General features: G+C 39.9%; 1 protein-coding gene across 2 annotated transcripts; it reads left to right on the top strand.

Moving 5' to 3' along the window:
* The first annotated feature begins 24,803 nt into the window (after positions 1–24,803).
* LOC149011213 (uncharacterized) lies at positions 24,804–43,849 on the top strand. Of its 2 annotated transcripts, XM_089163723.1 has the most exons (8): positions 24,804–24,911; positions 25,070–25,279; positions 25,704–25,764; positions 25,880–25,916; positions 27,025–27,102; positions 27,270–27,342; positions 42,198–42,237; positions 43,768–43,849. In XM_089163723.1, the coding sequence occupies exons 1-8, from the start codon at positions 24,864–24,866 to the stop codon at positions 43,815–43,817; spliced, it is 597 nt and encodes a 198-aa protein (XP_089019849.1). In that variant the 5' UTR covers positions 24,804–24,863; the 3' UTR covers positions 43,818–43,849. The 2 variants fall into 2 exon arrangements, with proteins under 2 accessions (XP_089019849.1, XP_089019850.1); XM_089163724.1 differs by lacking the exons at positions 27,270–27,342; positions 42,198–42,237; positions 43,768–43,849 and having other exon boundaries at positions 27,025–27,106.
* The last annotated feature ends 28,240 nt before the right edge of the window (positions 43,850–72,089 follow it).

The raw sequence follows: 72,089 nt of genomic DNA on the forward strand, positions 1-72,089 counted from the left end.
TCTCTGCTGCCGAGCGCAAGGCCAGGAAGCAAAAGGCAGCTGCCACGTTGTTTGGTGACAGCCTTGAAATCAAAAGTAGGGATCTCGAAGAACATCTGAAGTTGGCAATCCCTAGCAAGCCTGAGCATATAAAGCCAGACCTTCTCATGGTCCTGAGAAAAGTCATCCCGACCAGGGTCCCTCGGGCAACAATGAAGAAAAGGCTTAGGGAGTTGTTCTTTTGTAAAGATGTACCCTCAATATAATGAATAGACATTTCTTTATTCATGTTGGCCTCAAAATTTCCCCGTCTCTTGCCGAAGTATTGCCTTGAATATCAAAGTATTAATGATAAAACTTATCACTTAACCCTTCATTCCTCGCCGAATAATGATCTTGTAGAAATATTGTGAAGATGCGTTTCGGGAAGATGCGTTAATCTTCCCCACTACTTCATTTATTGCAAAGTCCGCACGTTTCCCTTCTGCGAAGTTCAAACGTTTTCCTGCTTTTGTGTACCATTCACTGTTTCCAATGAATCGGAAATACATCCATTATTTTAATGGCAGTGCGACGATTGGAGGTTTCTCTCGCATCGGTGCTCGCTTCCACATGTTTCCATGTGGCATCCCTTCGACCGTTGATCTTGCTTTCTGCGGATTTCGAAGCGTCGTTTAGATCTGGGTCGTTGGTTGTCCCTAGCCTTCAACCGTCGTCTTATACCTGAGGTTATTTAAAGCCTTCGTGGGTATTCTCCATCTATCCTGACTTTTGCAAGATAGATTTGCTAAAGTGCCAAAGCAACCTTTCGTCCTTCGGCCTGCTTCCGCATTCCTCGTACTCCAGTGACAGCTCTATCCATTTCTGAACAAGTGAGTTTTTTGCTTTCTCATCTCTTTTCCCTCTTCCCCCCGAAGTAAACTGTACAGTAGTTATACTTGGGGTTTAGTATGTTGGTCTGTCAGAAGCTTTAGAAAACTAGGGTTTCCCCATTGTTGCTGTCGTTTATTTCTGTATTGATACGGCTGGTTTTTTTTTGTTGTTTTGCTTAGTGGCTCCCAAGATCAACCCGGACTTTATCAGAGCAAAATCTCGTAAGAATAGCGTTCCGTCGGTGGTGATTGGGGCCAGTGCGGTGGTTTCAGCTAGTGAATCCTCCAAGCGTAAGGCGACTGCTGGTGGTGAATCTTCAAGTCAGATTCCTGCAGCTTCTGTTGATGTCGTCCCTGTGCCTCCTTTGCCCGAAGTGACCGCTCGTCTTTCCTAGGAAGATCTTGATCACTCCATTGCCGATGGTGCTGCCGGCAATTCTACTGGTGAGCCTGTTGGTGAGCCTGTTGGTGCACCCCCGAAGAAGACTCTTCGGGCATCCAAGGCAACTATGTTGGCGTCTGATGAAGGTGTGGTCCCAGCAGGTGCTGCTCCTATTTCTAACTCTAGTGCTTGTTTGGCATCCTCCTCCTCTCCGACTGAGTTGGAGGATTTTGCTACCAGGAAGCGTCGTCGGGTGACAAGTGATGAAGCTCAGCCTTTGCTTGGTGTAGTTCATCCTTCTCATCCTTCGCCTGAATTAGTGTCAAACGAGTTTGACAGAGCGTTGGAATGGTGTACCGCTGCTCGAATGACTTCCGAGAGCGCAGTTCTTTCCAAACTTCCGGATGAAGTCTTTACGAAGTCACTTGGTGATGTAAGTCTTTCTTCCTTATCCTCTCGATTTTGAAAAATTACTTTTCTCGCTCCTCGCTAACTCGAAAGTTGTTTGCAGGGAGTCTTCTTGTAACTTCCACAACCAAGTGGAAGCAGTTACTAGACTCAGTAGGTTGAGCAATGAAGTTTCTAGGCTTCGGGAAATCTCTGAAGCTAAAGATGTTGAGATTGCTCGCCTTCGGAATCTAGCTTGGGAGGTGGCGGGGAGAAAAGAATTCGATGATTGGTCGTCTTCGGTCGGATTTGGATGATGCCGGGGAGAAGATCCAGCGACCGGAGCGGACGGTTGGAAAGTCGGGAGCTAAAGGATCTGAAACATTACCCGAAAGGCAAGCTATCGTTCCTTTGCCCGAATCCCTTCCAACCGATGTTCGCAGAGCCTGCGTCTTCAAGTATTTACACAAGTAAGCCTTTTGTTGATATGCTGAATGCTTATAACTTGCGGGCGTACCGGGATGGTGAGAACGAAGTATGGGAATCAATATTAAGGAAAGATCCTCATTTTGATACGACTCCCTACGATCTTGTTTGCCATTCGAAGTATTTACCGACACGGGTATTCCTCCTCCCGATTGGACCAAGGATAAGATTGATCCTCCACCTTCCGATCCGGATATTATGCAATATCCGGAGGATTCTCCTGTTTATTCTCCGCTGGAAGAAGTCAATTATGACGAGCTTGTGCCGAATGCGAGTTTGGTCGAGGACCATTCTTCTCCTGGACAAGCTGGGCAAAGAGTATGAAATTGCGGAGGATTTTCTGAATATCGAAATATTTTTGTAATCCTCATTTCTTCTCTTCTTTTCCTTGACTCCCCACCAATGGTTGACTCATATGTTTGTTCTAGCAAAGTCGCGTCGATCTTGTATAACTTGTTAACAATCATCCTGTAATGACTTTCTTCTTTGATCAGAGATTGTATCCAGCTCTTGTAATTGTTTTGATACTGGCCTCTTTGGATCTTCTGAAGAAATAAGAAATTACTTTATCTTGAACTTTGCTAGCCACTTGAATCGCCGTTGCATTAGGTCTTAGTTGTCTGAAACAATGCCTTTACTTAAGGATTTCCGGAGAAATACAATAAGTCTGAGAAGGAACTCACTCGGGTTTTAAACCGATGCCTTATACTTAAGGATTTCCGGAGAAATACAATAAGTCTGAGAAGGAACTCACTCGGGTTTTAAACCGATGCCTTATACTTAAGGATTTCCGGAGAAATACAATAAGTCTAAGAAGGAACTCACTCGGGTTTTAAACCGATGCCTTATACTTAAGGATAATTCAAAAATTCAATAAGTCTCGAAGGAACTCACTCGGGTATCAAACCGACGCCTTGCAAAAGGAACTCACTCGGATTTTCATCCGATGCCCTGACTTAAGAAAGTTAGAAAGATTTTCCATAAGTGTTGAAGTGTTGAAGGACCCACACGAATTTTCATCCGATGCCTTATAGTTGGATCTTGTTCTTGAATGTGGTGTATGATGCCCCCCAATCAAAAGATAGTTTGTTGAAAACCAAAAATTGCATTGATTGAGTTGAAAATGATTACATCGCGAACAAAATTGAAATCATCTTCAAGGATAAAACTTTTTGAGATGCGTAGCATTCCACGAACGATCCAATTCTTTCTGGGAATCAATGTTCTTCAGCTTGTAAGCTCCTGAACCGACCGGTTTCACAACCATATAAGGTCCTTCCCAGGAAGGGTCCAACTTTCTTTGGTGACGCGGGTCGGAAGCTAGGGTGTTTCTCAACACTAAATCTCCGGCTAAGTACCGACGATTCTTCACTCGAGTATTATAATGAGACGCTATCCTTCTTTGATAATGTTGAGTTCGTGCTATTGCTTTTGCCCGAACTTCGTCCAACTAATCAAGACTATCAAGCAGTCCTTGTTCATTTGCTTTTTCCTCGAACTCACGATCCCGTAACGTCCCCGCCATTATCTCCACAGGTGCCAATGCTTCGGATCCATATGCCAACCTGAATGGAGTTTCTCCTGTAGGTGTTCGAACCGTACTTCTATAAGCCCAGAATACATTATGTAGTTCTTCGACCCAAGAAGCTTTGTCAGCTTCGAGTCTTCTCTTTATTCCTTCCAGTAGCGTTCGGTTAGTAACCTCTACTTGGCCATTGCTTTGGGGGTATGCCACTGAGGACATACGATGCTCGATCATATATGTTCCACAGAATTGCTCAAATTGTGGACAGTCGAACTGAGTACCATGGTCAGTGACAATTATCTTTGGAATCCCAAAGCGATATATGATTGATTCAAGCACAAATTTCTCCACTTTTTCTCAGTAATTGTCGCCAAGTGAACGGCTTCTACCCATTTTGTGAAGTAATCAATTGCTACTATCAGATATTCCCGTTCGCCCGATGCCTTGGTGAATTTGCCCATGATATCAATTCCCCACATTGCAAAGGGAATAGGATTTAGAATTGAAGTCATAATTTCCGCCGGGCGCTTCGATACTGTGGCATGAATTTGACAGTTACTACATCGACGAACGTAATCCATAGCAGCCTCTTGGATCTTAGGCTAATATAACCCAAGTCTTAGAATTTTGTGGGCCAGGGCTCTGCCACCCATGTGAGCGCCACAAATTCCTTCATGAACCTCAGCCAAAGCTGATTTTGCTCCTAAGGGGCCTATACATCTCATAAGGGGTCCAGCATAAGATCTTTTGTATAGTCTCCCATTCTGAATGACAAATCTAGTTGATCGAATCTTGATCAACCTTGCCTCTCTTTGGATCCTCGGGTAACTTGTCATCTCTTAGATATTCAGTTATTGGATCCATCCAGCAACGTTCTGCTTCAACATAAGAAATTTCTTTCTCATGATAACTTGGAAAAGTTACCTCTTCAATGTAGACCGAAGGGTCTAGATTCTTTTCCTTGGCATTGGCTAGTCGGGATAGCTCATCTGCCACTGAATTTTCATTCCTCGAAATCTGAGATATCTTCAAATTCCGAAATTGGTTCTGAAATGCCATACTCCCCCTGGACTTGGTTGACTATAAGTCGAGAGTCACTATAAATAGTAACATCTGCAATAGCTAATGCCTTTGACAACCGAAGTCCCGCTATTAGGGCCTCATATTCCGCTTCGTTATTACTTGCATCAAATGCGAATCTCAAAGCATATCGAATAATAAATCCTGCTGGACTTTTTAATAGAATTCCAGCGCCTACTCCATCTTTATTACTCGAACCATCGACATATACCTCCCAAGTGGTTGGTATAATGGGATCCTCAATGGTGGGTTCCACTTGGTGCAAGTAGTTTCTACTACAAAGTCGGCTAATGCCTCGAGCCTTGATTGCGATTCCGGGCTTAAAACTCACTTGGAACTCACTTAGCTCAACCGACCCGGATACCATCCTTCCGGACAAATCAGGTCCGTTAAGAACTTTACTAAGAGGAAAAGTTGTAAATACCTCAATTGGATGAGCCTCGAAAATATGGCCTTAACTTCCGGCGGCCATCATGAGAGCCGAGCACGCTTCTCAATCTGCGAATATCTCGTCTCCGCATCTAGCAACACGTGGCTTACATAGTAAATCGGCCATCTGTTTCTTATCTTTCTCCCGAACAAGTACCGCACCGACCGCGGAAAGGGATGTCGCTAGATATAGCTGTAATATTTCCCCCTTCTCGGCCCGGACAGGATCGGTGGTTGTCCAAGTGCTTCTTTTAATTCCTCGAAAGCTTTCTCGGCACTCTTCAGTCCACTTTGCTTCCTTATCGCCCTTCAGGTCTTTAAGTGCCTTGAAGAAAGGCAAACATTTTTCTCCGGACTTGGAGATAAATCGATTTAAGGCAACAACTCTCCTCGTCAAACATTGTACATCCCGAACGGTTTTGGGAGCCTCCATATCAATCGAGCTTGTATTTTGGCAGGATTTGCCTCAATTCCCCTCTCGTGATACCATGAAACCCAAGAATTTGCCCGAGGAGACTCCAAAGGCACATTTTTCGGGGTTCAACTTCATTTGATGTTTCCTCGCATCGAGAAAACCTCAGTCAAATCTGCAATGTGATTTGCTTTTGTAAAGCTTTTCATCGCATGTCGTCAACATATGCTTCAACGTTCTTTCCTATCGGCTCTTTGAAAATCTTGTTGACGGCCCTCTCGATATGTTGCTCCCGCATTCTTCAGGCCAAAAGGCATGACCTTGTAATAATAGCTTTCACGATCAGTCATAAAAGCCGTATACTTCTCATCCTCCTTATTCATAAGGATCTGATTATACCCCGAGTAGGCATCCATGAAACTTAAAGTTTCATATCCTGCAATAGCATCTATCAAGAGGTCAATCCGAGGCAACGGGTAGCAATCTTTTGGGCAAGCTTTGTTTAGATCCGTGTAGTCTGTACACATCCTCCACTTCCCATTCGCCTTTTTCACCATCACCACGTTGGCCAACCAAGTTGGGCACTCGATTGGTTATATGAAACCAGAATTCTTAAGTTTTTCAACTTCGTTCCGAACGGCTTCATACTTTTCAATAGAGAAATTTCTTCTTTTCTGTATCACTGGTTTCGCCTTAGGGTGTAAAACCCAGCCCTAACCTTGACCCGGAAACCTTGTTATTTGTAGGTCCGATGACCCGAAGTAAAGTAAGAAGTCAGCTTTGGGCCATCCCAGTAGAGGACTTGGTGTCTGGCTTTGAATCCATGAAAGTTGATGATGAGGTTCTATTTATGGAAACTGAATCCTGATGAAGATCTAATTAGTTGATGGACTTGGAGTGCTCTCTATCTTGGTTTGAAGGCATTTCTACCTATTAGGTAAGTCACTTGACTTGTGTGCAAAACCCCTTTAGGTTTGGATTTGATCCGGACCTTCAATTCCCTCGTTTTGGTCTTGCTAGCTCGGCATTGGTCGACTCATTGGTCGACTGGGTCACTCGACCAATCCACTCGACCAATGAGTGCTGTCTTTGGCAATTAGGTTGTTCTTGCTCTATTTAAGTCCAACCTCGAGTCCACTTCGTATTTGCTGCCTCCAAACCCTCTGGAACGAACCAAAGACCTCTGCAAGTCACCTCTCTTGCATCCTTGGTGTTTTCTTGACGGATCTTCGTCGAAACTCTTCTTTTTGCATCAAAAGGTATGTCTACTCTCTCTTCTTCTCCTCCATCTTTGTTTTTCTTTCCTTTTTGAGTTGAGACAGTAGAAGAGATGCTGCATCCTCTGTTGCAAACATCTCTGAACATGTTCTCATGATCATCCTAAGGATTTAAGGCTAGAACAATGATCTTAACCATGATCATTGCAAGCTTTTGAAGGATTCATGACCAAACCATGATTTAATCTCTGTTAAACTTCTAATCTGAATTCTGATCTCTTTGGATCTTCTTTTATTGATCATGTTAGTGGTTAATTGTTGTGTTTTCTTTCCATGATCCATAATCCATAGATTTCTAGTTGTTCTCTTCTACCTTACTATGTGTTCTTCATGATGCATGGTAGTTACATATATGGTAGGTTTTATTTCCTTATTTAGATTTATGCTTCTAAGCCTTATTCCATGAAGACCTATGTATGTTTTCATGTTTTCATTACCGAAAGCAATGATCCATCCTCCTATTGTTCTTGTCTTTGTTTTCTATTTCAAATTCATCAAGATCCATGTTTGAGTTAATTATGGTAACTTTTTGTTTCCTAATTTGGATCTTGATATCTTGATTTGATTAGTGTTCTGAGGTCCCCTATATGTTAGAATACTACTGATGTAGTCTACCCCTTGATTAGTACCCTTTTGAACCACCAAATTCGGATTTCATATCTTAAAACTCTGATTTTATAGGCTATTCCCGCATTGGTCGACTGATTGGTCGACTGGACCACTCGACCAATCCACTCGACCAATGAGTACAAGCAACTCCAGGATTTGGTCTGCTTTCGGATGTTTTGATATCTTTTCTGTTAGGGATCTTTCCTAATATGTTGTATATACTTGTTTAGGACCTTCTTCTCAAGTTTGCCAAGATCTTACTTGATTTCTTAGGATCCCTTTGCGAGTTATAAAAGGTAAGGATGGTTATTTCCTTAATTACATAGATAGCATGAATCTAGTTTCTATATTTGAATATCATTAATATGTTTCCTAAATTAGATTCTTACAATGATATACTACTGTTGCATAACTTTGATTACAGTAGCATTACTTATTCATATTGAATTGATTCATGTATGATTTACTTACCAATGTTATACTAGTGATTGTAATTACTGATTTCTTTCCATATATGAAGTTACCATATATGTGATGATATGAATTGATGCATGTGTATGCTTACGTATGGTTTGGAAAGGAGGGGTATCCTTTCGACACTTCTGTCCTTGGACTACTACGGGAATATTATGGGATGTTTCCGGAGATGCCCTCTGGACACCTTCCTAAACTGTTGGATGACATATCTAGGATTGTCTAGTAGTGTTTGGCTAGGATGTCCTGTTATGTCGACCCTAATCGGAGGGGTATTGAGACCGAACGACCCGTGGTAGCAATGGGGATTCATGGGCGCTCAAGACCGGTAACCAACCCGTGAGAGGACAGGAATCACATTGTGGGGGCCATTTATTGGTAGGGTTGCATATGGTTAGACTTGGGTTCACGGGCGCTTAAGACCGGTAACCAACCCGTGAGAGGACGTGAGAGCTTCCCGTTTACCATATGTGGATGATCAATAGGGTTGATGAGTCCGTAGTCCGAGTTGGTCGGTGCCATAGGATACGCTGACTCTAGTGTGAAGGATACCGGAAAGGATCGTCGGGGACGAGGAATGGAAGTATCCGGATCCGACTTGATGTAACTAAGTAGAAGACTTGCATTTGGCTAGGTTTTACCCCGACATGCGCCAGTATTTATACCAAATGGTTGTGAGAGAGTGTGTTGACTTAACCCCCGCCATGGTTTGTCCCGAGGGATGAAGGACCCATTACCAATCGGCTGCTCAAGACCGGTGAAATGATCCGTGAGAGAATCCAAGATATCTTAAATGGTTGAGGATGTGAGTGGACTTTCCTAAAGAAGTACGGTGCTTTGACTTAAAGCATGTCTGCCAATAGAGACCAGCATCCATAGAGTTAGATTCATTCATTCATTGTTTGTCTCATATCATATTGCATTTATGAGTGTTCTGGAATTCTGCCATTTATGTTATTATGGATTTTTAACTGCCTTACTGAGTTTCTTTGAAACTCATTCCTTTATTGTACAATGTTGTTAGACTATCCCGCAGTACCGAGTACTATGACGGTCCCTATGAAGAAGCGCAAGGCGAAGAGACATATCTCCAGGAAGGTGATTGCGGTTACCACAATTACTCTGAAGATCCCGCGAGTGGTTATGCTCCGTAAGATGCTTAGTCCGACCATTGAGTGGAAGCGTCCTTGTGCTATTTATGAGATTTACACTTACAAGGATGTTGTCTATAAAGTGGAGAATAATTTAGTTACCCAATGTACTTGTTACTGGGATTAGATTTTTGTCTAGTTTATTCTTTAGAGCTACTTTTCCGCTGGATGTAAAGTGGGATTCTTGCTTCACTTTACTTATCTGATTGATACTCTGATTATATTTAGTATTCTGATTCCTTTATGATTCATTCTTTCTTTATTGAATCTATGATTTATCTTCCGCACTCTTGTTATGATTGTTCATGATTATGTTATTGTTTATGTGGGAGGTTGATCACTCGATACCTGATCTTCGGGCTGTGGATCACACTCTCGGGTATGCCAGATAGGGTACCGGCTGGGAGGGCGTGACATAGGGTCTATCCAGAGTTTGTGCTCTGCAATGGCCCGATCGATCCCCGGCATGTCCTCAGCAGACCATGCGAATACATCCTTATTCTGTTGAAGAAATAACTTCAACTCATCTTTAAACTCTTCCGACTGTTCGAGACCGGACATAAGTAATCTTTTTTTCATCCTCGGTACACAGCTGGATTTGCTCCAGTTTCTCCACTGGTTCGGGCCTTTGCATCTCTGTCTCTTCCCGATCATCTCGAACTTCTATGGGGAGGGCAGTAACCTTCTTCGGACCCTCCTTGTCTTTTAAATAGGCAACATAACACCGCCGAGAGATCTTCCGGTCGAGGAGACTTGACCGATTCCCATATCGATCGGGAATTTTATCTTCAGGTGCTTTGTCGAAACAATAGCACCTATCTTGGATAAAGATGGTCGCCCGAGAATCATATTATAGGCTGGTAGTTCTCGAACCACCAAAAAATTTATTCGGACAGTTGTTTCTTTGGGAAAACTTCCAATGGAAAGATCCAACTGAACCGATCCTTCCGCTACTGCAGATGACCCTGCAAAGCCATATAGGTGTGTAGATGAAGGTTTCATCAAGTCTTGATCCACCTTCAATTTTTGATACACTTCGTAAGAAATTAGGTCAGCTGCAGACCCTGTATCAATCAATACTCGATGCACTTCCCGCCGTGCAATCTCTACCTTGATGACTATAACATCATCATGAGGTAAACAAACATCTCTTTCGTCTTCTTCGCTAAAGGTGATAGAATCTTCACCATTCAGCTTCTTCCGCTTTTGCGCCTCTCCGGCTCCAACAAATTTGGATTTGGTTTTTAAACTCCGGAATGATTCGGGCTCTGGACCCCCGAAGATGGTAAGGATCGGTGACCGAGTAGCAGCTTCAATCACCTCCTTGCCTTTTTTGGACTTCGGGGCCTCCCTCAATCGTTCTGAACTAACCGAACGATTCCTTTTAGGGGCAGCCGCACGTGGCCCGCGTGGCTCCTCCCTTCTCCTCGCTAACAAACCGGACAGATGTCCCCGAGATATCAATCTCTCAATATCTCGCTTCGATGACGACGGTCATTAGTGTAATGACCATAGTCCTTGTGGAATCGGCAATACTTTTCCCGATCCCGCTGCTCTCCGGGTTTCAAAAGAATTTTAGGCGGCCACTTCAAAATATTTTTTCTTTTGAGGATATTCAAAATATCGGCCCGAGGAGCATTCAATGGAGTGTACTCACTTCTTCCGGGGGATCTTTGGCGCCAAGGTTGGGATCTTCCAACCCGATCACGAACATTCTTCTTTGGCTTCGCTTCGTCAGGAGCCTTTTGTTCCTTATTGGAGACTTTATTATCTCCTTGGCGCGCATCTAGAATCTCCATGACTTTAGCCTCGCTTCCGGCACCTCTGTACCAACTCAAGATAAGTCGTGGGTATATCCCGTAGTAATAACTCCGGGAGTTTCCGATTTGTGAGTCCTGTGAATAGAGCGGTTCGGCTACTGTTCATCCAAGTTTTCTATCTCCATCGTCACTTTGTTGAATATTTTCGGAAACTCTCCGATCGATTCGTTCTTTCCCTGTTTGACAAGAAACAAGGTTTCTTCCGTTTTCTTGACCTCGTATCCCACTGCGGAATCGCCCTATGAATTGGCGCGCCAATTCGTCAAAGTTTACAATCCTTCCCGAGGGAGGTTAGAAAACCACTTTTGTGCCGCTCCAGTTAGAGATGATCCGAAAACCCCGCATAAAATTTCATCGAATTACCCGAAACCGCCATGGTCCGTTGGTAATAGCCGATGTGAGCTGTTGGATCTCCGGAGCCATCGAATGTTGAGAAGGTAGGCAAACGGAAGTTATGGGGAAACCGATATCCCGCAATTGGCTCAAGAAAAGGAGTCTTCCGAATGACCGAGTAAATATCCTCGATTATTCTTCCCTTAGCCAATTGCCCTAACTTCTCATTGATGTTGGCCAATTCCCCGACCAATCTGGGTCGGGTGATCTTCAGCAATACGATCACGACCTCGATTAACACGATCATCACGTGCTACTCGATCATCACGAACAGCCCGTCCTTCACGAACGTTTCTCTTGTCACGAATCGCTCGATCATCACGAACGGCTCTTCCGATAAGGGTGAGTGAGTTCTTACCCAAGATATCCAACCTTGTATTTGAATCAGCTTGTACTCTCTTGCGGTTCTGTCGAACCGATCGCCTCGCCTTGGTTGATCATCAATCCTCCGAAGTCCTCGGTCTCCTTCACGGAAATTCTGATCAACATTCCGGTCTTCAGCCATTCTTTGGTCACGTGGTATTTGATCACGTGGCAATGCACGTCTCCCTGAATCGTGTTGATCAGGTTCTTGTGGTAAAACCACTCGCCTGGTGAGCAAGCGGAGTGCTTGGCTCACCTCCAAGAGTTGAATCTTTACCTGATCCAATTGATCTTGGATTGTATCAGGAGGAAGATTACGTCCTCCCTGGCCTTTATCCACTTCGATAGGATTTTGGCTTTCCGGGGAATATCCGGATTATTCACCCCGTGTATCCGAACACCGGAATTGCGTTGTGCGGCGGCTGCTGCGGCTGCTCGATCTAGTCACCATGGCTTTTTCAAGTCTTTCCCACAGACGGGCGCCAAATGATGCGTCCAAAATCTACTCAGCCCTTGGATCTCCACGTGATGTCCTGCAAAACGAAAGCGTCGGATGTGGCCCGACCACGGGGTCGGGAGTCCACCTCCGAAGGCTAAGTCGAGTTGATGAACTTAATCACAAACGGCTCGCTAGAAGCACGAGCTAATGAATGAAGAAACGGGAAAGGTGATCTAGATAGCAGGGACGCCGATAGTTTGGATCTATCAGTATGTATCTGAACCTGAGTATCAGATAGTATTCTTTTTGATCGATTGATCCATCCCTCAACTTGTATGGTAGTGAGGTTTATATAGAGTGTACCTTCGAATCTCCTTTGTTGGATGCACTCGAGCCTTCTTCGGGTAGTCGTTGGATCTCATCAATAAGATCCGTTGAGCGATAGACTTCTACTAGTTTGGGCTAGTAGAGGACTCCTGAGATAACCGTTAGGTTATGCGATAGTTATCCCTTTGATGATGATTATCGGCAGCCGTCAGTTTGAGTCTGCTGTCATCAGGGTGATTACCCTAATCCATAAGTAAGATTAGGGCACGCTTGCAGCCGAATAATCTTTCTTCTTCAGCAAGCCATCTTCTGGATCCGGTTCGCTCGGGAGTGATTCGGTTTTCTCCGTCTCGACCGGGGTTGAGGGTCGGACCAGGTATGAACCCGGTCAGATCATAAACTCTCCATATCAGGTAGTAAAGCAATGTTCAATAGATTGTAGTTGGGGGTGTGAGAAGATTCAGAAAAAGAGGTTGAAGTACAAGGAGAACGAATAAAGCTTCAAGGTATAAACCGGAGGTACAATTCTTTGGGTTTAGAGACCATGAAATTTATTTTGTTCTTTTTTACAATTGTACAGAATTTCCAAGGGAGACATTCAAAAAAAAAAAACGGAAGAAGAGAAAATCCATAATCAGATTGAAGTTGGATTGTTGAAAGGAAGAAAGAGAAAGGGGCATTCGATGGAAAAAAAAATGAAGAAAGAAGAAAAAAGAATTGGATCTACGGGTCCTCGAGCTTGTAAGTAGGGTTTCGAGTTAGCATCCTGGGGGATTTTACAGTCGGAATCTCCATTCTTTTAACATAGTCTAGCTGGCCAAACAAGCTTAATTGGAAATTATTAATCCAACCAAACTCCTTATGGCAAGAACAATGCAGGAAAAGTACTGCAGGGGCCACTCCTTACTTCAAGTACAAACCCTAAGACAACTTTATGAGGGTGGAGAAGCATATTAGCTTGCAAGGAAGTTCTCAAACTTAGCCTTTCAAGGAGTATAAGCAATGGGCTATCAACCACATCTACTTGGATCCTTGGATCCCATATGTCCCTTCACCATACCTATCTCAAGGTCCTTCCCCTATGGGTCTTTCAAAGGTAAATGAACTCATATACTATGGTAGAACTTGGAAAATTCCTCTTCTTAACTCCCTCCTTAAACAAGCCAAAATGACAACCATATTATCCATACCATTTCTATCCCTTGATGTTTCCTAGATGTGGAAAGAGACAAAGCATTGCAAATTCCATGTCATATCACCCTATTATGTCTCCTCGTCTCACGTCTCTCTCCACCTTTCAACCCTAGCATCTATCTCTTCAAATTTCAACTAGGGAAAGATATGGAAAACAACTTCCCTCCCCCAAAAAGGAATTTTCTGTGGAGAGTTTCACATGATGGGATTCCAACTCAAAGATCTTTATTTGATTGAAATAGTAGTCTTTCCCCTGTGTGTTTACTTTGTATGTCACAGGTAGAAAATGTAACACATGTTCTATTCCATTGTGTTCATGCTAAGAGTTGTTGGCGAGCCTCAACTTTGAGGATAGACACCAATGAGTTTGTGGGAAACACCTTACATGAATGACCGGATTTTCATGATACTAGGTTTTCTATTTCAAATAAGAAGAAACTCGTATATACTATGAGCAGCATTTTGTGTTGGATAATTTGGCATGCTAGAAATGATTTCCTTTTCAAAGGCATTTGTATTTCTTTAACTAAATCTATGTTTTGGCTTGACAAACTTTTAGGTGAAATACAACTCCTTTCAACATGATGAGTAGATGCAGGTGGATGACTTCATAGTTCATTCGGTTGCTTTACAGTTTATTCAACTGCAGCGAGGGACTCCTCTTTAAAACGTGCTGGCAAGAGCTATACTGTATGGGATCAATTTGGCTTATTTCTGGTGGCAAAGACTATTTTTTTATTAGGCTTTTTGTTAAGGAACCTCCATGAATTCCACAAGAACTCTTACCACAACAACTCGTAGAAGCCAGATTTGAAGAGTTTCAACCTAACTGAATCATCTCAAGGCAATTCAGTTGTGAAGAGTTCTAGCTCAAGTGAGTCACCTCAAGGTATTTCGGTCATGTGTGGAGATAGACATTCAAGTCAATTCAAATTTGAAACCCAAGCTAAGAGTTCCAACACATGTAAAACAACCCAACAGTTGGATCCTCTCACCATCACTCATTCTTATTCAAGGCAACAACGTTTTCAATAGTCGTAGTAGCATAGCAAGAAACTCTTGTAAATTCTATATAAAGCCATGTACAAATACAATTCAAATACAATAAAGAAAACCAACAGTTGCTCTTCTTTGTGGACGTAGGTTGAACTACACAATTGAACCATGTTAACTTCTCTTGAGTTCTCTTTTGATTTCCTTCTCTTCTTTCACATAGATATAGATTTTAACATGGCATCAGACGCCCAGGTTGGTCTCCCATCCCCTTCATTTCCCTCCCTCAACAACTTCCTCTTTATTAAGCTGAATAAGAGCAACTACTTGATGTGGAAGAATCAGCTTGTTCCCTTGTTGCGAACCTATGGCTTGTGTGGAATCATCGATGGAACCGATCCTCGCCCACCCCCAACTATTGTGGATGCGCGATTCCTCTGCTGCAACTCCTGCTGCACATCTCCCAAACTTGAAGTATGACCATTGGGTTTGTCAAGATCAACGGTTAATGTGTTGGCTCCTTGCTTCCTTGACTGAGAGAATGTCACATCCCACCCGCCGCTCCCCGCCCGACAACCCGTGGGTGCGATTCGTCATAGGATCCACGGTTTTATCATCAATAATAATAAATGCAAGCAATAATAATAAAGATCGTGAATAAATTCAAATAATTCGATAAAAGGATTACAGGAGTCCAAAAATACTCCAAAGGAAGGAATCAAAGAAAAGAATTAAAGGAAATCAAGTTCCAAAATTCATCGAGTTCAGCGGAAGCAATTATTAATCTAAAACAGTTTTATTCCAGTAACTTGCCCTTGGGCTAAAGCCTTTGCTTAAGTTCTAGTGATGACGGGAGCTATCCACTTTGCTCCAAAGACTTCTCAAAATGCCGAGAAATCTATCTCCTTATGCTGTCAATGGGTGCTATAAATGCACTCCATGCATCCACAGGAGACTTCATAACATACGTAATGATTCTAACTTGCAAATTGCTCACACTGGTAATTTTCCCTTCTCTTCCTCTCGTTCATTATTTCTTCATGAGCGAAAAATTTGTTGTCTATTTCTCATTTTACAAGAGATAATAATGTTGTCTTTGAATTTCACCCTGACATCTATTATGTGAAGGATCACATCAGGGTGAAGTGTATTCTGCAGGGACGGAACTCTAATGGGCTTTACCAGTTTAATATTTCCACTCCAAAGCATGCTTTTGTTGGTGAAAAGACTAACTTATCTCAGTGGCATTCACAGATGGGCCAGCCTAGCTTTAAAGTTGTTCAACATTTAATTTCTACCTTTGATCTACCTTTCACTAAAGAAAAATATTTTAGTTTGTAGTGCTTGCCAACAAGGGAAGAGTCATAAACTCCTCTTTGAACATTCTAAAACCGTTTTAAAGCATCCTCTAGACTTGATTTATTCTGATGTTTGGGGGGCCTTCGCCCACTGTTTCTGTTGAAGGCTATCAGTATTATATGATTTTTGAAGATGCATTTAGTAAGTTCATTTGATTGTATCCTTTAACTATTAAATCCAAAGCACTTGGTGTGTTTCAGAGATTCAAGAAGTTGGTTGAGAATCTTTTTGGCTGAAATATCAAACAATTTCATAGTGATTGGGGTGGAGAGTATAGATCTTTCTCCACTTTTTTGATTGATGCAGGAATTGCACACCAATTACCTTGCATATAGACGTAGAGTTGAGACTAGATTGACTATGTTGGCCCATTCCCACACTCCTTGCAAATATTGGAACCATGCTTTTGAAACTGTTGTTTTTCTCATAAATAGGATGCCTATTAGGGTCTTGGGGAATGTCTCTCTCTTATTTAAAATTTTGGGTGAAACCCCAAACTATCAAAACCTTCGTGTCTTTGGGTGTGAAACCCAGCCCTAACCTTGACCCGGAAACCCTGTTGTTTGTAGGTCCGAAGACCCGAAGTAAAGGAAGAAGCCAACTATGGGCCATCTCAGTGGAAGACATGGTGTTTGACCTAGAACCCATGGAAATTGATGATGGTGTTTCATACTTGGAAGCTTGTTCAGAACTAGAAAGGAAATTGTACCTTGTTGAAGATGGGACTAATTGATGGACTTGAAGTATAGTTAGACATGATTCGAAGGCATTTCTCAATACTAGGTATGTCATATGTTGTGTTGGGAGAAGCTCATTAGGTTTGGACTTGATTTGGACCTTCAATTCCCTGTCTTGGCCTTGCTGACTAGCTTGGTCGACTGGGTGGTCGATTGGGCCAATCGACCAGCCAATCGACCAACAGGGTCAGAATCTGCCAAGATCTTCTATTTAGGTCTGTTGGTGTTCTATATAATGGAAGTACGTGTTTCTTAGCCTCCTTTGTTTCTAGAACCCTCAGAGAACGTGGGAAGACTCTCTCAAAGCCTCTCCTTGGTGTTTGTGAAGAACTTTACAAGACTTCAAGGTTCTCATCTCCTATTCTTCAATCAAAGGTTAGTAATCTCTCTTGTGTTGTATTGATCTACTCATACTATGTTTTGTTCTTTGTGATTGAGACTATGAAGAAGATGTTGCATCCTTGCAACTATCTCTTCTACAATCTCTTTTCATTCTTAAGGTTTTATGATCTTCATATTGATCTTAGCCATGATCCTTGTGAAATCTTCATGAAGCCATGATCATTCTTTCGATTTGATTTCTTATCATGTTAGATCTGTTTTGCATGATAGTTTCATGTCTGATCTCTTGCTTATCTTCTACTAGAATGAGATCCTATCATCTCTAGTTTTTCCTTTGAATTCATAGCATGTTTTCATAAAAAACTATGAATTTTACCAAATTAGAAAGTCAAGTTTCCAAATTAGTAAGTAGTGTTTTTGATCATTGTTAGTGTCTAATCTATGCTATTATAGTGTTAGATTACTGTTCTAGAATTTTCTCCAAGTTTCGTAGTGTTTCGGATCTTGTAGAATCAGTTTCAGATCAAAAACCAAAATTCTACTTCGTTCTATTTCAGGTGGTTGATTGCTTGGTCGACTGAACCAAGCTACCACCGAATCGACCGAGCAAGACAGTAGCTGTGTTCTTCATTTGATTTGATTCGTTTGATCTTCGATCTTTTAGGCCTCTTTCCTAATGATGTATCTATGCTTGTTTAGGGTTTATTTGTTAAGTTTGGAACCATTCACTTTGATCTGTGGATATTCATCGAAGCTATTTAAAGTAAGGACAGTTATTTCCATAATTATGTAGATTGCGTGAATCTTAGTTTCTATTTTGGGATTGTCTTAGATTCACTACCATAAATGTATTTTCTTATTATTATATTACTGATGTAAGTACAGTAGTATCATGTTCATGTATTCTTTTGATTATGAATACTTATTCTTGTCAGTTACATATGAGATTGATTATGTTTATGTGAATCTTTATATATGATGAGATATCGGTTGTGTATGTTATGACTAATTTGAAAATGTGATTGAATAGGTATGATTTGGGATTGAGAAGTGTCCTTTTGACATTTCTGTCTTTGGACATCAGTGGGAATAGTATGGGATATTTCCGATGGTGCCCTTTGACACTTTCCGGATTATTGGTTGTCATATCTAGGGCTTGTCTAGCAGTGTTTGGCTAGGATGTCCCTATTATATCAGACCCAATTCGAAAGGGTATTGAGACCGAACGACCTGTGGTAGCAATGGGGACTCGTGGGCGCTCAAGACCGGTGAGTTATATCCGTGAGAGGACATGAATCACATTGTGGGGGGCCATTTATTGGTAGGGTTGCAAATAATAGACTTGGGCTCATGGGCGCTCGAGATCGGTGAGTTATATCTGTGAGGGGACATGAGAGCTTCCCGTCTAATATTTGTGAATGACCAATAGGGTTTATGAGTCCGTAGTCTGGGACTATGCTGACTCTAGTGTGAAGGATACCGGAAAGGATTGCCCGAGGCGAGGAATGGACGTATCTGGACTTGAGTTGATATGACTAAGTAGATGACTTGCATTTGGCTAGGTTTCACCTTGACATGTGCCAATACTTAGACCAAACGGTGATGTGAGAGAGCGATGACTTATACCCTAGCCATGAATGTCCGAGAGGGTTGCAGGACCCATTACCAACCGATGATGAGTGAATTGAGACCTACCCAAAGAAGTATGGTGCTATGACTTAAAGCATGTCTGCCTATAGAGACCAGCATACATAGAGTTAGAATTATACATACATTGTCTGTTTCATATCATATTGCATCATGTTATGTTCTGCAATCATATTATTTATGTTGTTGTGGATTAACTTGCCTTGCTGAGTTCTTTTGAACTCACTCCTTTTTGTGCAAATATCTTTTGTTAGATTATTCTACAGGGTACGAGTATTATGACGGTCAGTATGAAGAAGCACAAGTTGAGGAAGCATACTTCACGCAAGGTGTTGGCAATTACAAAGATCACGGTGATGATTCCTCGTGTGATCATGTTACGTACCATGATTAGCCCAACCGTGGAGTGGAAGCGACCGTGCCTGATATCTGAAGTTTATACTTATAAAGATGTTCTTTATAAAGTAGAAGACACTTTAGTTTAGTTTGATTAGTCTTTCCTTACTTTCTTTTGGGAACACTTGTAATTTCTCTTTTGATTTGTGAGCTACATTCCACTGTAACTGTGGAGTGAGATTCCGCCTCACTCTACTCCTTTTTGATTATATACATATTTGGTATCATTTTTCGCACTCTGATTATATTGTCATTTTCTTTCCTTATCTATATCTCTTGTTTATATTATTACATATTGATTATATTCTGTTCATGATTATGTTATTGCAGATGTGGGAGGATGATTTCCTCGATACTTGTTCTTCGAGGCTGTGGATCACACACTCGGGTATGCCAGGTAGGGTACCGGCTGGGTGGATGTGACATTAGGTGTTTGTTATCCCTTCCTTAGACCCTTCAATAAGCACAAGCTTGGTTTTTGTTCTAGCGTTCACATTTTCTTGGGTTATAGTTCCCATTATCGTGGGTATAAATGTTTTGATAAGGCCACTAGAAAATTGAATTGAAGAGTTTCAACCCAACTGAATCTATGAAATCCCACCTAACCCTAACTTCAACACCCTATTTGTTTTGGATGAAGAAGTGACTTGATTGATGTTTGACCTTGAAGTTGGACCTTGAGTACAGTGTTGATATCTTTGAAAGGTCCTAGAAAGTCAAGTCAGACATCTCCCTTAGTGTAGATCCGAAGACTCGAAGTGAAGGAAGAAGACATTGTGAGCCATCTCAATGGAGACATGGTGTTTGATCCAAAACCCATAGAGATTGATGATGGAGTTCCCTATTTGGAAACCTAACCTGTTTTGGAGATGAAACTGCATCTTGATATTGAAGAGCTTGGTTGATGGACTTGAGGCCTAGTTGGAGATGTTTTGGAAGGTCCCTCAATGCTAGGTAAGTCACTAGTTGAGTTGGGAGAAGCCCCATTGAAAATTTTGAGGTTTGGAGTTTGAATTCCCTATTTTTGGGCTTGCTGTCAGCCTGGGTCGATCAGGTGGGTCAATCAGACCTGACAGACCTAGCTGAGAGACCCATAGGGTTAGGTGCAGTTTTGTAAAACTCTATTTTTTAGGGTTTTTGATGCTCTATATATTAGAACTTCATGGATTTCAGCCCCATTATGTTCCTAAGCCTCTGGAGAACGTGGGAAGAAGCTTAGAACCTCCTCTTTGAAGCCAAGGAAGATCCCAAGTATCCGTTAGAGTTTCTCTGTTGTTTCTTCTTCTACAAAGTTAGTAATCAATCTATTTCTCTCTAGATCCATTCTCTCTACGGTTTCTTCTAATTGTTTTGATTGTGAGGAAGGTATTACACTACCATAATGGCCTAGTCTCTGATCCTCAAAGTCTTAGAGTGAATCTCCATTCACTCTATGTTTCCTTGAAGCCATATGGTGAGTTTTCTATATTTTGATATTGTATGAGACCATGAGTTACTCTCTCCTTGTTTTCTATCTACTTCTGTGTTTGTGAGGAATGTCTCATGCCATTGTTATGACATTTCCTTCTATCCTCATAATTTTAGGGTGAATTCCTTTTCCCTCTATCACTTTGTGAATCTACTGTGGAGTGATTTTGAGGGCAATTTTAGGGTAACTTTCAAGAATGGGTATCCATTCTAAGACCTTGATTTCTATTTCATGTTAGACCCTTCCCAATTCCAATTCCAATTCTTAATTTTGAAATACTGTTCTTTCTTTCCTAGAGTGAAACCCCTTTCTCTCTAGTCTCTTTGTGAAATCCACAGATCAATTTCGGTAAAAACCCTAGTTAATATTTGATTAGAATTCTATCCCATTGACCATGTTTGATGCTTAGACCTTCATAGATAGTTTTAGTATGTTTTTGGGGAACTCCCCTTCGAATTTCGGAGTAATCGGACTTCAAACAAAGAAGTTATGACCAATTTAGGGTTTTCTATCCGTACAAAACACTGCGGGTCGATCACATGGGTCGATCTACCTGACAGACCTAGTTGAGCGACTCACATAGTCAATGACACTAATTTTGCTTTGTTTTGCTTCTATTTCTTCTCCAATCGTTAGGGTTTGTTCCTTATATTCAATACATGTTTGTTTAGGGTTATTTTGGTGATTTTGGACTTGCCCATTGATCTCTTTCTCAAAGTTTATGAATCGAAAACAAGGTGTACGTTCACTCACAATATGCATATTTACATGCTTGTTATGATATGATTTGAATGCATGAATTAGCTACTGTGATTTCACTTTCTTAACATTGTATTACTTCTTTAATTACAATAGCATGTTCATATTGTGATTTACATATTGAAATTGATCATGAATGATGTGAATGTGATTTGGACTATGATGTGATATGTACAGAATCATGATATGATGTGAATGCCTAGCTTGTGGTTGTGGAATGGGGAATGCCCTTTTGGCATTTCTGTCTTTGGACACCAATGGAGGTGGTATGGGACGCTTTCCTATAGTGCCCTTTGGTGTTTTCCCTGACTACTAGTTGACATACCTAGGATTGGTCTAGAAGTGTTTGGCTAGGGAAACCCTTGTCATATTTGACCTTATCGGAAGGGGAATTGAGACCGAGTGACTTGTGGCAGCAGTGGGGATTTGTGGGCACTCAAGACCGGTAACCAACCCATGAGAGGACATGAATCACATTGTAGAGGCCATTCATTGGTAGGGTTGCATGTGGTAGACTTGGGTTCATGGGCGCTCAAGACTGATAGCCAACCCGTGAGAGGACATTAGAGCTTCTTGTTTACTATGTGTGGATGACCAATAGGGTTAAGAGTCTATGTAGCCAGGAAGGAGACAGTGACTCTAGAGGGAAAGGTACTAGAAAGGATCGCGGAAAGCGAGGAATGGATGTATCTAACCCTAAGTAGATGAGACTCAGTAGATGACTTGCATTGGGCTAAGATTAACCCTAAACACGAGCCAATACTCAGACCAATGGTGATGTGAGAGAGTGGTGACCTAAACCTCAGCCATGGAATGTCTGGGAAGGATGCAGGACCCAATTACCAATGGAGAACCCAACAAACCAGGAAGGTTAAGGGAGAGTGATTTGAGACCTACCCAAAGGAGTATGGTGCTATGACTTAAAGTGTATCTGCCAATAGTATAAGCATATTTGCATTCATTGTTTCATCTCATTGCATTTATATTGTTTTGGATTGTGTGTGAAGATGTTTGTTGTGATTGGACTACTTGTTAAGTTCTTTTTGAGCTTATCCTTCGGGGGATATGTTTTCTTTAGATTGTATTGTAGGTACTGATGACTGTGAGATCCCAAACTACGAAGTCTCAGAGGGTGACTCGTTTGGTTTCCAAGATGTTGGCGACTACAACCAATACAGTGAAGCATACCTGTGTGATGATGAAGCGTACTAGAATTGGCCGGATCTTGAAGCTTTACTCTTTTTTGTTTAGTTTTAGAATGATTCTTAGTTTCGTTTTCTTTTCTTTCAGTTGTAATAGCTTTAGATCTTGCTTTAGATTTTTGATCTACCTTCCGCTTTGTTTGTGTGGTATATTTTCGCTATACTCTACAGTTATCTTTTGATTTGATCTCTTGTTTTCCACACTCTGATATTCTTTTTTGATCCTTTCTTGATTTTTATTACTAAATTACTTGAATATAATGATTTGTTCTTCATTTTGATTATATTATTTTGCTAAGTGGATATGATCGTTCCTAAACTTGATCTTTGGGGCTATGGATCATACCTTTCGAGTATTCTAAATAGGGTACCGGCTAGAGGGATGTGATAGAATCACTTCAAAACAATTCGGTTATGAAGAGTTCCAACTCAAGTGAGTCACCTCAAGGTATTTTGGTCATGTGTGGACTTGAAACTCAAGCTAAAAGTTTCAACACATGTAAAACAACCCAGCAAATGGACTCTGTCATCATCACTCATTCTTATTCAAGGCAGCAATGTTTTAAGAGTCGTAGCATAGCAAGAAACTCTTGTAAATTCTATATAAAGCCATGTAGAAAATACAATTCAAACACAACAAAGAGAACCAACAGTTGCTCTTCACCATGGAAGTTGGTTGAAGTACGCAACCGAACCATGTTAACTTCTGATTTCCTTCTCTTCTTTCACATAGAATATAGATCTTAACACTTTTCAACAATAACTTCTAAACTAGAAGCTATTACAGATAGTCTTTCTGGGCTATTTCATTTCATATTTCTCAAGTTGTGTTTTTCTACAGGCTGCCTAGTAGCTATGTTGGTCTTAAATGGCCAGCTCAATCAATAGAATATTGATCAAGTTTCGGTTCAGTACAGGATATATTGAGGCTTTTTGCATGTTTTCAGTTGATTTGTTTTTATTATTATTAGTAAATCTTGTAACTTCCAAGTTGATTACCTAGCTCAAGGTTTGAGGTTATGCTTAATAGGGTTTGGTGGCAATTCCCACCTACTTTCTTTGTAAACTCTTCACCTCTAGCATAAGTCTTGACAGTTTAATATAAATTTTCTTTTGATGAAAAAAATACAAAAATAAGAGAAAAGTGTAAGAAGCATTTTGTCACCTTTGCCAAAGAAAAGGGATGTAAATGTTATTGTTCAACTTTTTTTTTCTTTTAATCAAAACTATTATTATTCAACTATGGGAGGATTCAAAGGTCTTTTGATAAACTATAATGGGGTGAAAACTAATAATTTGCCATTAATTTATTATCAGAATAATTACTATTATCTCCGTACTACAACATAATTACCAAAAGGATCCTATTCTTTATGAAATTACTATCATCTTCTTCACTTTTAACAGTGTTAAGAAACCGTTATAGTTGGATGTTTTACGTATTTCTTGTCTTTTTAGAATTAAGAAGTCAAAGGACAGTACTATAGGAAATACCAATTTTATCCTTACATTCTTGTCATTTTAGATTCCAAAAAATTGGAAGCTAATGAAAAGAAACTAGGCTTACAGGAAAAAAAAAGCCGTTCTTTTTTTCTTTATCTTTTATTGATAGGTATGGGAAGAAGAAGAGTTTTCTTTCTCTTAATTTATTTTGATAAAAGAGTAAATGATCATTTGACATTTTAAGTTATAGTGTTAATTTTTCCTAATTATTCAGCATAGTAATGTAACTTAAAATGTGTAAATAAGTAATTAAAGTTTAAATGTTATTTTGGGAATTTTGAATAAATTAAAAAATTCTTTTTGACCAAGTTGATGTCAGTCATCATGACTAGTGACTGGGGCTCATGGGCCTTTCGGGGATACGATGAGGGGGAGGCAAAGTGTGGAGGGAATAGAGGATAGAAATACAAAAGTTATAGGACGTGAGGCCTCTTAAGAAAATGCTGCCTCCTGAGGTGCTAGAATAAATAAAAAATGTCATGCCATTACTTACTTACGTTAATGACAAAAAAATCAATAATTACAAAGCACAACATCAGTAATTACAATCACAGACTAAGGTTAAATTGGTAATTTTAAAAAATATAAAAAATAAAATAATAATTAAGCTAGAGTGCGGAGCAACAGTAATCCCTTTATTATATCCTTCCTTTTCTCTTACCCAAAAAAAGAATCCTTCCTTTCCAAAAAATTGAAACAATCGACAAAATACCGATCCGAGCCGTATCGGCATCTGTATCAGACAGTTAGTCAAATATCGATAACCAGAAAACGAAATCCTTCGTAACAACTCGCACATATCAGAAAACTTTCATCTGTCTCGCTTGCTGCGCGGAAGAGTGCGTATGGTCGACTAAGATGCTGGGTCCGTTCCGAAAGCCCTCGCAATCTCAATCTTCAAACAAAGTACTTACTTTCTTGTATGCTGGCTATTTCTTATAATTTCATGTGTTTTCAGTTCCCCGTTACTTCTACTCAATGCGACCAAAGAAGAGCTTAATCAAGCCGTTGAGTTTTAATTTCTAAATTCCTATTTTTGCTTCCGCTTCTGTTTTGTAATTCAGCAACACAAACAAGAAGGTGAATGGTTAGCAGTGAGTTTCAGGCCGGAAAACTTCATACCAGGGCTCGTCATCGGTTTCATCTTTGGGTTGCTATTAGATTTAACTGGGCTTCCAAAACATGATTCCAAGGGAAAGAAAAGCTTTCCTACTAGGGTCAACCGGCAACAACAAAGGCTAGTTTCAGATAATGGCGATGAAGAGCTTAAAATGGTTAGCTATGGTGTTCTTTCTTCCATTCTAAAGCTTTTATCATTTCTATAATTCTATTGACCTCTTATGGTAGTTAGGTATAATTCCACAGGAACACATGAATGTAACACATGGGTTTATGTTTTTGAAGCTCAGTTCCCATTATGGGTTTGTGTACAGGATGACTTTGGGTTCTGAGCTGCTTCTTTTACCCCCTTTGGTTTTTTTGTTTGTTGTAGATAAGATAAGAAGCTGTAGGAGTACTTCTTTAAACATTTTGTTCCCTTTTTACCGTTGCTCCTTAGATTGATAAATACATGCGATGCAAACGTGGGTTGTTGGTTTCAGGACTTTTGAAATTAATGAGATAAAAAAAGCTGCAGAACTTATACACTTAGTGTGAGTGGAAGATATGATTTTCTTACTTAGAGACAGGTGGTTGCAGGTTTTGGTTGTCAGACAAGACTTGAAGATGAGATCTGGAAAAATTGCATCTCAATGTTCTCGTAAGTCTTCAGTGTCTCTATACCGTCAGTTGTTTTTCCCCCCCCTGCTTATATTATTTCATTATAATTTTTTCAGGGGCACCTTTTCTGATATTAAATAAACTTAAATTGACAGATGCAGCCACTGGTATTTATGCTGAGCTGATGCAGAGGTAACGTCTACTCATTGCCAGATTATAATTTGCTAAATCCCATTTTTGGCATATGAGAATTCAGTAATACTTTTAAGAATATATGAGTATATTTATCATGTATAGGAATGACTTGATCTTGTATGATGAAAATCAACTTTCAGGTTTAACCTGTATTTCTTCGTTTCGCTTGTGCAAGCTCTCTTTTGTTTCTCTCTTGCATCAGGGGCAGCACATAGGTTTTGGCTTGTTCTGAATACCAGGAAGAATCTGTTTAATGTGCTCTCAGTTTTCTTAGTAGTGATTGTTTGCAGTTAGAGCATCTGCAAAAGTGGGTAGGCCATAGGTTACTTGGAAAGATACAGAGATAAAAGATTTGGGTGCCGTAGTTCCAGTTTTCTAACAATTTATGTGGGTTTAAACAGGGTTGAGCAACAAAACATGATTCAGGGCACGGAGCCCCTTTAGTTGGGAAAAACTTAAATGAGTTGATTTGAGGTTTAAAGGGAATCTCATTTTATTTTTCAAACTATTGTTTTGTTATGGAAAGTTGATAGAAATTTGTATGTTACACATCATTACTAGTTGCCCTTTTTGCTTTATTCTTCCAATAGAGATTACTGTATGGTAGAGTTTGTTGGACTTCTCAGACAAGATAATTTATTTGGTCTTGTGCACATTTACTACACTGTCACGGGCCAGATGAGGCTGAATTTTTTTCGGACAGGTTAACCCCATGGTTACCTGCTCATATTTTAAGTTTCAGCCTAAAGGAGTTTGCCAAGTGGCAAAATAATGCATTGAAAAATTTGTGGATTTAAAGAACAGGTGTTGACATAAATGGGAGCGGTACAGATTGAAACTGAATATGAAATCTGGGACATGGTCAATCAAGATTTTTTCCTAGATCTATATGAGTTAGAATTGCCACATCATATTTAAATGTGGCACAACTAGGTGTACAGACTAGGAAATATTTCATCTTTATTCAAACTACAAGTCAAAACTTAATAAGAAAAAATTTAGCGTGCCCTATCAGTAAAAAACTATACCTTTTAGTCTAGTGGCTTTGACAAAATTGTGCGAACTTAAGGATTGCAAAGTATTTGATATCTGTCTCTGATTGCAGCCAGAGGTCCCTTTTGAGACAATGGGAGCAATGTGGCCAACCGAAAATAGTAGTGACATGCAAGAATCAACAGGAAATGTAAGTAGGTGATGTTGTGTATATACTGTATGTGTAACAATTAGAAAAATAGTTGACCTAGTGTTGTGTTGTATTATTCTTTCTCCTTTTTGTCATTGGGATATTTTTTCAGGTTAGGGTGATTGAATGATTTTAATGCATATGATTTCTGTTCTCTGTTCAATCAGGAATAAATTGAAGGAGGCAGCAGAGAGGATTGGCCTTCCCACTTTTGTCGTTGCTGATGCAGGACGCACACAGGTTCTTGCCTATTGCTGAATTGCCCAACCACATGCATGTAATCTGCTGAGATAATATAAATTATTAAAAATAAGACATTATTAACCTTGAGCTCAGATGATCAGAAATTACACATAGGAAGGGTTATGTCAAATTGAATATCCCAAAATATAGAGTTTGAAGTGTCATAAGATTGATATAGAATAAAACGTCCCTTGTCCCATAGGTTGTCATCTATTTATCTCGGCAAGATCTCGCCGAGTTGGTGGAATTTTCCCCAACTCAAAGGGGTAGTAGGATCATTTTGGGGTGGAAACTTGTTTTTAAACCTATAGACCCCCAGTTGGAAATTGCTATACTGAAATGAAACCTGAAAATGACCTATCTTACACATCTAAACACCATTAACTCTATGATTTTTGAGTTTAATACTTAGAATTGTGCACAGTAATTGGTGACTGATGCTTGCTTAGGCTATTATCAACCTTACTAGCGTACATATACTTTTTTTGTTTACCGCAGTTTTGTTGCTCATGTAATTTCCTTATGTTCTGTTTTATATTTAGAAATGGAAAACTAATTAAATCCTCATAGAAAATTAAATGTCCAAGCTAGCAAAATGGTATCTTATTTTTGGAAAGTTAATGATCATTCTTTCTCAGCTAAAAGGTTTTAAAAATGCTTTCTGGTTAGTCTTGGTGCTTGTGTGACACTATGTGGGTCAGTTAATATCAAAATTATTCTTACTCTTAGTTTGATGCAGTTGTGCACATTGATATGATCATTTGAGTAACTCTGAGCTCGTTAATTTCTTATATCAGATCATTAGTAGGCTTACATGTCTTGGAAATGTTATGGTCATGGTACATAGTATTTATTCTTTGTTAATAAGAAAGGAGAAACTGAGAAAGAGGAATTGAGAAGAGAGAGAGAGAAGAAATCTGTGCCCAAGGGAGGCTTCACATTAATGTTGAAGACATCTAATCTTATATATCTAGGAAATAACATAAGAAAGGATTTTTGTCTGGAAAGGAAAAGAAAATAACTCAAATCCCATGATATCTCCCTCTTGGGATAATCTTGTGCTAATCTCGAGAGAGGGAGTCTTCCCTTTCTGTCCTTTTTACATCCTTATTCTTACACTTCCCCTCAAGTTGGAGCATTGATATTGATAGGGCCAGTTTGTTGCGAACTATAATCAATTCTTACTGTTCCTGAAAGCTCTGTATATAAATCTGCTAGCTGTTCTCCTGTATGAACATGTCTAGAAATACCTCGTTGCTACAACTTCTCATGAACAAAATGGTAGTCAACTTCAGTTTGCATGTTCATGAATTATAGGGTTTGAAGTTTTATGGATAGCCGCTTTGCTGGTACATTATAACAGAAAAGATGAATGATTGACAAAACCAAACTCATCTAATAGCCATCTTATCCATATCAGCCCATAGCACAGCCATGGTTCAATACTCTTGACTTTGCACTTGATGTAGCTACCACTATTTGCTTCTTACATTGTGAGGTCTCCTCCAACAAAAGCACGTTAACCTGTAGTTGACCTTCTGTTGACTTTTGATCCAGCCCAATATGTATCAGAAAACCTCTCAACCCATCCATGATCATGGTTTGTACAAAGCAAACCACTTATAAGAGCCCTCTTGAGGTACTTTTAAATTTTTGTGACAACATAACAATGAGATGTCGAAGGGGTGTACAGAAAGTGACTCACTAAATTGATTGCAAAGGTAATGCCCTATTGAGTCATGGTCAATAATTTCGTTTACCGAAAGCCTCTGATACTAAATAGAATCAGCAAGAATGATCCAATGTATGACATAAGCTTCAAATTAGGGCCCATGGGAGCATGTGAGCATGTAAAGCACTAGACCCTAGCTTTCCTATTTTAGACAATAAATCAAATACGTACATCTGTTGAGATAGGTAGATCCATTTTCCTTGATTGAGGCACTTCTACACTCAGAAAATACTTGTCTTCCCAAGTCTTTGGCGTGTAGTTGATGAAACTACACCATCAATTAATTAGTGCTTGGAGAGTTGTCTACTGTGATGACAATATTGTCAACATAAACCACCAGAAATATCCTTCTAGTACTAGAATGTTGGACAAATGTGAATGATCACTCTTGCATCGTGTCAAACTAGACTGCCACACCATTGAAGTGAATCGGGTGAACCATGCCCTGTGTAACTTTCAGCTTATATAATGAGCTTTTGATTCAACACGTCATACCGCTCTCTCTGTGAGCAACAAACCTAGGGGTGTGCTACACATAAACTTCCTTAAAGAGATCACCATTGAGTAAGGCATTTTTCACGTCAAGTTGATACAAGGGCGAATGATGAGTGACTGCAAGAGATATTGAAATACAAATCAATGAGTTCACCCATTGGAGAAGAAGCGTTTCAGTAGTCAACACTCAACACCACACACATGGGAACACCCCTTGATGTAGCTTCAAGTGAATGAGAGGCAAAAACCAAAATCCTTAGATGTTCAGCAGTGAACTAGCTAGAGTTAATTGAATCAAGCTGCTGTTTAGAGTTAAAACAGAATTCTGACTTTGACTTTGAATACTCAAACTAATCCTTCTCTTCTGACTTATAGATCTGAACCTATTTCCAATTATTTTCTACGTTTGTGACTTGTTGGTAAGACAGGCTTCCATCCAGAACTTCTCAAATTAGGGATTTAGGGTTAGGGTTTGAGCGGACTAAAGTGGCTCTGTTTTGGGGTTTTCCAATGGGCTGTAACAGGGACTGGTTTTAGGGTTAGGATGTTAGGGTTCTAGAATGGAGAATTAGGTAATTATGGTACTAGAGCGTTGAAGATCTAGGGTTTAGGATTTCTGTTTCAGAATTAGGGTTTAGGTTTAAGGTTTAGGGATCTAGGGCGGCAGGGATTTAGGATTTTAGTGGAGGGAAAGGGGTGGAGGAAGGGTTTGAGTCTTAGTGGCTGTATGAGGATTTAGGGGTCTGCAAGGTTGAAGAATTCTAATGGAGGTTCTAAAATTATGAGTCATAAGGCTATGGAGAAGAGAAAAGGGGCTGACAGGTGAGGTTCACAAACAAAAGCAATTTTGGACAGGGGAGGGGTGAATGGGTCAAGGCTGACTGCTTACTTGTAAGTTTGTAACTAAGTCTAGGAATGGCTGAGAAGGAGATTGAGTGATGTACGCAGACTACAAGCTCTTGCTGAAGCAGAAAACTTTCAATCGAAACCCTAGAATGAACTTGTCACCTGGAGGCGCCTTACCACTGATGAGAAGCTACTAACACCTTGCTCTTAGGCAGCAATACACTCTTTGTTGATTGTATTCTTAATTCTCAAATCTGAGATCTGTTAGAAGCACAAGCCTTCTTTCTATAGCCTTAAAACTGACTCTCATGCTTGTATTCAACATAGTAATCCAAATTCAAACTGGACTCTTATAACTAGACTAAAAGTCTGGTCTACAAATGCGCTTTCTGGGATGACCTTTACTTCAAAAATCCAACTGCAACTAATGGAGGATTTCCGTGAGGATAACGAAACTAGATACCACATCTGATTCTCTTCAGAAACCAGTAGCTTCTCAGTCCTATCAGCTGTCCAGCCAGGACTAGCAAGGTCTCTAAAACAGACTTATGAGCATGGGAAGTCTCAATGGTAAACAGTGGAAAGTGAAAACAAGAGAACAAAGTAGTATAGGAAACAAAGTTGAAAATGCATGCTTATGGAGTGAAACTGAAAAAGGAGTCAAATGAGGAAGCGTACATGGGAGCAAGGGAGCAGCTGCCATTTTCAGAAAATGAACATGCATATCAGTGATAGATGATTTGAGAAGAATAGGTGGCAGTGAAAGAGGCTGGGCTGTAACCTACGGACCCATTATCTGATCAGCACAAACCAGGAGATCATCGTCAAAGTTAGAAATTATCATAGGGTGTGAGAATTCGAAAAAAGATTAAATCAGAAGTAACTAAGTATTTGTGTCTCTAATGAATAACGTTGATCACCCTTTTGGGTGGGAAAATTCCTGATAAAAAGAATACTTAAAAGAGATTTTAGATCTAATTTAGAAATCTTTGAACAACGATCTTGACTAAAACAAATGAACAAATGCTACCAAAAATATTTAGTGGTAAAATGTAGAGATGAGCATAGGGAAATAACAGAAAAGTTGGAATACCACTCCTTAATATAGAATAAGGCATACAATCATTAAGGTACCATGCAGTCAGCCTAGAAATATTTGGTCACCTCCATTTCAAGCAAAGGAAGGGGTGACCTTCATTAAATGCCTATTTTCCTCTTTGTTACATTGTTCTGTTGAGGGGTGTGAGCACAAGAAGGCTGATGAATAATGCTATTATGAACCACACAATTATTAAATCAAGTAGAAAAATACTCTTTTTGTGATCTCTTCAAAATATATATACAAGAGCATCAAATTGAGTATGTATGTCTGCTAGTTTGCCATTATAGAAAAAAATTCGAGGGAAACTCAAGTTTTGACTAGGTGAAAATGGGAAACCTAGGTGGGAAACTAGGAAATTTCGAGGATTTTGTGCAAGTTTCGACAGGTTTTACGGGTATTTTAGGGTGGGACTCTGTATTTAAGCTAATTAGAGTATAAATAACACATTGGCTATATTTTGCTAAAAAAATCAATGTAGATATATCATTTAATGTACATAAAATCAATATAGAGTTGTCCAAGAAGTACTATAAACTTAACTCCTTAAGTACATAACATTCAATATATAATTTCTAACTTCAAAACATCAAATACAAAGTAACTGACAATAAAAGGAAAGTACAAATCAGTGCCAAGAGGAGTGCCTCGGTGGATCCATCCTATAAGTCGAGTAGTACTATGCCTATTACATCCCCTCCTCCAACCAACGAACATTGACATCCCATGACATTTTATGCCTATGGTTGTCAAGGTAATCGACAACTGTAACTTTATAAGTCTGGTCATTAACATGCCTAAGATAACCAGTCTGAGGGAATACGCAATTTGGATAGGAAAGTCCTGATGGAGGGGGTATTTGGGGAAGCATGAAACAGAAATATTGAAAATATGGGAAATCTACAAAACATGCAGGAAAAAGTCCTAGGTTTCCACAAAAATTTTCAAGTTTCCATGAAATTTCCCATGTTTCTCACGAAATTTGGAATTTTTTTTTCTCATGAACCAGCTGGTCTAGCTGGGTTGAACTAAGTTTCGACAGGTTTCGAGGTTTTGACAAGTTTCGATAGTTTAGATCGAAACTTGGGATTTTTTCCAGTCCCCTAGTTTTTCGTTTCGAGGTTCCCAAAATGGAAGTTTCGATGGAATTTTGTTCTATGTTTGCCACAAAACTGCAAAAGATGGAAAAAATAATTCAAACAAATTTTCATTAAATACGTGCATGTAACTTGGAATAGGCATAGAAAAGGTAACAAAGTAAAGAAACCCAAAAGTAGCAACATTGGGACAGGCCCCACAGTAGAACTCGTTAAAGAAAACTATTGGTTGGACCATTTAGTAACATGAGGGAAAACTCATATGGTAAAGCTTCCTCAAAGTGGCAAAATGCACAAGAAAAATTAGGAAGGGAGATAAAACAACTACCTAATAATTTTAAGCTCTCCAATGTAGGGTAACGAGACGGTATCGAATTTGGTGAAGCACTAACGCATTTGAACATGCCATAGACTCATCATCAAATTGATACCATTGGCACTCACTACCTCTGCCAGTCATCTTCTTTGTAATAAGATCTTGAAAACGGAAAAGAAAGTGAGAAAACAATTGTAAATAGGAGTAAATTTGAGAACAGATGAAAATTAAAATGAAGGTCCATTAAGTGAATGGCTGGTGGTAAGTACATATGAATAAGATGAATGGTCCCTATGCCCTTAAATAGGAACCATTAGCTAAGGTGAGATTGAACTGGAAGAACAAAAACCACATAGTCCATGATAATGCATGATCAATTTTGTTAGAAAATAAAACATTAGAACCTAACAAATAACAATCCATCACTAAGTCAATACTGGTATGGTACTACTACGACAGATTAGGTAGGATCACACTTGTCTTCTCCATGTGCAATGTGGTGTAGCAGATCACAACGTTGCCCTAGAGGCCGTCTAGGTCAACGGATGACAATTCCCAAGATAATCCTCTTCTGTTGCCCACACATGGGACACACATATAATGGGTCACCTGTTTCTGAAAAGGGGAATCAACATTGTGTTCCAGGGTAAGTACCTCTTACAATTATTTCATCGACGGTACTTGCATTTTAAGAATTATCCAACACCTAAACCCCTGTTGGCAAGGGTCGTTGTTCTGGTAATCAACTGCACAGACAATTCACATGATTGTTATTACATGCTACAATTATGCATGTGTACCATAGCACATATGCTTCTATAGTAAGTGAAGCAGAGAATCACGATAAACCCACCCAGCTCGATCACAACATTGATTACAATATCTCATTACCTCATCACTATCCATGTCACCACATGATCAATGACAATCACATAACCCATGCAATATGATCAAATATGAATAAAAATGATGCATGAATTTCATAAACATATAAAACTTTGTAAACTAAAACTAATTCCTCTCACTTGTAGTGGCAGTTGATGTATGCTAGGAATCAGACATCTGATATGACCTCAGAATAACTGATCTGTAGATCTAATAAAATATCATCAACAAGTCAAAGAGTACCCTTGGGTTCTAAATATCAAATTCCTAAAAACGTGGGACTGAATCCCCATGCTTTGTGATGGAGAAGTATTTTACAGTTTTGGTTCACAGATTTTGCGCAACTGCGCACAGGAAGCATAAACTTGCAATAAATATGTCCTAAACACAATCTAATGCAAATTAATTTTAATTAAACTAGACTTCTAAAACTAATAAACCAGAATTGACTTGGAGATTGGGTTTCAGATCCTTTAAACTAATCAGATTCGTTTTTTTTCTTCTGTACATAGTAGAACAACGACTACAGTGTTCAGATTCGTTTTTTTTCTTCTTCTGTACATAGTAGAACAACGACTCTAGATCCTGCACATCATGATTTTTAATATTTCGGACCAACTTATAATGAGATATAGATTTAATTTTGAATCTACCATAAAAATTTCAGACAAATTCTTACAAAACTTCTTATGAGTTTTACAAAATTTGGGTTCGGAATGCAATTCTAGTTCTTGGTCTTAATTCTAGTATTTTATTACCCAACCAAACATGGTCAGAATGCTTCCAAGTTTGGTACGATTGTTCGTCTCTGAGTCCTATACTTACAAAAAAGGTTTTAGATTGAAAATTGATGTATATTAGGAGATATACTAGTTCCCCATGATTCAACAGAATCAGCCCACATCGCTTGGGAATTGAAAACCATCCTAAACCTCTCTAGGTTTTGCCATGTGGTCTACGATTCTCCTCCTTTTATGGTTTAAAAAAAACGAAGGAAGCCATGGCCAATCTAATATAAACTATAAAGTATAAACTGATTGGAAACCATGAAAAGTACTTGGATGAGGTTGGCAAGGTTCAAGATCTCGCTCTCAAGGACAATCTCACCCTTGAGAAAAAGTGAGATTTGGTATTTTATCTCGGGCCAACTCGAGTGAACTTGATGGTCCATCTCTAGGGGTTTTAAGGGTCAGGTTGAGCTCAAAGTTCGTATTTGGCCTATTTTAGGCCTTTCAAACATGCTAGTGGCCTTCATTTGTGAGAAAATAACACTAAATATGAGTTCTAACTTAACCCTAAGTTTGAAACTGAAATGCTGCTGAATGACATGTAGGGTTATAAAACATGAAATATAAAACCATAAGAACATATAAATGAAAAGCAGGTGATAAGATCATCAAATAACTTAAGTACCAACAAAATTTCATCCATATGAGTATAATATAGTGTCACATTCTTGTTTCTCAAGAATACAATAATACAACCATTATAAACTCAATATAAATCATAGGTTCATAATAGAAGTGTTGGGTATGGCTCATGCTTCACATTCTGTTTTTGACGACCTTCACTTTGGGCCTCAGGATTTCCTTTGTAGTTTGGGCTTAGGCCCATGAATAGCTTATTGTGGCTTAGGGTTTCTAAGCTTATATATATTCTCTTGTAACCTAACATCTGTAATGAGTTGTTAAGAGCGGAATATAGTGAAACCTAAAAGCTGGACATAGCCCTACATTAGGGTGAACCAGAGTAAATCTGGCTCTTTTCTTTCTTGCTTTTACTTGATTGTGTGTGATTGATTGTCCCAATCCTAAAAAGAAGAAGGTCAGAGGGAGTTGTGGGAAGTTGTCGGCTAGAGGAGGCAAGACAGGTTAAGAGCTTGACTTCGCTTACTTGAGTTTGGGATTTTCAAAGGGTGGCTAGACCAAGATCTCGATCAAGATTTGGTAATTTCTTGGACTTGACCCAAAACTCGTCTTATCATGGCCAAAAAGCGAGATCTCACACCATGGAGGTTGGGCAATGCTTGAAAGTTCCTTTGTTTTCTTCTTCTTACTTCTCTTATTTTCTATCTCTCTTTATTTCTTATTTCTTCTATTTTTTGTTTGTGCATGGGGCTCCCCATCCGTTTTATAGTTTACTTTTTCCCATTTGGACTTCGATTCTCTCCCTCTTAGGATTCTTCCTTTCTTGTTTCCAAGATTTTTCTCTTATTTATTTATTTATTTTTCTATTTGAATTTTTATTATTTATTTATTTTTCTATTTGAATTTAGATTTCATTAAAAAACTATTTTTAAAATAAAAATCCTTATTGCACACACTAAGGGCGCGTTTGGTAATGGGCCAAGGAATAGTTTTTGGCATTCTTTCATTCTCAGAACGCCAAAATACATTTGGTAAATGGGTTGTCATTTCCTTTTCAAGAAATGAACTGGTCCAATTTTTGTGTCTGAGAAGGCTTTTTGCAAAACAAGTTTGACTTGTTTCGTCGTCCTCAAAAACAAAAAGTAGGTCAAAATTACATCGAAGAGGGACACTCAACCCAAACTTCATTCACACAACTTTTAACTCTTTCCCACCTTCATAAGAATTTTAAAAATTCTCCATCATCTCATGTGTTCTTAGCACAAATTTTACCAAATAGTCAAAATTATGTTCAGACCACTGTTCTTTGATCAAAACGCTAGAAAACGATTCTCACAAAGAACGTCGTTCTAAAAAAAAAAAACTGATACCATACACGCACTAAGGGTTTCAGACCCTTGACCTATCTCTAACTAGACTTAAATCCAACCATTGAGCTAAAACCTAGCTTATGAATAAAAATCTAATAAAATAAGCACTTGAGCTTTTAGAGCATGGGTATTAAAGTAATTATCGTGATGATCTTCGTAAAATGTCATACAAAGAATCTGAACTTCTGATTTGTTTCTTGAAATGTTCCGAAAATATTGGAAATTAATACTACAATATATTGATACTATGGAACACCTATTAAGACTTAGTATACGTCTTACAAAATTTGACACTGATTCTGATAGATCTAATTGTGTTTGTTCACTTTTTTGGTATTCAGGGAAAATGAGAGTGCATTCCTTGTTAGCAACTTTGCATCACTTTTGTTCCCAGTCAAACACCATGAATTCGACACACCAATCTATAGTCCCAAGGGACATCATTGTTGGTACACCAACACTTTTAATGCTTGGCTGCAATGGTAATACCTCTGAGGTTTAGTGACCAATTGAAAACTCAGTGGAATCCTTTCCTGAAGCAACTGACCATATTCCATTCAAAATTCTCACTTGACAAATTCAATTTACAATAAGGTGCACTCACATTAATGTCCTTGTATTCATGAGCTCATAATTCAATGTCATGTGAACAGAATGGTCAAATCTGATCCTAGTCATGAATATATTTAAGGTGAAAAACATACAGCTGACCTTATCTTGTTAATGTCATGCAATCATACTCATGATAATAATAATAATTTATTTATGGATTTTATGGACAAAGTTCAGTCTGATGTTTCCAACGTGTATATTCTATCATAGGATCTGATGTGAACTTTAGCTATGGCAATGTTACCATGTTGTTGCATCATGTATGCTATATCTGATGAGACGATCCTTACACCATGCATGCTTCTTATGTTGATGATCACCGGGTTCCTTTTTATAATAGTGATGCAGGGGAAACCCAAGAAACTGGGGGAACCTACGAGGGCAGGTTACTAATCTTTAGGGTTAGGCAATTTTTCATAGGAAATAGCAAAATAAGAGGTAATTGAAGCGGCTACTAATCAGATAAAAATGCAAATTAAACAACCTAGCAAAGTAAATAACAATATCAGCCTAGATTGATAAATATGACTAAACAAAAATCAAGTAGGGAAAATGGGGATGGGGATCATGGCATAGTAACCCTAATTTGAATGCAAGTTCAACAAGGATCTAAGGAAATTAGTAACTGTCTAATCAAGATCTAATTTCTACCATGAGAAGACAGGAAAAAAAAACAATGTAGAGAAACCTAGGATTAATGCTAATATACCTACTGCCAAAATATAAAGGAAAAAAGAATAATGGGATGGGAGATAACTAACAAAGGGAACAAATAAACCTGCTGGTTCTGATGCGGCCGCAAAACAAGAGTTAGGAAAATAACAATAAGGAATTAGGGGATAGGGTATGTGTAACAAGGAAACCAGTAACTATTAAAACTATGAATTGAGGACAGAAGGACACTAAAAAAATATTTTATGGCTAACAAAGAAACAAAAGGAAAAGGAAAATGGAAAGGAACTTGGCTATTAAAACCATTAGTGGAAGACAAGGAGCAATAAAAATATTTCATGGGTAACAAAGGAACAAAAGGACGAGGGAAAAGGGAATGAAATTTGAGGTAGGGAACTAGGAGCAAACGACACAAAGAAAGTGACTGCATGGATGTTGTTAAGTTGAAGAAAGAAAGAAAGAAACCAGGAAAATAAATAGAAGGAGGGCAGTAAGGTCTTCCAGACAGAGACAGGATGGAAAGAAACAGAAAAGATAATGAAGAAAGAAAAGAAGAAAGGAGACTGCCGGACAGAATAGGGAAGAAGCGGGGGGGGGGGGGGGGAGAATGGGCTTCCATTTTACACGGAGAGAAGTGATGCCGAGAGGAGAAGGGAATCTTGTGCAAGAAAAAGTCTTCCAATTTCATTCATTCAATCCATAATTTAATTCTCCCATTACAAGGCTTTAAATGAAAAAATTTACTCCATCCCAACCCTATAATTGGAATCCCACGAAACGCTAAACAATTCTCTACCCATATTTAATGTGTATGGTTGTTAAAGCTTCCTCTTGGGCGCCAAGGCCCATCTTTGGGTCAAGGCAACGTCTTGTCGCCTTGCTTGGTGTCACCTTGGTTTTCATTGCCTTCCATTGCCTTGCTTTGTCGCCTTGACAACCATGTTAATATGTAGAGGCAAAATTTGGAACCCTAAAGTAAAATTTAAAAAAGAAAAAAGAAAAAAATCCATGGGCTAAATATAATCCATGGATCAATCCAATCCCAAAATTGAACCAACGATAACTGTACCCAATCCGCTAGGACTCCAGCAAAAAGAAAGTCAAATTGCCTATGGGCAATGCTCTTCGTTGAACCACAGGATTGGCAAAGGGCCTTTGAACTCGTTGTCCATCCACATAGATGTTTCTATGGGATGATCTCTGACTTGGAACTATTGACTAATGCATAGTTGTCACGGCTACGAGGCGATGCGAGGCGGTTTTAGCTAGTTGAGTCGATGAGTCGATGAGGCGCCCTCATAGGCAGTCGAGGCGTTTTAAGTGAATTTTTACTTTTAAGTGTACATCTCATACACTAATTCATTATAAACCTATCTTATATATAATAAAAAAATATATATAATTACTGTTACCCCCCTATAGTTTGATTTTATTACTATTAAAACCCTGTTCTTTATGAAATTACTGTTGCCCCCCTTCCTTATAACGGTGTTAAGTAGCTGTTAAGTTTGAATATGTAATGTCTAATTTGCCCTTCATTAAAATTAAGAAATCAAAAGACGATACTACCCAATTTATAAAAATCAGATTAAATGTCAATTTTACCCTAAATTTCATTTATTTTGAATTAATGAAATGGGAAAAATTCAAATCCAATTGGTTTCCCACCTTCCTAAACTTCATTTATTTTGAAAATATTTTAGGTGATATTCAGTTTTCAATTTGAGTTGAATTCGATTTTCCTTCCTCTTCAGTTTCTATTTAAGTTTTATTCAATCATTCTTTCTTTATCTGGTGGGATTTTTTTTTTTTGAGAATAAAATGAATTATATATATATATATATTTTTCCTCCATAGTTAATTAAGGGTACCACTGTAACTTGACAAAAGGGTAAATAAGTAAAGAGATAAGTATAAGGGTATTTTGGGGTTTTTGAGAAAATATAAAGATGCCACATCATCAATAAACTAACGGAACTTAACAGTAGGGGGGCAATAGTAATTGTAGGCAAAGTTAAAGGTTAGATTAGTAATTTTGAAAATTACAAGGGATACAGTAGTAATAAAATCAAAGTACAAGGGGACAATAGTAATTATCCCTAAAAAAATTTAATATTAGTCATTTAGCTTGCCTCAAGTCATCCAACATACTACAAACCACACATAGTAAGTCCTAAATAAATTCTAAGTATCATACTATCATTAACATGAATCAGATACGATTAAATGTAACTAAATAGTAAATACGTAGATGCATGAGCAAAACAAATAGAACTTGGTCAAAGGAATAAATGAGCAAACAATTATGGTTGAATGCCATTCTATCATTTTATGAGAATACAATCACTGGTAAAACCTCACCTAGATCTAGCAATCAATCAAGCAATTGTATAAGCATAGTCCAATAAAAAAACAGCAATCCAGATTCACTTGCAGTAAAAATATGAAGAGAATGAGAGGAATTTGTATTGAATAACAGATCTACCAAATTAGTAGTACTCATGACAAAGAAGACATAATGGCTGCAACATCCTCTATACTAACACTGAAAAGCAGAAAGAAACACTTACCAAAGACTGCCCAAATAACTTTAAGCCTAAACAATAACAAAAACGGGAAACAGCCAATGCAGACTTAAACCAAGAGGAAATCAAAACCAAAATTCCAGAATAACAGAGTAAGTCAAATAGAGCACACCCGACATGTAACTATCTAATCAGTTAACAATCTCCAAACATAAATTAAAAGTAGCAACTTATAACATTGTTACAACGAAAAAAAAAAAAAAAAAAAAAGCATTCCAGTGACATACCGTCGCCTGAGATGGTGACCAGAGTTACCGGAAGCTACTGCAACTTGGTCGCTACAGGCTCTACAACTACGGTGGCTTTGGTATGAGCCTATGAGGGGGGGGGGGGAAAAGAAGCAGAAGTAAGAGAGTAGCAGCAAGCGTCGATCAATTTTGGACCTTCCAAACTGAAAAAGAGAGTATAGTGGTGTCGCCGGTGATGTTTCTGGCTGTCGCTGGAGTAGCTGGATGTCGCCGGAGTCACTGGATGTCACCGTCGATCGAGTGGAACTCTGGAAGATAGTAGCAGGCATCGATAGAAGAAATGTAAAGCTGAAAGAGAGTAACAGCATCTCTGGTTGTCGCTGGTGATGTTTTTGGCTGTCGCCGGAGTTGCTGATTTCGTCGTCGATCAAGTGGAAGCTGAAGAGAGTAGCAGAGGGAGAGGGCCGAGAGGCAGAGACGATGAGAGATTAGGGGCTTAGGGCTCGCAAGAGTGAAGAGTCTCGAGTGAAATTCTCAGGTTTTCTTCTTTTTGTTTTGTTTTGTGTTTTGTGTTTTGTGTTTATTTGTTTTTTTTTGTTTTTTTTGGGTTAATGATTTAATGTTAGAATGATCCCATGTATCTCATGTAAAACTTATATAAGCACTCAACCATTAGATGATCCCCAATTGAAATCTAATTTCTTTTGGCCTTTGATTTGGAATAAAAATATGGTGGTTTTTAAAATCCACAAAGGCGGTCGCCTAGGGGTCCGAGGCGTGCCTCAGAGACTGAGGCGACCGCCTTATGGACTCCACATGAGGCGCTTCTCGCCTCATCCCCTCAAACTCCACCAGGACGCCAAGGCATCGCCTAGGCGACGCCTTCACAACTATGGACTGATGTCCTCATCAAATAGTTTCCTTGTAGTCACAACATGACTGTGGGGGCTTCACCAGCTCAGGGTCCACATGCAGTTTAGTCAAGAACATTTTTCAACCAGACTCCCTCTTTGGCTGCTTCACAAGGAGCGAGCAACTATGCTTCTGTTTTGGAATGAGCCGTTGACTTCTACTTACTGCTGTTCCAGGTAACCAACTCAAAATATTGATAGAGACAAAGAGGAAGACGAATGATAATAAGAAGAGTCCAACCTGATTGGATCATAATAGTGGTCAATTATGGGTTGATGATCATCCCTGTTTCTTAACAAAGCAAATAAATTGCCTTTCTTCATAGCTTCAAAATTCCATTCATTATGACTATGATTTAGTGTGGATGAAATCTGAGGCCAAAGTTGGGACCATGCTTACAAGTTTGTCAAATCAGAAACATTTGCCTTTGAAAATTAGATTTAATTTTAGCTTGAAACTGACTTGCATATTGACTTGATTATTTGCAGCTTATATTCTTTCTCTTATTCTTTCCCTTTTTTCGTAAAATACTTTTAAGATGTGCTGGTCGGACCACGCTTGGTCCACATTCTGTCTTTTGCTTTTCTAAGTTGGATAATTAGTCAATAATTTGAAGCATTTTCTTTAGGAATAGGCAATCATGATTCTGGAATTGAAAGTTTTGTGTTTGCCTCAGGTTTTGGCTGGATCAAAGACAGTTCTTGCTGTCGGACCAGGTATGAGCCTCAGAGTTTCTGATTCAGATTGCCTTCGTCTTAGTGCCTGCTACTACATATTTTTTCTGTCAGCGCCCCCCCCAAAAAAAAAAAAAAAAAAAAAAGAAAAAAAAGACAAGGATCTTTGCTGCTATGGATTCATTTTATGGTGAAATAGGTCAATGAACTTTTCACTTAATGCCAATATATCTGAGTGTACTTGCTTCAGTTAATTTCTGACTAAAGGCATCCAGCTTTCAGCAGTGATGCAAGCAATTTTACACATTGGTGGCCCTATCTCCAAAAGAGTGGGGTGAGGGTGCAGGGACCTCCATTTTATGATCTACCATTTGAAGGCGATAGCAATATTTTGCTTCCAATTTTAAATTTTCTAAAGAAGAGGGTTCTCTGAGTAAGAGGCATAAAATATTGCAGCAATGAGGTGTGGGAAAACCCTATCCTATATTGCAGGGCTGAAAGGTCATTTTTATATGAGGAAAGAGGGAGAAATAGAAGTGTTTTTACCTTGCCCTACCCAAAAGCCCAGAGAACCTCTTCCCATTTTCAATATAAAAATATCCTGAAAAGACAGATTTACTTTTGCAATTGAATCCATGGTTGCAGTACAAGAAGCAGAGGACTGTGTCTACAACACGAGGACCTTTCCTATGAGTTAATTTTTTATATGAGCGTTCATGGTTATGGGTGAATCTGGTACAAAAAATCTAGGTTTCCCTCTTCAGCTTTAGGAACATAATGCTGGTTATGGTTGACTGATGCTTAATAGGATTAATTTCGGTATTGGCATCACTTAACCAGTGCCAAGCCAGACGCATTGTAATCCATAATTTAGCGGGTTATAGCTGGATCTGAAGGGATGGGTCTTGGCGCAATGGTTGGTGGACCACAGTTGTAATCTGAGGTCAAGGTATCAAAGCAGCCACTCAGCAAATTTATTGGGGTAAGGCTGCATAGAAAAAATGCCCGGGATTCTGCTTGGGCCAAAGCCTTCAGCACTGGTTTGCCCTTTTGCTTTATATCTGGATCTGCTGTCTGTACTGAAGCAACTTATTAATATTATAAGTCTCAATGCAATAAAGACCCCCTGCCCCGGGGGGGGGGGGGAGAACTTTGATTTTAGGTAGACATTCAGTTTTTGACAATTACTTGATTTCCATGTTTTATTCTCCAAGTGATAAATGTAGGCTCTTAGAACATATATGGAGGTACATTTGAAATTTCATCCAGAAGGGATAGTTTGGTGCTTTGTAGTATGACTTTAACCCAAATCTACCTAAGGAACATAAATTTCATGAATTTGAAAACTTTGACCCAAATCTACCTGAGGAAGATAAATTTCATGAATTTGAATAAGTTTTCCATCTTTTAATAATCATTACTTTTTCTTATGGATTGAAAATTATGAAAGGCCTGCAGTTCCAAATGTCTGGGAGTTCTAAGCCACATCATCTAATCATCAGACTTCTAATTAGTCAATTATGTGCAAACCAAGTTTTTTATGGGCATTCTGAGCATTAATCTTTTCCGCAGGCAGGAAGTCATTGATCGATTCAGTTACTGGGAAATTGAGTCTGCTCTAACTTCTCCACGTTGCGAACTTGCGATACACAAGACTAAATTCTGCGAAAGAAGATTATTTGGATGTGATAGTCTTTTATATTGTCTCTTTATTTGATGCAATTGTTCGTTCTGTTATCTTCTTTTCCTCTTCAACCAATATTTTTTTTTGTGGGGGTGGGGGGTGGGGAGAGGGGGAATGGATGCAGTCAGTGGGGTCTGATGTTGTTAGTACATGAATATGTAATTCGAGGTACTATTGTAGTTTGAACCATAATTGACCTACATATGATTAAGTTTTATGATTGAATACAAGTGTAGACAAGTATACTGAAATATAAATGTTCGATGTTCAAAGCTTCTAATAACTAATAATGAGAAGTCTAATATCTTTGTCTGTGTGGGGTTAGTCCACATAAATATGTACATATGCTGTGCATGTAACTCCTTGTAATGCAACTTCTCCATTGTAAGATCTATTATCTGAAGAAAAGGAACCCAAGTTTCTTTCAGGTTTCAACCACCTGAATTGACACATTATTGGGAAGGTTCAAAAAGGAGCTGAATGGGGCTCCCTAATTTTAGCTTTCTCAGTGGACTCAGTGATGTTGATAGAACTGCTAGAGCATTCACATGATCTTTCAATGACTAGGACATGCTTCTTACGATCTGCAGTCATGTGAAGTTTTTCTCTCTTTCTGAGCATCTCTTCGTTCTCTTTTATCTCTACTGCTGGTCTAGATCCCTGTATAAGCAATTTATAATCAGTTGACAAAGCTAAATTTCTCAAATCAAGGTATTGCTTCAGAATACAATATACAAACTGAGAATACCTCAATGAACATGTTTGAAGCCTTTAGAGGTTTCATTTTTTGAACTAAATCCGCTGCTGCTGTTTGCTGCTTTGAAAAAGGCCAATCAATTTGTCAGCAAGTACTTGCGATGCGGGTAACAAAAAATTTGCAATCAGCATTACCAGGACCGTGGACTCAGCGATGCTGAGGAGTGTCAAGTTATTTTTCCTTAATTGTCAATAGATATTATGTTTTTCCTGTTATTCTTCAAGCCTAACTGTTTTAGTTTTTACTTTTGATGTGGGTTTCGTTTCTTTTTAAAATTTTGTATTGTGTCGGGGTTGTGGAGTAAAGATCTGATTTTTCAGATATAGGTTCTGGGAAAATTTCAGTAACAGAGGTTTGGTGATTATAAAGTGAAAAGAAGCAAAATTCTACTTACTTGATTAAAGGAAATCAAGAAGTGTTAAGAGGCACTGGAAGTTTTTTATGTCAGTATTAGGTTATCCTGCTATGCTTGTTTATTAGTGCTTGGTTTTGTGCTGTTAAGAGGCACTGGTAGTTTTTTATGCCAGTATTAGGTTATCCTGCTATGCTTGTTTATTAGTGCTTGGTTTTGTTCTTGTGCTCTCATTTAGTATTATATTTTCCACGCCAGTGAGATATAGCTTCTGTGACAGCTTCAACATCACCTTCTATAGTTTAATTAAGATGGGCTTGTATGCCGCTTTGGGAAAGACAATCACAGTAACAGTAGATATACAGAGAAAACAAAGAAACACATTGAGAATTTAGGAGTGATGAAGTTTTACCATGGCATTGTTGAGTTGTCCTTGATTCAAGGTTCTGGGCTCCATTTCAATGGAACAAGAAAGACAAGCCATGAAGTCCCCAGAAATGACAGATTAATAATACTTCGGATGGATTTTGTGACTTTCTTTGTATTTCATACGGTTGTCATCTTTGATTCTATTTATAGACTTCTGAACAAAGTTGAGGGACTCTCCGAAGGAGCCAAACCTTGTTAAGATGATGCAATTCTGTTGAAAATAATGTGTGGTCAGAATTCTAGGAGAGCAGAGCACAATCTGTCTTCTGTATGTCTTGTGTGTGTTTTTCATTGTCTTCTGCAACTTTTTCAAAGCTCCTTCACGGAATCTCTAGAAACTGCTAATTAATGTACGTGACTTTTCTGGGTTGACCACTTCCTCGGTCGACACTTGGATTCCGATGATTCGTCCAATCCAAATAACCACATAGTTATCCTAACTTCATTATCTTCTGACCCTTTTCAAGCCCCTTCATGTAATGCTGTATGGTTGTTCTTGTTAAGTAGTGGTGGAAGATTGCTACAGGGATGGAATTGGCCGTGGCCGACAGGCTATGTTACGCTGTTATTAAGGAAAGTTTTTCGCCGGCTCGTGCATCTGCCATCTGCTTACGGTATGCATCAAAATGGAAAATGAAGTAGAACATCAACTACAATACTGACATCTGAACTTTAGATGTGAGCTAGCTTCTACTATACAAACTTTGTTGACATTTATGAGCTTAACACTTCCAATTGTTCTCAGTGAATAGAGAAAGTGTTTCTGAACCCTCACCTGCCTCTGTTGTCTCTGCAACTTAGGGTACCTTAAAGTCACCCAACCTGAATTTGAGGTCACAGGCTCATACCTTAAAGCTACCCAACCTGATTTTGAAGTCACAGGCTAAAAGCTATCTGCATTAATGGTAAAACAGGGGGTGTATGTCTCAGAAAAATTGTGCATGACTAAACTGAACGTGCAAGAACAGAGTTATGAGTCACTCTTGAGGACAAGTTGATCCAGAAGGTAGTGGTGGAAACAATTGGTGTAAATGGAGATTAATAGTCAGAGCTACCACCTCTAATGTAAGAATCTTCGTCTGCTTTTTTGCTCGGGTATTGTCCTGCACGGCCCTCGTTTGCGACACGTAGCACTTAAATCCAGTAGCCGTGACCAGGGCGAGAGATATCACAGGCATTGGACCTCACGAATGCCACGTCATGATCTAAGAGCCGCATAAGAGAGAATTGCTTGGTAGCCAATAGAAGTTCCTAACATTGTCTGTTGTATTCGCAAAGATACCCAAGGAGCTGAGTTTTCTGAGGCAAGTGGTATCATGGAAAAGAGAGAAAGAAAAAAAAGAGAGATTTACAAGGAACATAAGACTCTCAGGCCTGCAACAATAATTGCCCCCAATACGCCCTTTGCTCTCCATTTCTTTATCAAGTGGTAGACATAGTCGAGAGTGACTCTCAATTAAAGACTCTCTTTAAGAAAACTAACCCCACAAGCATAAAATTGAACTGACTTAACAGCAAAACAGCATCATAAAATGGAAAACAACACAACCATGTTAGAAGAAGCGGAACTTTTGCCGTTGTATTGCATCCAGACCATTCCAAACCACAACTGGGTTGGCCATTCTGAGATTTTATCAGAAGTCCTATCCTTTTGTTGCCAACTTCGCCAAGTAATCTGCCACGGGTGTCTCACAATAACAGTGGGATATCTTTCACTGAATTACATCCAGATACCCTTGCAGCCCACACCATCTTTGCAAAACCATCCAAGGAATTTTCAAAGCATGTATTGCCATCACTACTACAAAAGAATTCATTTCCACCCATAAATTGGAGATGCAATGTGCACCAGCCAGTGCCAACCCCTTCACCAAAGCTTCAAATTTACTCCACTATAACATTGGAGCATACACCCAAATAACATGAAAACAATGATGCCCTCACCAGTCCGCATTACACCTTCAGCCCATGCATGTCCAAGGTTTCGAAAAGAGGATCCATCAATATTTAACTTACACCACCTCTCTTGGCGTAACAGCCACTAAACCTAAAAGGTTTCAATTCTAATTTTTAGTTGAATGCGTAATCAACGAACAATGATGAGTTCCTACTGCCCCAAATGGTCCTTTAGTTTGAAAGTGGTAGACTACAAATAGGCAAGGACTTCTTGGAACACTCCCAAGTACTCTCTCTTCGCTGCCCCTCATGTCTTTGATGATTTTCCTCCATCCAAACATGATAAGGAATGAGAGAGATATGTACCATTTAGCCAAGGGGAATATACCTCGGTACTTTGCCCCTTCTTTGACCACCACCTCCAAGCATCCTCCAACGAGTTAGGCCTGTCCCAAGTGAAGTTAAAACAAACCAAAAGCTGCACCGATAATATCATAAACAAAAGGACAAGAAAAAAAATAGATGGTCAAAGCTCTCAGCTGCTGCCTGACACAAATTACAACAAGAAGCCATATGAACACCCCTTTTCTTCAAATCCTCATCAACCGCCACCCTCCAAGAAATTTTTTTTTTCTGTCTGAACACACTCTATCAAGGCTGCAAATTAACACCCAGACAACCTAAATCACCCCATTCTTGTGAATTTTTTATGGAATGCATTCCAAGCTGACCATAGAGAAGACACTCCATCCAACTCCAGCCCCCAATGACAAGTGTCTTCCATTGGAAGTGCAGGAACTCTTTTGCTCTAATACTTTCCAACACTGATCTCACTGCAATAGACTAAACAAGGGGGAAGTTCCACTGTACATTATGAACGAAATCAGCCACTGTCTGAGTACTCTTACCAATACCTCCCTACCTAAAGAAATACAATCAGCAACACCAAAAGGTCCTAACTTAACTGTCCTTGCAAAAATTCACCCTCTTTGCTATATGACAGTCCATTGTATGTTAGCTCCAACCCAGGAAGGATAGAGGACTGAATACCCTTCTTTAAGTAGTCACCCTTAGTGATGCGTCCAAAATCTGCTCAGCCCTTAGATCTCCTTGGAATGACCTGCAAAACGAAAGCGTCAGATGTGGCCCGACCGCTGGGGTCGGGAGTCCACCTCCGAAGGCTAAGTCAGTCAATGAACTTAATCACAAACGGCTCTGCTAGACACACAGAGCTAAGGAATGAATAACTGGAATGTGATCTAGATCGTAAGCAAATGAGTGTTTACGTCCACATGTGTGAGTATGGATCTAGTGTCTTCCCTTACCTCGTAGGTAAGTAAGGTTTATATAGAGTGTACCTTCAAATCTTCTTCGTTGGATGCATTTGAGCCTTCTTCGGATAGTCGTTGGATTCTAATAGTTAGATCCGTTGAGCGATAGACTTCTACTAGTTTGAACTAGTAGAGGACTCCTAAGATAACCTCACGGTTATCCGATGATTATCCCTTCAATAGCGATAAGTGACAGCCGCTAAGTTGAGTCTGCCATCATTAGGGTAATTAACCTAATCCATTAATCGGATTAGGGCGTGCCTGTGGTTGATTTAGTTTTCTTCCTCAGCAAGCTATCTCCTAGACCTGGCTCGCTCGGAAGCGAGTCGATTCCCTCCGTCTCGACCGGGGTCGAGGGTCAAACCGAGTATGAACCTGGTTCGATCATATTTCCTCCATATCACGAGCCCCCTAGACCAAGCGTTCGGTCGATCCCGAGGGCTTGGTTTTTAACTGCGTTCTTCGTCAGGCAATAGTCTCTGCGTATCCCAGTAAATGTCATATCACATTTAATGTGGTGGTCACTTTTCCTTAAGCGTTGTGAGGGAAATGCCACGTGTCTTATTGCAGTTGAATGATCGTGGCTCACGTAACCCAAGCGACGGTTTCCGAACGCCTGTTTTGGATTCGTGAGTTCAAACTTTCAAAACGACTCTAAATCTCGATCGTCGATGCTGAATCAATCTCGATCGTTCACGTCCTCGAACACTCGTGCGGGTGCTTAAAAGTGGTTCGTTGTCTTCGTAGGTTTCATTCTTCTTGTTTCGAATTTTGAAACTTTGTCATCTGCTTCGCGCCTTCTCGTTCTCAAGCTTTTGCGTCACTGAATCAGTAAGTTTACTGATCCTTTTGCAAAGTTAAACTCCCTGCCTCCAGGTTATTTTTTTTTTTGTACCTTACTGAAGCTTTAGTAATGGAGGATAATAGGGTTTCTTCTTCCTTGGTGCCCAACGTCAGTAATAGTAGAGGTAACGAGGCCTTTGCTTCCCTTCCTTCTTAGCAGTCGGATAGTGATAATAAAACATCGGAACTAAGAGAAATATCTAACATCAGGGTTTTCTATTCTATAAGTGTCACATCCACCCAGCCGGTACCCCATTTGGAATACCCGGGATGTGATCCACAGTCCAAGGATCAATGATCTGAGGTCCATGCCTCCCACATACACGGTAACACAATCATGAACAGTAATAATCAATGGTCAAAACAGCTAATACTAAGTATCATGAATAAGATAAGATTAACTAAATCAGAGTGCGGAATATAGATAATAATAAAGTGTGATCAAAAACCATAAAGGGTGAGAAGGTGTGGTAGCCACCCTCTCAGAGCAGCGGAAAAGAAGTAAATCAAGTTATTTACATATCCAAGTGTCATCAGAATAATTCAAAAACAAGTTAATTACAAGATCCAAGGTTCCACAAATACACCAGGGGAATCGGGCACTATGCTAGGGTTTCTTCTATACTAATGGTAGTCTCCTCAACAGTACGGATGAAGTAAACCCAACGCTGCCGCTCCCGCTAGCTTGTGGGGCTAACCCTGGTGCGGATAGTAATCCTCCTCGGCTCCAATATACGGATCCTCACCGACGCCACTACCCGAAGGGTAGTATGTGGAATCATAGTCCGCCTCATAGGAGGTGCCATCGTAATCTTCGGTACCTGGAATGTAATCTAAAACATTTGCACAAAAAGGAATGAGTTCGAAGAACTCAACAAGGAAGTTATTCCATAATTAGAAATCATACACATTCAGAACATATAATAATGCAATGTGATATGGAACATATGATGCAGATATGAGCCTAACTCTATGAATGCTGGTCTCTAGGGTAGACATGCTTTAAGTCATAGCACCGTACTTCTCTGGGTCGTCAGTCACTCTCCCATTTCCATATCTTGGGAATGCCCGGGGAAGATCGGTAAAGTCATCAAAAAGCCGTGGTAAGGGGATCGGTCACCACTCTCTCACATCACCATTTGGTCAAGTACTGACGCATGTCACAGTAAAGCCTAGCCCAATGCAAGTCATCTACTCAGTCAGTCAAGTCAGATTCAGATACGTCCATTCCTCGCCCTCGGCGATCCTTTCCGGTATCCTTCACACTAGAGTCAGCAAAATCCCAGATTTCGGACTCATCAACCCTATTGGTCATCCACATATAGTAAACGGGAAGCTCTCACGTCCTCTCACGGATTGGTTACCGGTCTTGAGCGCCCGTGAGCCCAAGTCTATCCATATGCAACTCTACCAATAAATGGCCCCTTTCAGGTATCCGTAGCATGGTTTATGTCCCCTACCGGATTGGCTACCAGCCTAGAGCGCCCATCCAACCATACACTACCACGGGTTGTTCGGTCTCAATGCCCTTTCAATTCGGGTCTGACACGACAAGGATGAACCTAGCCACACAACTAGACAATCCTATGTATGTCATCCAATAACTCGGGAAAGTGTCGATAGGCACCATCGGAGAACATCCCATACTATTCCCTCCGATGCCCAAAGACAGAAGCGTCAGTAGGACACCCCCAAATCCCAAGTCATACGTTAGCAATCACACATCAAATCTCATCATTTCTCATGCATCCAATGCATATTCACAATAGTAATCAAATCATGATATTGAAACGAATCATTATAATCATAAGCAAATCAAAATAATAAAGTAACACAACAAAAGTATATAAAGATTTAAATGCTACTGTTCTAACACATATGTAACAGTCTCATAATGATTGAAAGGAAATTTAGGGATTTCATTCTTTAAATAAAGCACAGTTCAATATTTGATGACTTATATGTTTATGGATATAACCATCCTTACCTTGGATGAGTTGATGATGAATTGAGAATACCAAGAATAGTCCAATAGAATTGTTAAGGCCCTAAACAAACATCAATAATAAGTTAGAAAAGAAGTCGGGAAGATCGGATGTCATTTGGATCAAAACTGACCAAGGTTGCTGTCAGCAACAACTTTTGTCGATGGTCTTGGTCAACGGTATCGACCAAAAGGATCGACCAAAATTGTCCTCGGGGCAGAATAGTGGATTTTGGGGATTTTGGTCCGAAATGAGTCTTTCGGTGTTCGGATCAATCTGAAACTTGGAGGCATACTTAACAACAGTAGTAGGACACTATAAATCAAGGAATTAACCCAATCCAATGGTCTAATTAAAAAGCCCCAATTTGAGCTATCAAGTTCAAGTGATAAACATCATGGCATGAGTTGGAATTGATTGCATTGATGAGGAATAGCATGCAATAGCTAGAGGAACTAATAGAAATTCGATTGGAATCATATGTCAATGTTAAACATGAACATAATACACTCTATAGCTCAGTTTGATATCAAACGGTATGATGTTAATAGGTAAATCATGGAATATATATGCTAGGCATGAGATATAAGCATTAGCATCAATGAATGGTTAAGGGAATCATGGATTGAGCATGAGTAGGCACTTGGAGTGGTGGTTGCAAGGTTGCAGCACCATTCCAAATGTCTCATCAGCAAGATGACAATAGAAAAGAGTAGAAAATGGTAGGGTAGAGAGTGGAATGAGGAGTCATACCTTAGTGTGGAAGATGAAGACAAGAATCAATGATAAACTAAGTGTCTTTGATGAGATACCCTTCACACTAACCAAGGAGCTGCTTTGGGAAGCTCTCCCCACGTTCCCAGGTGAGAAAAATGATTGCAAAAGGCTCAAGGCTCGAGGTCACATTAAATAGAAAAGGAATATTCCATGGAATCATTAACTTGGCAAACTGGGATGTTTTGGTCGATGGTATCAACCAAAAGGATCAACCAAAATATTTTCAGCAGAAAACTCAGGTTTAGAACAACAACTTCAAGTAGGGATTTGAAAGGCTATACAAGGTCAAATTGAGTGAGGTTTTCTTCCACAATTCAATCAAGAAGTCAAGTTTCGGGGAATACCTTCGGATTGTGCACAGGAGGTCATTTGGTACATCAACCATATTAATCTTCTCCGATGCGCAGACTTTCCTTAAACACTGACAATGCATTTAAGCAAGGGGTATCATTGTCAATGTCCATGGGCTCGGTCTCCGAATCATGATCATCAATCAGAATGGTCCATAAATCTCTTCTTCCACCGCTTCGGGTCTTCGGACCTGAATACAACAGTGGATCCGGGTCAGGGTCAAGGTTAGAATAGGGCTAGATATTACAATAAGTAACGTCTTCAAAATAGTGGACTTCATCAATCCATTTGAGACGTTCCACGTATACGTTGTCTTTAATCGTAGTACGCAGCTTGATCAACTGAGGGATCATCAGAGTAATCTTGATGGTTGCCAACACCTTGCATGTAGTACGCTTCATCGGCTTGCGCTTCATCGTACTGTTCGCCATAGTAATCAATACCTGTAGAATAGTCTAACAAAACAATATACAAAAGGAATGAGTTTCGAAGTGTAAAACCCAGCCCTAACCTTGACCTGGGAACCTTGTTATTTGTAGGTCCAGTGACCCGAAGTAAAGTAAGAAGTCAGCTTTGGGCCATCCCAGTGGAGGACTTGGTGTCTGGCTTTGAATCCATGAGAGTTGATGATGAGGTTCTATTTATGGAAACTGAATCTTGATGAAGATCGGATTAGTTGATGGACTTGGAGTGCTCTCTATCATGGTTTGAAGGCATTTCTACCTATTAGGTAAGTCACTTGATATGTGTGCAAAACCCCTTTAGGATTGGATTTGATCTGGGTCTTCAATTCCCTGTTTAGGAGTTGCTGAACTAATTGGTCGACTGGACCAGTCGACCAATCCACTCGACCAATGGGTTCTGTCTTTGGCAATTAGGTCTTGCTTGCTCTATTTAAGTCCAATCTCGAGTCTACTTCGTATTTTCTGCCTCCAAACTCTTTGGAACGAACCAAATGTCACATCCTCCCAGCCGGTACCCTAATTGGCATACCCGAGAGTGTGATCCACAGCCCAAAAGATCAAGTTTAGGAACAATCATATCCATTTAGCACAATAACAAATCAAAAGCAAGAACAAATCATTGTATTCTAATAAGTTAATAAAAAAATTCAAGAAAATATCTCAAAAGAATCACTAAGACTATCAGAGTACGAATTAACAAGATACCAAATCAAAAGACATCTGTAGAGTATAGCGGAAATATACTCCACAACATATGCGGAAGGTAGATCAAAATCTAAGTAAAGCTCTAAGCTAATACAAGTAAAGTAAAAGATAAGTCTAAAAGAAACAAGAGAAATCTAATCCACATCTTCAGTCTGCTCTTCTTCATCTTCAGTCTTCATCTTCTTCACCTTGCCCTTCCTTATATGGACCGTCATCATATTTCAAACCTGCAGAGAAGTCTAACAACAGATATGGTACAAAAGGAGTGAGTTTCAAAGAAACCCAAGAAGGCGATTAAATCCATAATAACATAAATGGCAGGATTTCAAAACAAACATAAATGCAATATGGTATGAGACAAGCAATGAATGTATGAATCTAACTCTATGTATGCTGGTCTCTATTGGCAGACATGCTTTAAGTCATAGCACCGTACTTCTTTAGGAAAGTCTCAATCACTCATCATCAGTTGGTAATGGGTCCGGCATCCCTCGGGACATTCCATGGCTGGGGGTATAGGTCACCACTCTCTCACATAACCATTGGTCTAAGTACCGGCGCATGTCAGGGTTAAGCCTAGCCAAATGCAAGTCTTCTACTTAGTTACATCAAGTCAGATCAAGATACGTCCATTCCTCGTCCCTGACGATCCTTTCCGGTATCCTTCCACTAGAGTCCTCATAGTCCCTGACTACGGACTCATCAACCCTATTGGTTATCCACATATGGTAAACGGGAAGCTCTCACGTCCTCTCACGGGTTGGTTACCGGTCTTAAGCGCCCATGAGCCCAAGTCTATCCATATGCAACCCTACCAATAAATGGTCCCCACAATGTGATTCCTGTCCTCTCACGGGTTGGTTACCGGTCTTGAGCGCCCATGAATTCCCATTGCTACCACGGGTCGTTCGGTCTCAATACCCCTCCGATTAGGGTCTTACATAACGGGACATCCTAGCCAAACACTACTAGACAGTCCTAAATATGTCATCCAACAGTTTAGGAAGGTGTCCAGAGGGCATCTCCGGAAACATCCCATAATATTCCCGTAGTAGTCCAAGGACAGAAGTGTCAAAAGGACACCTCTCCTTTCCAAACCATACTTAAGCATACACAAGCATCAATTTATAACATCACATATATGGTAACTTCATATATGGAAAGAAATCAATAATTACAATCAACTTGTATATAACTGGTAAGTAAATCATACATGAGTCAATTTAATATAAACAAGTAATGCTACTGATATCAAGACAGTACCACAATAGTATTACATTATAAGAATCTAATTAAAGAAATAAATTAACAAGATTCAAATATAGAAACTAAGATATGCAATTTATGTTGTTAAAGAAGTAACCATCCTTACCTTTTATAACTTGCAAAGGAATCCTAAGAAATCAAGTAAGATCTTGACAAACTTGGGAAGAAGGTCCTAAACAAGTGTATACAACATATTAAGAAAGATCCCTAATAGAAAAGATATCAAAACATCCAAAACAGACCAAATCTGGAGTTGATGTACTCATTGGTCGATTGGATTGGTCTACTGCCCCAGTCGACCAATCAGTCGACCAATGAAGACAGTGGCCTACAAAATCAGAGTTTTAAGAAATAAGATCCGAATTTGGTGGTTCAAAAGGGTACTAAACAAGGGGTAAACTACATTAGTAGTATCCTAACATATAGAGGACCTCAAAACACTATTCGAATCAAGTCTTCAAGTTACAAATTAGGAAACAAAAAGTTACCATAATTAGATCAATCATGGTTCTTGAAGAATTCAAGATAGAAATCATAGACAAGAACAATAGAAGAATGAATCATTGATTCAGATAAAGATATCATGGAAGGCATACTTAGATCTTCAAGAAAATAGACCTAAGAGCATAAATCTAAATAAGGAAACAAAACCTACCATAGATGTAACTATCATGATTCATGAAGAAAGCATGGTATGGTAGAAGAGAAACAACTAGAGGTTGATAGATCATGGATCATGTAAAGAAAACACAGCAATTGACTACTAACATGATCAATATAGTAGATCTAAGAAGATCAGAATTTAAATCAAAAGATGAACAAAGACAAGATCATGATTTGATCATGATTCCTTCAAAAGCTTGCAATGATCATGGTTAAGATCATTGCATTAGCCATTAATCCTTAGGAAGATCATGAGAGACAAGTCCAGAGATGTTTGCAACAGAGAATGCAGCATCTCCTCTACTGTCTCAACTCAAAAAGGAAAGAAAAAAAGAGATGGAGAAGAAGAAGAGAGTGTAGACATACCTTTGATGCAAGAGGAAGAAGATTACTTGAGTTCTTGCGAGAGATCAATCAAGGATGCAAGGAAATTGATTAGAATGGAGTTCTAACTCGTTCCAGAGGCTTAGGAGGCAGAGGAGACGAACTAATCCTGAGATTGGACTTAAATAGAGCAAGAAAGACCTAAATCTGGAAAACAGATCTCATTGGTCGATTGGATTGGTCTACTGGCCCAGTCGACCAATGGAGACAGCAAGGTACAGATTGCACTGTTTTGGTCATAACTTCTTCTTTTGAAGTCCGATTGATTCGAAATTCGAAAGGGAACTTCACACAAACATACTAAGACTATCTAGCATGAATTTGACATCATCCATGGTCCAAAAATCAGTACTTTATAAATTGGAAACATGAGTTTCTAAATTGGAAACAACATGGTTCTCATAGCAAACTCATCATGGATTCAAGGGTAGAATTAGAGAGAACAAGGCTTCTCTCTAATGTAATATCAAGAACATATCAGAGGCAAGAATAACTAAATAGAAAATCAAAAGAATACTAATCCTAGAATGAGAGGAATCAAAAATAGAAACTTACTAGAATGCTTATATCAATGGTCAACATAGAAGACTAATATGGTTAGAAAGAAAGGGGAATTGATTCAAGGAGATGAAACACATTGGAACAGCAGTAAAGGCTAAGATCAAACATGTTAAACATTAATGAGAAAAGAAGCTACAGTAGAATGATCATGCTGTCCAAAACTCAATCAAAATCAGTGAAGAATTGAAGAGATTCACCATGTGGTTTCAAGGAATGCATAGAGTGATTGGGAGTTCACTCTAAGACATAAGGAGATTAGAGAATAGGTAGTTATAGTAGTGTAACACCTTCTCCACAATCAAAACATCAAGATAGAACAGTATGAAGAAGAAAAGAGAGAAGAAGGAGATAGAACACTGGAATCAAGGTCCAACTTCAAGATGTAACATTAAAATAACCTTTCTTCACCCAAAATAGATAGGGTGTCCTGGCTAGGTTTGGGCTGGATTTCACACCAAAGACCTCTGCAAGTCATCTCCCTTGCATCCTTGGTGTTTTTCTTGACGGATCTTCGTCAAAACTCTTCCTTTTGCATCAAAGGTATGCCTACACTCTCTTCTTCTCCTCCATCTCTGTTTTTCTTTCCTTTTTGAGTTGAGACAGTAGAGGAGATGCTGCATTCTCTGTTGCAAACATCTTTGGACTTTTCTCTCATGATCTCCCTAAGGATTAATGGCTAATGCAATGATCTTAACCATGATCATTGCAAGCTTTTGAAGGAATCATGATCTTGTCTTTGTTTATCTTCTGATTTGAATTCTGATCTCCTTAGATCTACTATGTTGATCATGTTAGTAGTCAATTGCTGTGTTTTCTTTTCATGATCCATGATCTATCAATCTCTATTGTTTCTCTTCTACCATACCAAGTTTTCTTCATGAATCATGATAGTTACATATATGGTAGGTTTTGTTTCCTTATTTAGATTTATGCTCTTAGGTCTATTTTCTTGAAGATCTAAGTATGCCTTTCATGATACCTTTATCTGAATCAATGATTCATTCTCCTATTGTTCTTGTCTTTGATTTCTATCTTGAATTCTTCAAGAACCATGATTGATCTAATTATGGTAACTTTTTGTTTCCTAAATTGTATCTTGAAGACTTGATTTGATAAGTGTTTTGAGGTCCCCTATATGTTAGGATACTACTAATGTAGTTTACCCCTTGATTAGTACCCTTTTGAAACACCAAATTCGGATTTTATATCTTAAAACTCTGATTTTATAGGCTACTGTCTGCATTGGTCGACTGATTGGTCGACTGGGGCAGTAGACCAATCCAATCGACAAATGAGTACAGCAACTCCAGAATTGGTCTGTTTTGGATGTTTTGGTATCTTTTCTGTTAGGGATCTTTCCTAATATGTTGTATACACTTGTTTAGGACCTTCTTCTCAAGTTTGTCAAGATCTTACTTGATTTCTTAGGATTCCTTTGCAAATTATAAAAGGTAAGGATGGTTACTTCTTTAACAACATAAATTGCATATCTTAGTTTCTATATTTGAATCTTGTTAATTTATTTCTTTAATTAGATTCTTATAATGTTATACTACTGTGGTACTGTCTTGATATCGTAGCATTACTTATTTATATTGAATTGACTCATGTATGATTTACTTACCAGTTATATACAAGTTGATTGTAATTATTGATTTCTTTCCATATATGAAGTTACCATATATGTGATGTTATGAATTGATGCTTGTGTATGCTTAAGTATGGTTTGGAAAGGAGATGCCCTCTGGACACCTTCCTAAACTGTTGGATGACATATTTAGGATTGTCTAGTAGTGTTGGGCTTGGATGTCCCGTTATGTCAGACCCTAATCGGAGGGGTATTGAGACCGAACGACCCGTGGTAGCAATGGGGATTCATGGGCGCTCAAGACGGGTAACCAACCCGTGAGAGGACAGGAATCACATTGTGGGGGCCATTTATTTGTAGGGTTGCATATGGATAGACTTGGGCTCACGGGCGCTCAAGACCGGTAACCAACCCGTGAGGGGACGTGAGAGCTTCCCGTTTACCATATGTGGATGACCAATAGGGTTGATGAGTCCGTAGTCAGGGACTATGAGGACTCTAGTGTGAAGGATATCGGAAAGGATCGTCAGGGACGAGGAATGGACGTATCTGGATCTGACTTGATGTAACTAAGTAGAAGACTTGCATTTGGCTAGGCTTTACCCTGACATGCGCCGGTACTTAGACCAATGGTGATGTGAGAGAGTGGTGACCTATACCCCCAGCCATGGAATGTCCCGAGGGATGCCGGACCCATTACCAACTGATGATGAGTGATTGAGACCTTCCTAAAGAAATACGGTGCTATGACTTAAAGCATGTCTGCCAATAGAGACCAGCATATGTAGAGTTAGATTCATACATTCATTGTTTGTCTCATACCATATTGCATTTATGTTTGTTCTGGAATCCTGCCATTTATGTTATTATGGATTTAACTGCCTTACTGAGTTTCTTTGAAACTCATTCCTTTATTGTACAATGTTTGTTAGACTATTCTACAGGTACTGAATATCATGACGGCCCGTATGAAGAAGCGCAAGGAGAAGAGGCATATCTCTAGGAAGGTGATTGCGGTTATGACAATTACACTGAAGATCCCGCGAGTGGTTATGCTCCATACGATGCTTAGTCCGACCATAGAGTGGAAGCGCCCTTGTGCCGTTTATGAGATTTATACTTATAGGGATATTGTTTGTAAGATTGAGAACAATTTAGTTACCTATTGTACCTGCTATTGGGATTAGATTCTATCCTGCTCATTTTTTTTTAGAACTACTTTTCCACTGGTTGTAGAGTGGGATTTCGCCTCACTTTACTTATCTGATTTAGACACTCTGATTATGTTTAGTACTCTGATTTATATATGATTCATTCTTTTCTTATTTGGATCTATGGTTTATCTTTCGCACTGTTATTATTATTGTTCATGATTATGTTATTGTTTATGTGGGAGGTTGATTACTCGATACCTGATCTTCGGGCTGTGGATCACACTCTCGGGTATGCCAGATAGGGTACCGGCTGGGAGGATGTGACTGATTGGTATCATAGCCCAAGGTTCGAGGAAATCCTAACCACAAAAGACAATAACTGAACATTCCTGAGTCATAGATCTGAAATGACTCCTCTACTCTTAGAAGTGAATAATAGAACACTTGGATTAGAAACTTAACCTATGAAGCATAACAGAACATATCCGAATAACATACCATAATTATACTTAAACAAATGTCACTAATGCAAATAAAAGAAAGGTGCATAATATACAATAATTAAGTGAAACAAAATGAACTTCATTAATTTCAAAAGCTTTTACAACGATTACATCTGAAATGCATAAATGAAAACCCTAGGGTACGGTCTATCTAGGTGATCTTCTCCGATCTCTCGTATGCTCGAACTCCTCCGCTAGCTGAGTCACCTGATGCTCTATCCTATCTTGTCATGACTCCATCCTCTCATACATCTGCTCTGTCCCGACCTCCATCCTCTCTAGCATGGAAGTCATCGATCTCATCTGTGCCCCAAGATCTGAAGTCTCTGGAACTGCATGAGAAGGGCCACCTGCCTCGAAGTGTGATGAAGGAAACTCGTGATGCACTGGCTCAGCCTCGTGCATCTCTGTATCGTCTCCGGCCTGATCATCACTATCGGGACCGATATCCTCTCCTTCATCCTCTCGACTCCTGATCCTCATCCTCGACTCCTCATCATCCTCACCCTCCGGACCGAGGATATCTCTCGATCGCTGCTGTAGTCTCATCGACGAATGGTCCGAGTCCCGATGACGTATCCCCGTGAACCGGTGTCCACCGGTGTATCCTCGAAACTCACCCCGAAATGCCCGAAGATCAAGGTCAGTAGCCTCCCATAGCAAAGGTTCCGCATGCTAGGCCGTAGAACCAAGTCCAGCATGACCTGCTGAATGATGTAGGAGAGATCGATCTCGAAGCCCATGTAGATGCGGTAGATGACTAAGGCCTCCATCACTGTGACCCGATGGTGATGTCCGGCGTTCAACATAATGTTTCGGCCGACTATGAGACCGATATTCCGTGCAGAATCCGTCATCCGTCCGCTAGTCCACGGAGTGAAGCATCGACGACTATCCCATAGTGTAGAGCATATCTCGCGTAGCTCGTACGGCATCAGATAGCTGTCCAAATCTGCTCCTGCAGGTATCCACACACACTGCTGTGGATAGTAAGGAACTTGCAAGATCTCAGCCAGTGCTCGGGTGGAAAAGCAAATCTGAGTCTGGAAGACCCTGCTCCTTAGGACAAGTCTAAGTGGATGTCCTTGACCTCGAGCCTCCTCTGTGTAGGTAAGGTTGCTTGAAGAACAACCTCACTAGCTCCGGGTATACCGGCGGATCCTCGGTGAAGAGATGAGTCCCACCGCAACGTGTCGAATCTCTGCCGAATCCTAAAGACTCTGAGCTGGCGTAGGTAAAGCAGGCGTCCCAACTCGATGTTACAGTAACTGAAGTAGGCCTCGTACAAAAACTCGGCCTGAGGTGTGTCGAACATGTCCGGTCTCCGAACCTCCTGTTTAGGCTCTGAAGGAACCTGACCTCTGCCCCTAAGTGCCCCTACAATGCGACCACGACCTCTACCTCGTCCTCGCCCTCCCCTCTGCATAGTGTGTATCTGTGAAAGAGACAAGAGACATTTCCAGTTAGTGCTACTTTAAGATTTGAGCCAAAAGGGTATTTTCGTAATTTTTTGGAAAATTTCAAATTTGGGGAAAATTTGATTTGAACATACTAGCATGTGCGCAATACTTGGAATTTCATGTCTATGAAGTTTGTTTGAAGAAAATCGATTGAAAACTTGAATTAAAGTGAAAAATTCAGCAAGAAGGAAAATTTGGGGATTTTGCAATTTAGGTCAAAATTGAATTTTTGAAAAGTTGAAATTGGTTAAATCAAACTTTATGGACCTATCTACAATATCATCTTGAGCATGTAGCATTTGATTTCGTGCGGAAATTTCAAGCGGTTTGTGAGAAAACGAAAATTTTCTAAAGATAACAATTTCGGTACGAAAACGTTGCGAGATGAACACCAATATGTTAGAACTTGTTGTCTATGCATGACATTGTGTTTAAAACCTAAGGAATATGTTTCTAAGCATTCCTAAGCATGATTTCTAGCATTGGATACAAGCAAAGCATGGTTTTGATGGAAATGCAAGCATGAGAAGATGAAAATGGAGGAAAGAATGAAAGATTTACCTTGTTTGTGATGGTTGTGTGTTGAAGTGTTGTTGTTGAAGCAAAAACACCTCAAGAACACTTGTAAGAACCTTTGGAGACTTTCCCTAGAGCTCTCTCACCTTTGAAAGAGGATAAAATGAAGTTGGAATGTGGAAATGAGGCTTATAATGCGAATTTTCGCATTAAATCTTGATTGGTCGACTCATTGGTCGACTGGGTCAGTCAACCAATCACTCGACCAATGGTCACAGAGACCTCATTTGCTGTTGAATTTTTGGAAAATGTGATTTTTGCCTTATGGATTATTGTTTGATGACTATATGGATATATTTAAGCATGATTTAAGTTTTCAAATCATTTGGACTTGTGGTTTATGTTGAAACTTCGAAATTCGGTATTTTGATGTTCTCAGTTTTGCAGAATGGTTACTATGAGAAGTGGGCGTGGTGAATCCAGTGGTCAAGGAGGTGGTGAAATACCTCAGGGAGGTGGTGAAATACCTCATGGAGGTGGTGAGATACCTAATGTTGATCAGGGTACCCATGAGATACCCGGTGCCCCGAATGTTGGAAGCTTCCGTGATATTGCCAATATTATGGGCAATATGATGCAGCAGCAAGAAGCTCAGTTCAACCAGATGTTGGTGGGTTTCATGACTCTGCACAATGAGACTCGAACTGGTGCTAATGTGAATCCTCATGCTGCAGTCCTGAATGCGGGAGGTTTAGTTGGAACTCCTCATACTACTTTGATGGAGAGTTTTACGAAGATGCAAGTACCCACTTTCACTGGAGTTACCAAGGACCCCTTGTTTCCTAACAAGTGGCTTCGTGAGTTGGAGAAGGCTTTCCGACATCTGCAATGCTCGGAAGCTCAGAAGATTCTGTTTACCGAACAGAAGTTGCAACAAGAAGCTGATGCATGGTGGACCTCCACTCGTCCTTTTTTGGAAGGTTTGCATGCAGGAGTTGTAACTTGGGAGTTGTTCAAAGAGGCTTTTTGCTTGAATTATTTCCCCGAGGCGGTGAAAGATGCGAAGGAAGCTGAGTTTATGGTTCTCACACAAGGATTTATGTCCGTGTTGGAGTACCAACGAAGTTTGAGGAGCTTCATTTCTTTGCTCAGATTCTCTCGAAGGTCGATCTCGCCAAAGTGAAGAAGTTCTTCAAAGGACTGCGCCGCCTGCCATTAAAGCTTACCTCACGATCCAGCCTATAGTGAGCTATGCTCAAGTGGTGCGGAACTCGAAGAAGTTGGAAGAAACGAGAGAAGGAAAGTGCACGTGTGCAAAGGCCCCGGCAGCCAAGGAACTCTGGGTTGGTGGATCGTAATGATCGGCGTTTTGTGAGACCTACACCCTACCCCACTCCTACTTTACAGCCTAGGAGTGTAGGTCAGAACTCGGGTTTTCAGCAGCCCGGCCAGTTTAGACAGTATGGCGGAAACCGACCACCAGTGAGTGCAAGTGCTAGGCCTGTGAATGCGAATCCTAGGCCTTTTGTCCAGAAGCCCCCTGTTGCAGCTACCCCAGTTAGACCCAGCAATCCTGTTTGTTTTTACTGCAAGCAAGCTGGTCATTTCGCTCGTGCCTGTCCGAGGCGGCCTGTCCAGTGCCCTGCTCCAGTGGTGAAGAGTGCTCCTACTCCTCCCTCTGGTAGAGTGTTCAGTATTTCCAGTGCTGAGCAGGATCCAAGCCATGAAGTGATTACAGGTACATTGTTAGTTGTTTCTATTTCTGCATTTGTCTTATTTGATACGGGTGCATCTCATTCGTTCATGTCATCTGCATTCATCAAGAAGATTGACCTAATCACTCGATACCTGATCTTCGGGCTGTGGATCACACTCTCGGGTATGCCAGATAGGGTACCGGCTGGGAGGATGTGACATGAAGAAACTCAGTAAGGTAGTTAATCCATAACAACATAAATAACATGGAAGCAAACCATAACAAGATGCAATGCAATATGAAACAAGTAAGGTATGTATGCATCTAAACTCTATGTATGCTGGTCTCTATGGTAGACATGCTGTAAGTCATAGCACCATACTTCTTTGGGTAGGTCAATCACACAACGCCTTTTGGTAGTGGGTCTGACATCCCTCAGGACAAACCATGGCAGGGGGTTAAGTCAACACTCTCTCTCACAACCATTTGGCATAATTACTGGCACATGTCAGGGAAAAGCCTAGCCCAATGCAAGTCATCTACTCAGTTACATCAACTTAGGTCCAGATACTTCCATTCCTCGCCCCTGGTGATCCTTTCCGATATCCTTTCCACTAGAGTCCTAATAATCCCTGACTACGGACTCATCAACCCTATTGATTATCCACAAATGGTAAACGGGAAGCTCTCATGTCCTCTCACGGGTTGGTTACCGGTCTTAAGCGCCCATGAGCCCAAGTCTAGCCATATGCAACCCTCCAATAAATGGCCTCTTTCGAGTATCCACAATGTGATCCATGTCCTCTCACGGATTGGTTACCGATCTTGAGTGCCCACGAATCCCCATTGCTACAACGGGTCGTTCGGTCTCAATATGTCACATCCTCCCAGCCGGAACCCTATCTGGCATACCCGAGAGTGTGATCCACAGCCCGAAGATCAGGTATCGAGTAATCAACCTCCCACATAAACAATAACATAATCATGAACAATAATAATAAAAGTGCGGAAGATAAACCATGGATCCATATAAGAAAAGGATGAATCATATATAAATCAGAGTACTAGATAAAATAAGAGTGTCTAAATCAGATAAGTAAAGTGAGGCGAAATCCCACTCTACAACCAGCGGAAAAGTAGTTCTAAAAGAGAATAAGCAAGATAGAATCTAATCCCAATAGCAGGTACAATAGGTAACTAAATTGTTCTCAATCTTATAGACAACATCCCTATAAGTATAAATCTCATAAACGGCACAAGGGCGCTTCCACTCTATGGTCGGACTAAGCATCGTACGGAGCATAACCACCCGCGGGATCTTCAGTGTAATTGTTGTAACCGCAATCACCTTCCTGGAGATATGCCTCTTCTCCTTGCGCTTCTTCATACGGGCCATCATGATATTCAGTACCTGTAGAATAGTCTAACAAACATTGTACAATAAAGGAATGAGTTTCAAAGAAACTCAGTAAGGCAGTTAAATCCATAATAACATAAATGGCAGGATTTCAGAACAAACATAATTGCAATATGGTATGAAACAAACAATGAATGTATGAATCTAACTCTACATATGCTGGTCTCTATTGGCAGACATGCTTTAAGTCATAGCACCGTACTTCTTTAGGAAGGTCTCAATCACTCATTATCAGTTGGTAATGGGTCCGGCATCCCTCGGGACATTCCATGGCTGGGGGTATAGGTCACCACTCTCTCACATCACCATTGGTCTAAGTACCGGCGCATGTCAGGGTAAAGCCTAGCCAAATGCAAGTCTTCTACTTAGTTACATCAAGTCAGATCCAGATACGTCCATTCCTCGTCCCTGACGATCCTTTCCGATATCCTTCACACTAGAGTCCTCATAGTCCCTGACTACGGACTCATCAACCCTATTGGTTATCCACATATGGTAAACGGGAAGCTCTCACGTCCCCTCATGGGTTGGTTACCGGTCTTGAGCGCCCGTGAGCCCAAGTCTAACCATATGCAACCCTACCGATAAATGGCCCCCACAATGTGATTCCTGTCCTCTCATGGGTTGGTTACCGGTCTTGAGCGCCCATGAATCCCCATTGCTACCATGGGTCGTTCGGTCTCAATACCCCTCCGATTAGGGTCTGACATAACGGGACATCCAAGCCCAACACTACTAGACAGTCCTAGATATGTCATCCAACAGTTTAGGAAGGTGTCCAGAGGGCATCTCCGGAAACATCCCATAATATTCCCGTAGTTGTCCAAGGACAGAAGTGTCAAAAGGACACCTCTCCTTTCCAAACCATACTTAAGCATACACAAGCATCAATTCATATCATCACATATATGGTAACTTCATATATGGAAAGAAATCAATAATTACAATTAACTTATATATAACTGGTAAGTAAATCATACATGAGTCAATTCAATATAAATAAGTAATGCTACTGATATCAAGACAGTACCACAGTAGTATAACATTATAAGAATCTAATTAAAGAAATAAATTAACAAGATTCAAATATAGAAACTAAGATATGCAATTTATGTTGTTAAAGAAGTAACCATCCTTACCTTTTATAACTTGCAAAGGAATCCTAAGAAATCAAGTAAGATCTTGACAAACTTGAGAAGAAGGTCCTAAACAAGTGTATACAACATATTAGGAAAGATCCCTAATAGAAAAGATACCAAAACATCCAAAACAGACCAATTCTGGAGTTGCTGTACTCATTGGTCGATTGGATTGGTCTACTGCCCCAGTCGACCAATCAGTCGACCAATGCAGACAGTAGCCTATAAAATCAGAGTTTTGAGATATAAAATCCGAATTTGGTGGTTCAAAAGGGTACTAATCAAGGGGTAAACTACATTAGTAGTATCCTAACATATAGGGGATCTCAAAACACTAATCAAATCAAGTCATCAAGATACAAATTAGGAAACAAAAAGTTACCATAATTAGATCAATCATGGTTCTTGAAGAATTCAAGATAGAAGTCAAAGACAAGAACAATAGGAGAATGAATCATTGATTCAGGTAAAGGTATCATGAAAGGCATACTTAGATCTTCAAGAAAATAGACCTAAGAGCATAAATCTAAATAAGGAAACAAAACCTACCATATATGTAACTATCATGCTTCATGAAGAAAACATGGTATGGTAGAAGAGAAACAACTAGAGATTGATAGATCATGGATCATGAAAAGAAAACACAGCAATTGACTACTAACATGATCAATATAGTAGATCTAAGGAGATCAGAATTCAAATCAAAAGATAAACAAAGACAAGATCATGATTTGATCATGATTCCTTCAAAAGCTTGCAATGATCATGGTTAAGATCATTGCATTAGCCATTAATCCTTAGGAAGTTCATGAGAGACAAGTCCAGAGATCTTTGCAACAGAGAATGCAGCATCTCCTCTACTGTCTCAACTCAAAAAGGAAAGAAAAACAGAGATGGAGGAGAAGAAGAGAGTGTAGGCATACCTTTGATGCAAAAGGAAGAGTTTTGACGAAGATCCGTCAAGAAAAACACCAAGGATGCAAGGGAGATGACTTGCAGAGGTCTTTGGTTCATTCCAAAGAGTTTGGAGGCAGAAAATACGAAGTAGACTCGAGATTGGACTTAAATAGAGCAAGCAAGACCTAATTGCCAAAGACAACACCCATTGGTCGAGTGGATTGGTCGACTGGTCCAGTCGACCAATCGGTTCAAAGAACTCCTAAACAGGAATTGAAGACCCAGATCAAATCCAATCCTAAAGGGGTTTTGCACACATATCAAGTGACTTACCTAATAGGTAGAAATGCCTTCAAACCATGATAGAGAGCACTCCAAGTCCATCAACTAATCCGATCTTCATCAAGATTCAGTTTCCATAAATAGAACCTCATCATCAACTCTCATGGATTCAAAGCCAGACACCAAGTCCTCCACTGGGATGGCCCAAAGCTGACTTCTTACTTTACTTCGGGTCACTGGACCTACAAATAACAAGGTTTCCGGGTCAAGGTTAGGGCTGGGTTTTACACAATACCCTTCCGAATCGGGTCTGATATAACAGGGGTATAACCTAACCAAACACTGCTAGACAGCCCTAGGTATGACAACCAATGATCCAGGAAAGTGTCGATGGGCAACCTCGGAAACATCCCATACTATTTCCGATAATGTCCAAGGACAGAAGTGTCAAAAGGACACCTCCCAATCCCAAACCAAACTTAATCAAACACATTCTCAGATCAGTCATGACATACACAACCAGTAGTTCATCATATAAAAGAGAATGTAAAAGCAAAATCAGATTAAGCAGTAATAAGTAATTGATATAACATGAATAATGAAAAAGATGATATAAACAAGTACTACTGTTCTCACAGTAGGAGATCAGAATTAAAGTACAACAACAGTAGGTAATCTCATAGTTTCACAAAGTAGAAACCAGAGAATAAGTAATCTATGTAGTTAAGGAAATAACTGTCCTTACCTTCTAATTCGTAAAGGAACTTAGAGAATCAAGTAAGACCTTGACTAAACCTGAGAAAAGAGTCTTAAACAAGTGTATACTATGAGTTAGGAAAGATACATAGAAGGAAAGATTACAATTCAATCAAAATAGACCAAGAATGGGGTTGCTGTACCCATTGGTCGACTGATTGGTCTATCGCCCTGATCGACCAATGAGTCGACCAACAGAGACAGTAGCCTTCAAAAATCAGAATTTTGTAGAATATGAATCTGAATTTGGTGGTTCAAAAGGGTACAAAATAAGGGGGAAACTTTAATGGAAACATCTAAGTTTATAGAGGACAACAAACCAATAATCAAATCAAGTTTCCAGGTCACAACTCAGGAACCAGAAAGTTAACCTAATTAGGTTAAACATAGATTATGAAGGAAAAATATATTATGATCAAGGGTAAGGAATTAAAATTAATAGGTTACAATTCTAGTAAAGAAGATAAAGTGAGGGTCTTCTAATATGATCAAAATAGGGGTTCTTGATCTTACCCAAGAAATTAGGGTTTCACCCTTTTTGGTTCCCATGAAAAGGTTGAGAGTTCCGGATGAAGGGAGGTAAATTGTTAGTCAAAAATAACAAGAAGAATCATTCAATGATAAAGTTTAGGTTCATATAACTTTTACCCAAGAGGTTTCACTCTCATGGGGAATTACCAAAGGTTCTCCAGATGACCACACAAAGATAGGGTTTCAAGGGTTAGGGTTTTCAGGATTCAATTGGCAAGGGTTGAGATCATGATGATGATCATGGATCTCAAGGAACATGATGAGATCATAGAATAGATGGTTGCAAGAATGCAGCATCATCTTCCTGATCTCAATCAAGTACAAATTTAAGAAAAGAAAATCAGAGATAGAGAGGAAAGAGATCATACACATACCTTTGATGCAGGAGGATGAAGATTGCTTGAGTTCTTGCGAGATATCAACCAAGGATGCAAGGGAATCGATTAGAATAGGGTTCTAACTCGTTCCAGAGGCTTAGGAGGCAGATGAGGCAGAGTACTCCCGAGATTAGACTTAAATAGAGTAGCCACAATTCAAATTTCGAAAACAGAATCAATTGGTCGATTGATTGGTCGACTGATCCAGTCAACCAATGAGTCGACCAATCAGAACAACAACTTCAAAACAGGGAATTGAAGGCTCAGATCAAGTCCAAACATCAAGGGGTTTTGCACACACCTAAAGTGACATACCTAGTAGGTAGAAATGCCTTCGAACCAATACAGAGAGCACTCCAAGTCCATCAACTAATCCAATCTTCATCAGTGTGCAGTTTCCATAGAAGGGGCACTGACATCCATACTCAAGGATTCCACTCCAGCCATCAAGTCTGCAACTGAAATGGCCCAAAGTTGACTTCTTGCCTTACTTCGGGTTGCTGGACCTACAAACAACAGGGTTTTCGGGTCAGGGTTAGGGCTGGGTTTCACAGTCGGCTTCCTGGGTTTATGCTTTGAACTTGGCCTTACGCCTTCTCTTGCACTTTTTGTGCACTTTCATCTTCTTTCTATTTCCCATCCTCCTGGTTGGGTTGTGCTCTCTAAGCGTAATAAGACTGAGCTTGACTGGAGGGGCAGCATTCTTGCCAAAGGAACTTGCCCTTCCAATCACAAAGGATGGCGCGAACAATACTTTTTCTGTCCAATGCCTCAGTCAGATCTCAACTTCCCGATCATCTAGAAACAATATACTCCATACTCTGAAAGTAATCCCTTATCCAAAGAAGACGAGACGGCTGCCAAGAAGATCAAATCAATTCCATGGTATCAGGAGATACATGGACTTGAGGGGGGAGTACAACTCCATCCTTCAGTATTGGGGATTGGCTCATTGTGAGCTTCTTAACCATCATCCTTCAATTTTCTAAGAGTGATATGTCTTTTTGCAATTCTGATTCTTGTTTTTCTTTGCAGTGCCACCAAGAATGAACCCTGAGCATCTTTGGGCAAAGGCTGCCAGGGCCGTTGTAACAGCTGAGCAACGGTCGCCCCGAGCCTTCACTGCCGAACAAGAGGTTTCTGTTCCCTCTCCTGACCCTTCTTACAAGGGTATCAGGAACTTAAAGCCCGTGGTTGACGCTTCGGGAAAAGGGAAAAAGCCAATGGTGGAGAGGCGAAACATCTCCTCCGCCGCTCGAACCAAAAGGAAGCACGATACTGTTGATGCTTCCTTCCATAAAAAATCCAAAAATACTGAAGATGGTGAAGAGGTCTTCATGCCTCAGTGGACACTGAAGCAGACTGATAGGGTGACACAGGACCCTGAGAAAGCCGCAGAATGGAGTTCCCTCAGTCTTCTGCCTGCTGACCGTCAGGACTTTGAAGCCCTGAGCGATGATACTCTTGTTAGTCAGTCCACCAGGTACCGACCTTCCTGATCTTCCATTGATTGTTTTTCATAATCTCTTAAGAATTCTTCTGATAATCTCCTCGTCCCCAGGAATGCTGTGTTGAGCTTTTATCAACACATGGAAGCATTGAGCCGGGTTGGTCGTAATGGCTCCTTGCTGCAGACCTGTGATGAGAATTTGGCGAAGGCCAATTCTGAAATAGATCGGCTGACAGCAGCAGCCAAGGAGCTGCAGATGAAGCATGATGAGGAGATGAGCTCCTTGAAAAAGGTCCTCGACTCTTCAAAGGCCCGCACTGTTGCTGCCGAGTGCGAGGCTAAGAAAGCGAAAGCAGCTGCCACGTTGTTCGGTGACAGACTTGAGCTTAAGTCCATAGAGAACGACAATATACTGAAGATGGCAATTCCTAGCAAACCCGAGCATATCAAGCCTGAGCTTCGAAAGGATTGTGTTCGGAAGTATCTTAACAACGTTCCTTTCTCTAACTTGTTGGGCGCCTTCAACATCCAAGCTTACTGCTTGGGGCAGAATGACGTTTGGGAAAAGATCCTCGAATCTATTCCTTCCTTCGATACAGCTCCCTTTCGTGAGGTGTGTCACAAAGAGGTCTTCGGGAAGCTTAAGTTGGACTTCCCCAACTGGACTTTGGAAGAGGATGATCCTTTTCCAGCTGACCCGAAATATGAGGGAATATCTTGCTGATGAACCACCCCTTCAAGAAGAAAAATCACAGGCCGCCGCTGAAAAGGACCCTGATAATGACAATCCTGAGGAAGGCTCTCCAAAGGACCCTGATAATGACGATCCTGAGAAAGGCTCTCCTGTGCAGGACTCTTCGGGTGATAATGAGGAAGAAGCGTAGGAAGTTTTTCTTCTTTGTAAAGATTGATCCTCCTCATTAATGAAAAAAGAAACTTTTTCAATGATTGCCTCAATATTTCCTCTCCTATTCGAAAGCTTGTCTTGGAAATCAAATATAAATGATAAAACTTATCACTTAAATTCGTATACCTTGACAGGGGATAATCTTTAAGATATCACGAAGAGACGTTTGGGAAAGATGCTTTAGCTTCTATTCCCCACTACTCCTTCATTTATTGCAAAATCCACACGTTTTCTTTCATTTATTGCGAAGTCCAAACGTTTCCCTGCCTTTGTATACCATTCACTTCTTTCAATGAATTGGTAATACAACCATTATTTAAATGGTGGTGCGACGGTTGGAGGTATTCTCGTATCAGGTGCATATTTCCACATGGCTTCCTTACGATCGTTGATCTTGCTTGTTGAGGAATTCGAAGCGTTTCTTTGATCTGGGCCTTTGGTTGCCCTTGGCTCTCAACCGTCGCCTCACTACCTGAGGCTATTTAAGTCCTTCAAGGGTACTCTCCATCTATCCTGCTATCTACAAGTTACATTTGCAAAACGACATTCCGTCTTCTTGCTCTGCATCCGTATTCCTCGTACTCCAACAATATTTTCTATCAGCTTCTAAACAAGTGAGCTTTTTTGCCCTCTCCTTCCCCCTGAGTGAACTCCACAATAGTAATATTTGGGGTTTACTTGATGGGTATTTTGAGTAGTTCATATCTGATAGAGAACTAGGGTTTTCCCTTTTTCCTTATGTTGTTGGATTTTCATACTGATACTGTCACGCC

The sequence above is a fragment of the Hakea prostrata genome, chromosome 7, assembly GCF_041222555.1.
Source record: "Hakea prostrata isolate BN-2017 chromosome 7, UWA_Hpros_2, whole genome shotgun sequence".
Lineage (NCBI taxonomy): Eukaryota > Viridiplantae > Streptophyta > Magnoliopsida > Proteales > Proteaceae > Hakea > Hakea prostrata.

Coding starts and splice junctions, on each gene's coding strand:
- LOC149011213 (XM_089163723.1), top strand. CDS start 24,864: ATGCTGGGTCCGTTCCGAAAGCCCTCGCAATCTCAATCTTCAAACAAA. Junction 25,917..27,024: donor TATGCTGAGCTGATGCAGAG/GTAACGTCTACT, acceptor CTCTGATTGCAG/CCAGAGGTCCCTTTTGAGAC. Junction 27,343..42,197: donor CTGATGCAGGACGCACACAG/GTTCTTGCCTAT, acceptor TGTTTGCCTCAG/GTTTTGGCTGGATCAAAGAC.